At 40.4% G+C, this 70,760-nt stretch overlaps 2 protein-coding genes and 1 non-coding gene across 6 annotated transcripts, besides 52 other annotated features; 2 read left to right on the forward strand and 1 right to left on the reverse strand.

The window, feature by feature from the left end:
* Nucleotides 1–821: 821 nt before the first annotated feature.
* Nucleotides 822–1,612: a mobile genetic element.
* Nucleotides 1,613–1,878: 266 nt separating this feature from the next.
* Nucleotides 1,879–1,974: a mobile genetic element.
* A 450-nt stretch (nt 1,975–2,424) lies between these two features.
* Nucleotides 2,425–2,559: a mobile genetic element.
* A 317-nt stretch (nt 2,560–2,876) lies between these two features.
* On the reverse strand, nt 2,877–22,331 carry alpha-Cat (alpha Catenin). Of its 2 annotated transcripts, NM_079495.3 has the most exons (12): nt 22,106–22,331; nt 18,595–18,971; nt 14,929–15,246; nt 14,117–14,320; nt 12,945–13,629; nt 11,725–11,876; nt 10,919–10,991; nt 10,120–10,187; nt 9,873–10,054; nt 3,465–3,705; nt 3,292–3,408; nt 2,877–3,233 (listed from the first exon to the last, which is right to left on the reverse strand). In NM_079495.3, the coding sequence occupies exons 1-12, from the start codon at nt 22,275–22,277 to the stop codon at nt 3,069–3,071; spliced, it is 2,754 nt and encodes a 917-aa protein (NP_524219.1). In that variant the 5' UTR covers nt 22,278–22,331; the 3' UTR covers nt 2,877–3,068. The 2 variants fall into 2 exon arrangements, with proteins under 2 accessions (NP_524219.1, NP_001287154.1); NM_001300225.1 differs by having other exon boundaries at nt 12,945–14,320.
* Nucleotides 4,126–4,177: a mobile genetic element.
* Nucleotides 4,842–5,356: a mobile genetic element.
* Nucleotides 5,402–7,040: a mobile genetic element.
* Nucleotides 7,574–7,632: a mobile genetic element.
* Nucleotides 8,762–8,817: a mobile genetic element.
* Nucleotides 8,848–9,403: a mobile genetic element.
* Nucleotides 10,343–10,659: a mobile genetic element.
* Nucleotides 13,651–14,058: a mobile genetic element.
* Nucleotides 15,734–18,393: a mobile genetic element.
* Nucleotides 15,895–18,048: a mobile genetic element.
* Nucleotides 19,757–19,831: a mobile genetic element.
* Nucleotides 19,870–20,091: a mobile genetic element.
* Nucleotides 20,089–20,741: a mobile genetic element.
* Nucleotides 20,764–20,813: a mobile genetic element.
* Nucleotides 20,951–21,589: a mobile genetic element.
* Nucleotides 21,271–21,381: a mobile genetic element.
* Nucleotides 21,626–21,781: a mobile genetic element.
* A 428-nt stretch (nt 22,332–22,759) lies between the features above and the next one.
* Nucleotides 22,760–23,180: a mobile genetic element.
* Nucleotides 23,181–23,458: 278 nt separating this feature from the next.
* mir-4942 (mir-4942 stem loop) lies at nt 23,459–23,568 on the forward strand. Its single transcript, NR_048316.1, has one exon. It is a non-coding gene; the product is annotated as a mir-4942 precursor RNA (primary transcript).
* On the forward strand, nt 23,557–30,167 carry ND-MLRQ (NADH dehydrogenase (ubiquinone) MLRQ subunit). 3 transcript variants are annotated; one of them, NM_001275306.2, is made up of 4 exons: nt 23,557–23,707; nt 23,765–23,911; nt 25,688–25,833; nt 30,074–30,167. In NM_001275306.2, exons 1-3 carry the CDS (start codon nt 23,666–23,668, stop codon nt 25,748–25,750), a joined length of 252 nt encoding a protein of 83 aa, NP_001262235.1. In that variant the 5' UTR covers nt 23,557–23,665; the 3' UTR covers nt 25,751–25,833; nt 30,074–30,167. The 3 variants fall into 3 exon arrangements, with proteins under 3 accessions (NP_001262235.1, NP_730778.1, NP_730777.1); NM_168989.3 differs by lacking the exon at nt 30,074–30,167 and having other exon boundaries at nt 23,557–23,600; nt 23,661–23,707; nt 25,688–25,828; NM_168988.3 differs by lacking the exon at nt 30,074–30,167 and having other exon boundaries at nt 25,688–25,828.
* Nucleotides 24,116–24,552: a mobile genetic element.
* Nucleotides 26,934–26,999: a mobile genetic element.
* Nucleotides 27,006–27,350: a mobile genetic element.
* Nucleotides 28,330–29,014: a mobile genetic element.
* Nucleotides 29,375–30,009: a mobile genetic element.
* A 266-nt stretch (nt 30,168–30,433) lies between the features above and the next one.
* Nucleotides 30,434–30,635: a mobile genetic element.
* Nucleotides 30,636–30,716: 81 nt separating this feature from the next.
* Nucleotides 30,717–30,868: a mobile genetic element.
* Nucleotides 30,869–31,554: 686 nt separating this feature from the next.
* Nucleotides 31,555–33,443: a mobile genetic element.
* Nucleotides 32,291–32,406: a mobile genetic element.
* A 5-nt stretch (nt 33,444–33,448) lies between the features above and the next one.
* Nucleotides 33,449–36,572: a mobile genetic element.
* A 327-nt stretch (nt 36,573–36,899) lies between these two features.
* Nucleotides 36,900–37,033: a mobile genetic element.
* A 777-nt stretch (nt 37,034–37,810) lies between these two features.
* Nucleotides 37,811–38,024: a mobile genetic element.
* Nucleotides 38,025–38,929: 905 nt separating this feature from the next.
* Nucleotides 38,930–39,282: a mobile genetic element.
* Nucleotides 39,283–39,289: 7 nt separating this feature from the next.
* Nucleotides 39,290–42,756: a mobile genetic element.
* Nucleotides 39,290–42,818: a mobile genetic element.
* Nucleotides 39,308–42,985: a mobile genetic element.
* A 559-nt stretch (nt 42,986–43,544) lies between these two features.
* Nucleotides 43,545–50,711: a mobile genetic element.
* Nucleotides 50,712–53,806: 3,095 nt separating this feature from the next.
* Nucleotides 53,807–53,964: a mobile genetic element.
* Nucleotides 53,807–53,964: a mobile genetic element.
* A 103-nt stretch (nt 53,965–54,067) lies between these two features.
* Nucleotides 54,068–55,797: a mobile genetic element.
* Nucleotides 54,179–55,907: a mobile genetic element.
* Nucleotides 55,908–56,018: 111 nt separating this feature from the next.
* Nucleotides 56,019–62,613: a mobile genetic element.
* Nucleotides 56,437–63,936: a mobile genetic element.
* Nucleotides 56,438–56,955: a mobile genetic element.
* A 21-nt stretch (nt 63,937–63,957) lies between the features above and the next one.
* Nucleotides 63,958–64,989: a mobile genetic element.
* Nucleotides 64,990–64,993: 4 nt separating this feature from the next.
* Nucleotides 64,994–65,198: a mobile genetic element.
* Nucleotides 65,199–66,302: a mobile genetic element.
* A 620-nt stretch (nt 66,303–66,922) lies between these two features.
* Nucleotides 66,923–68,261: a mobile genetic element.
* Nucleotides 68,262–69,022: 761 nt separating this feature from the next.
* Nucleotides 69,023–69,207: a mobile genetic element.
* Nucleotides 69,208–69,400: a mobile genetic element.
* Nucleotides 69,401–69,404: 4 nt separating this feature from the next.
* Nucleotides 69,405–70,760: part of a mobile genetic element that runs on past the window's edge.

A 70,760-nucleotide genomic window follows, 5' to 3' on the forward strand; every position in this document is an offset into this window, starting at 1 on the left:
CAACTGGCATTCTTCTTTCTGTCCACATCGCGTTGCAGCAGTAGTTTCACCGTCTCCTCAAGAATCGCAAATCTACTTGGGGATCGATGAAATGGAATGATTTCATCATCCGGGACGCAGCTTGACTGGTACTTCTTCTATTTAATCATCTGTATAAATTATGTTATATATATTCATCTGGTTTGGTACCTCAAAAGCTTTCTCCCACAGTGGAGAAGAAAACTTATAGCCGTCGGCCGAAAGCGAAAAGTCAATCTTTGAAACGAAATCAAATGAGAGCTGCTACAAGGAACTTTTGAGGCGTCATCTCCAAATAAACTGAAACCTTAAGGAAGAAAAGGCAACGGGGTACGTCATCTTTCCGCTAATGGTATGTTCTTATTATGCTCACTTATATATATACTGTGAGCGCGTCAGAAGCTTTATGGCCCGGTTTTAATGTTCACGTAAATTGACTGTAACGAAATGTTTCAGTGTTAGTGTGTATTTGCCACCGCAATACATGCGTATTACACTAATACGAGTTCCAATCAATCCCATTTGGTTTCCGTTTAAGTTTAAGTTAGTGCAAAAACTAAAGTTATTGTGCGACTCCACTGGCCAGAGAAAAAAGCCGTTTTTTTTCACGTATTAAAAGACACCGGTTCAAATAGAAATTATATCCAGCCCAAGCTCATCCCAAATCCAATACAAAATATAAATCCATTTCAAGCTGCCTCTGTGGCTGGCAATATTAAAACAATTACAACATGGCAAACTTATTCAACGACCCAAATACTATAGTTAAGTTTTTCCTACTCCCTACACTCAAAACGTTTAACCAAAGACACTAAAATAACAAGATTCGTAACGGCCATACATTGGTTTAGCACTATGCAGCCACTTTTTTAGTGACGGCCAAAATTGCCCTCGTCGGCTCGCTTACGCTGAGAGCGTAAGAAATCTAAAAAAAAGATTTTGCTTGCTTGTGTGAGTAAAAAAAGAGATGAGAACGCGTATATTGTGTGCGTGTTGTGCTAGAAGCCGATTTTCGGGCCGAAATCAATTCTGATCGAAGAAACGAATTTACATATTTGGGGAGTTTTGGCCAATTTCGTAGCAAGATGATGAAATTGCGAACTGTTTAAAAATATCAAATTGGAATATAAAAAAAACTGAATATGAAAAACAACTGAAACTAATGTGCATTTTAAATAATAAAATTGGATCATTTACATACATCGTATTAAGTCAAATGACTTAATAAATATACTAAATAATTATAGCAAATACAAAGGAAATTGTTATAACTACTGTAATTTAGAACAAAAATTTTCTAAAAGGAAGACATTACATTGAGAAATAAATATTTCATAAAAATAATACGTAGTAGAAAATAAAAATTTATAAATTAAATAAAAATATGAAAACTGTTTATTGCAAAAGTCATATCTTGAGGCACGAAGTGCGGACACACGCACTCAACAATCATTGCCTTCATTGTATGCGTAGAAAAGAGCTGTTCGCTGTAGCGCTCTCCGCTCTCTCGCTCTCGAACAAAAATTAGAGAGAGCCTAGAGCAACCTCGAAAAAATCGTATGTCATTACGAATCTTGTTATTCTAGAGTCTTTGGTTAACCCAACCATGCTTTGTCTTACTGGACCTCAGCTACCTGTGTCGATTCGGATCTTGCTCCTTGTTAACTTTCACGCAGATTCCTTGCTGCTTTCTTTGCTTTGCGTTGTTGACTTGTAATCTCGTTCTCCTTAACTGTCCTTTCTCAGTGCTCTGATTAAGCCCGCGCCCTGACTGCGCGACTCGCGGAAGTACTCTTGTTAACTATACTCGTGCACATATGGATCCTTGCGTGTTCGAACTGTTCACGAACTGCGCTTGCGCCGTCTTTTTGCTTGTCCAGGGTTCACAACGTTACCATTTCACCTCTGTGCGCTTTGCCGACTCGAGTCAAGGTCCAGGGCGGTACCGTTAATTCAGGACTCCATTATTTTCCGTTCGACCTGGCAGCCCTTGACCCATCCCGCTTTCCAGCCTTCTTCGCTGTTGCTAACCAGCTCTAGTGCACATGGATTTATAGGGTGTATTGAGACTTCTTGTATTAGTCATCTAAAGATTTTCAATTCTCTTTCAGTTGCTCTGGATCCAAGGAAGGGTACTAAGTTTAAGCCCACAGCATGTAGTACATCATGGTTAACACGGAACGCAGCGTGCTTGGTCCAGTAGGAGGAACCTTATATAGACCGCTTCAAGGTAATTGTACCGGAATGGGAATTAACTGGAAACTTTTTCGCCGTTTTGTAAACTATAGCACTGCCGCGGATCTACAATTACAACTTTAAACCAAATGGATGTATGCACCGCGAACCTTAACAGATCGAAGTGAGACCATTTACAAAAGAAACACGGAAGAATATTTAATTTTAGATTCCAGACCAGGTATTGTTATTGTTGCTTAAGAAAGCAATTTACGGTTTAACGCAGTCAGCTAGGGCCTGCAATGAGAACCTGAATAATGCTCTGGAGGATTTGAGATTTGTTGCCTGTGATAACGAACCATGTTTATACAAACGATGATGACGACGTAAACGATGTTTATGTTGACGATAAAGTCAACATATCCTCTTAGTCTGCCAAACGCAAGAGGACTTAGTTAATGCAGTGCGAGGAGGCGATCTTGTAGCGATTTCGCTAGGTCATTCCCGCAGTCTGGAGAAAGTCTGCCATAAGAGTTTATTAAGAATCTATATTCTTTATAGCCTATCCTTACAATTTAGTGTATCGGGTTGCCTTGGCTTTTCATTTTTAAATTGGGTTTTCACTTAAGCGATCGGTCTTCCCGTAAATGTTGAGAAATGTCCGCCCTTTAAAGAGGAAATTTGTCAAAAACGATTTATATGTGTATTTTTGATTATATTATATGGGGTCGATTAGAGTTATATAAGAATGTAATTGTCGATAAAACTGAATAGATTACAGCATTAAGATTGCTTTTAATAACCAGAGATAAACGCAATGATTTTGATACTACTCCGTGTATGGTAATTAATTGATACTGATAGAAAATCAATTTTTAAACAGCGTCAGCAGGACTCTGGAATTCAGATAATGCATGTATAGGGTTTTGAACCTTTTTTTGAGATCCCTTGCGAACTTTGGCCCGTACTTCTTCTGGTTTTTCAGGCCTGACCAATGGTTTTTTTTCTGGTGCTTTCATCTTCCATACAACAATTGGAGACTATAAAAAATTTAAATTGTTTAGTATCGTACAATTTTTTGTACTAAAAAACACTTACAGACACTGTTCCTTGCCTGGTATATTTTGTTGATGCCACATATGAGTACTTTACCGTTAATACAACGGCATTCATTAAATTTTTAGCAGCTTGAATTAACGATGTAGCGCTGTCCAGCTATAAAAAACACATTTTTAAATATCAGTTTTCATCATCTTTAATAATATACGTACCCCAGAAACTATAAGTTCGCCGCTTATATTTTGAACGTCTGCTTTTACTTTTGAAGTTATTTGGATTTGATGACAATACAGGGCAATGCGTTGCAAATACGCTAAAAGGTCCTTTTTCGTGCTGCTTTCTGGGCATTGCTCTGCTATTTCCCTGGTTAGTTTATCCAGCTTTGTACCAGCTTCCGAAATTTTTTTAGCTGCGTTAATAACATCCATAGTAGTTTTTAAAGGTCCTCGTCCTCTGAAAAAAAAAAATTGGACAGTTGTTGGGCACCACACATTTGTCTTGACAAATTTGATCGATATGGAAAAAACAATTTAAAAAAAAAACATGATTATTATATTATCGCAGCGCCAGCAGCACCTAAATTTATATCTTCAGTTATTGCCAAAATTGGAGACACAATTAGTCGCACCTCAGCTTTCGTTAACTATGCAGATCAGCTGGGTGAACATCTGTTCAGAAACATCTGCTTAGGCTCTCCCATATCACATTTTTTCTCATTCTTGCTTTCTCGCACCTACACCTTTGGCTTAACGTTCTGCTGTTCGGTCTGCAATTATGAGCTCATTGTCATTCACTTTTGTTTCTTATGCATATACCAATACACATCTTCGTTCGAAATCGATACATAAAACTCGTCTTTTAATTTCTCTGAAAAACAGCTAATTAAAAGGTTTAAAAGCACAACATTTGGTGTCCCCGACGTGATTTGTGCATAAACAATATATAGTGCACATCATACTAAGATATTTAAGCTTTAACTTTAATAAATTCGCTGTCGCTGAGTGCGTTCTTGGGCAACAATTTGTGTGTGCTATATTAAGTCAAAATTAATGGTAGTGAACATTAAATGCAACTCCGTTGTTTAAATAAATAGTTATATTTGCGCGCGTACATAAATAATAAAGGAAGCTGCCACTAATTCTTTTTTGCGCTCATCTTCCCGCTTGATTTCGAGTGGATGTTTCTGATATTTCGTTGTTGTTGGTGTTGCTGTTGCCATGGCTGCTGAAAATTTATCAAGCTCTGCAATAATTTAGTTTGATAAGTCCGTTCTTCATGTGCGTTTGGAGCTGATCGATGAGCTTCAGCAAACATTCAGAAAAATTCTCAACGAGCTCGAAGAACTTGATTTTGACGGAATTGAAAGTGAGTTGACATTCTCGTAACGCTTTAATACTTTTGTTCGGAGGGAGATTTCATAGGGCGCCTCGCAAATGTATTCGCACTCAACGTTTGCTGATTGCATACTCCATGTGATTGTCGCCATCGGCAACGTCCACTCTACCACCGTCGCTTTTCAGCACACAAAATTCGTCGAAAAAAAAAAACTTATGAACCCCTCCAACACTTTGTAAAAGTTGAAGTAAATCAAGAGAGAATACTATAGTTCCCTGACTATCAGATACCCGTTTCTCAGCTAGTGTGAATGCGAACGCGCAATTTCATCATTTTCCTGGGATATCGATAGATGTTGGGGAATATAATAAAAAAAAAAATTATAAAAATTGTTTAAAAGTGTGGGCGTAACCGATTTGGCGGCTTAAAGGCGATAGATTGGGAGTGACAAAAAGTTTTTTGGCAAATCGATGGCAATTTAAGCGATTAATAAAATTATGAACAAATATCCAACAACTTTTAATAAATGCTGGAGTGCCGTTTTTGGACGATTTTAGGACGTTGGAGTGGGCGTGGCAAACAAGATTTTTGGCAAAGAAATTTACACAACTGATAAAATTATGGAAAAATATTCAACATTTTTTCAAAAATATGAGCGTGGCAGTATTGAGCGGTTTTAGGGCATTGAGTTCATATCGATAAAGAATATATATATACATTATATAGTCGGATACGCTTCCTTCTGCCTGTTACATACTTTTTAACGAATGATAAAAAAAGGTGTTGATGAATTCGGGCATAAAAAGAAAAAAAAATGGTCCTAGATTTCAAGAAAATTAATAAAATAAAAAACGTGAGTGATGAATACCCAATACCTCATTATTTCTTTAATATTGGCAAACATGGGTGAGGCTCCAAATTATACAGCACTGGACCTTAAAGTTAGGCTTCCACCAAATATATCTGGCGGAAAGGGATAGACATAAAACCACTGTTTCTGTAAACTTTATAAGTATTGCAATCTTCCGTTCGGTTTAAAAAATGCAACGAGCATATTTCAGAGGGTTATTGTTGATGTCCTCCGTAAGGAGGTCAGAAAAACCTGCCATGTTTATGTTGACGACGTGATCATCTTTTCTAAAAACAAGAATGGCCACGTAAAGCGTATTAACTGGGTTTTAAAAACCTTGAAGAAGCTAACATGATCTGTGATCGGAGCACTCTTCTCCAGACACTAACAGTCGTAGTAAATTCAATTCAATTCAGTCGTCAATGGAGTCCATCGCGAACTACCGATCCATTGTTTTTATAAAACACACACTAATCGAACTTTTCCCACCATTTCGATATTGGTAATTGGCATCCTAGTTATATCGGAACAAAGGGAAATATTAACGACAGAACATAGCCGCCCCCACCGAGCGGTACAGGAAAATGTTAAGCAAATTATGCGTAACTATTTTTTTCTTAACATATCCGTATTAAGACCAGAAATCGTTGCAAATTGTTAAGTCTGCTCAAGGGCTAAGTATGAGTTACATCAAAAAAAAAAAAAAAATAATAATAATCAAATGAAAGGAATTGCTCGATGTGTGAAACTTGACAAAAAGATAAGCGACACTCTAGATCTGATTCTACTTTCAACAATCGAATTTAATAAAACAAATCATTCGGTAACCAATATAAAATCAGTTGAACTCATTCGTTCAAACAATGTGGAAACAGGGCTGCAGGTAACAAATATACTTTTGAAGGACCACAGTCTTAAAAATCAAACAGGAAAAATAAACAAAAAAAAAAAAAAAACGGGAAAAATAAGAGCTATCAAGTAGGAGATAAGTCAAACAAACGCATGGGTAATAAATTGACCCCACTATGCGTTGAGGGCATAGTGGAAACACAATTAGGATCAACAGTTCTTATAAAAGGAGGGGTTGTCCATAAAAACAAAATAAAAAAAGAAATTACTAATTCTAGTAAATAAGAATAGAATTGGAACTACACTTTTAACTTCTTTTATCTTAGACTAACATCAATACTGATAGCGCTTTAAATGACGATGTTTACGACTACAACAGTTAAACTGACAAATAGCACTTTCGGACAACATACCTGTAAGTGCCATTTGGGAAGAGTACGGTTACCTTACAATGAACGTGACATCGTATGAGACGAACACGTACGAAACAGACAGACACAAAACTTATTTAAACAGGACTACATACGGAACTTACTCCTCACTGACCTTGGGCACATCAACACACTCTAATTACGACACTTAAGGTCAACCACGTCAGCACGTAGTATAAACATGCTGGGACAGTTCTGAAAGTTGTAGCAGGGACTCGTGATCTCGATGACTGGGAACAGATCAAATTAGGAAAACACAACTTATTGATTCAGAAAACCGACAAAGAGTATTAAACACAAAATTTCAGACAAGACTCAACGAACTAACTTAAATAGTTAACTTAACTAGCAAAACAGATGAAATTGAATCAGATAACCTGCATAAAACAATTCCAGCAAAAAATAGAAAGATTACCTTAGACATACAAAACTTAATTCTTTGCGTAACACATTCAAAAACAAACTTGAGCAGACCATTAATGTTAAACAACGTTGATGTTAAGGAGTATTATACTATTATGGGATACTTATTAAGTATCCCATACCTAAGTTAGTATGTCAAAAAATAAATATATTTTCCATACAACATTCTGGCAAAATTCTGGACTTCGAAAACACAAACATCGCCGCAATGCATCACTCGCCCTGACCATCTGGATAGGGTGGTTGTAATAGACGTTTGTGCGATCATTATCAACGATTACAGCACATTGGTGAACTACAATCCATGTTGACCCACAGACCCATATGGACCACATTGACAGTCATCATGATTTGCCTGGTACTGGTGCGAAAAACTTACGTGCGAAACTTCGGAACGAATCGAGATCATTAAGAACCTACAAGCAAACGCTAGGAAAACCACGGACGCTCTTCACTTAGCTGAGGGAGGAGTTAACACAAGCTAAGCTGAATCGGGCCAACAGGATGGGAGTGCAACAAAGTTGCGACACCCAAAGGTGGAATAACTTGATCCGCACACATAGCAACCGGCAAAGTGGCCTGCCGCGACGCTATTGATCATAATATTGTCTAAATAACTGAAAAACTACTTTGTTAATTTGCATACATAACATGCCTTAACATATCCCAAAGAACATATAGATAAGTAACATATAACGCAGCCACTCTGCTGTTTTTCTCAGCAGCAGAGCAGCCCTTCGCTTTAAGCTTTCTTTAAGCAAAATATGTGACAAACATTGATTCAATAAAAACACAGAGCAGCGACTAGTACAGTCGTTCAAATTCAAGCAGATCTTTGTTTTAATATGGCTACCAAAACAACACACAATCCCCTTATCCAAATAAATACCACATGCCCATCTGAAAAAGATAATATAAGCAAAACCGTATCCATTAACAAATGCATTGCATAAGTCCTAAATTGTTTTTATAACTATCGCCAAACGTTTATAGTTTTATTTTAACCACCAAACTATTACTATCTAGCAACAAGATCTATATCTCTATATGTTTTTTTTTATCTATATCTATATCTATATCTATATCTATATCTATATCTATATCTATATCTATATCTATATCTATATCTATATCTATATCTATATCTATATCTATATCTATATCTATATCTATATCTATATCTTTATCTTTATCTATATCTATATCTATATCTATATCTATATCTCTTTTTATATTATTTCAGTCTTTGCTTAAATCCAATAATTATTTAACGTTTCTAAATTTATGAAAATTAGAAAATTCGCAGTCAACACAGTAACAAATTTATCAAACATCTTTCCGTTAAAAACGGCCAACCGAAAGGCTCATCCAGCAAGTTTAATATTAATATTAGGACCGCATAAAATACATGTCTAAAGCTCAATCTTCCATTTTCACAACTTAAAACCAATCTAATAAAATAGAACTCTGAAACTAGCGAAACACTGCCCTAATCTCGTTCGTAACCATTTCCCCTATCACATTGGCATATTAGGCAACAAAAAAGTAAAATCTATACATAATTTATCCTTAAATCTGGGCTGCAAATTGGAAAAATTCCGTTTTATAGTTTAAGATCTATTACAAATACCTTGGTGTCATTTTAGATAGAAGATTAACCTTCGGTAGACGTGTCACCTCGGTTCTTCAAGTATTCAAGTCCAAGTCCTTTTATAATTCCTGAGATCTCAACGTTCATACGAACAGACGGGCATGGCTAGATCGACTCGGCTATTGATCCTGATCAAGAATATATGTGTCGCGACTTTTCATTCACTTCAGCGTCCATATTGTCCAGCACAGCAAGTCGCCTGCGTGTTGTGCCTTCTATTGTTCTCACCAGACTAATTTACTCAAGCGTCGCCCTCTCGATGCTTTTTTTCTATTCCTCAATTTCACTCAATTATTTCATCCTTACTTCGTACGAAACTCTAGCACAACAACAACACACGCCAGCTCATTTTAATTCACACACAAATGATTCTCACTCAATAACGGAACGCTTTCCGTGAATTTTAATACTCGCTGCTCATTCTTAACATAACGGATCAATAACATAACTTTGGTTACATTCAAATAATAATTGAAATAATACTCAATCTCAATCCACTCAATCTCCGACATATGTATATACTTTATATAGTCGAAACGCTTCCTTCTGTCTGTTACATACTTTTCAACGAATCTAGTATACCCTTTTAGTCTACGAGTTACGGGTATAAAAAATATTTAAAACTACTTATAAAAACTTCATAAAACGACACCAACAACAGGAAAATCAAAATCCTTATAGCACACAACTTCACTAATACCTCCTTAACACAAGGCCATTTGCAACAATTTCCGGATTGACATTAAAAATATAATAAACTACCATTCCCATGTGATATATGTATTATATATAAGCCTTTAAATCGTACAGCTCAATTAGTGTAATTTCTTACCCAACAAACAAATATAATCCTAAAGACCTAGTTCTTAGTTAGCTTAGATTGCCTAATTTGCTTATAGTTTCACAATATCCCTAAAAAGGTTTTCAGACCGAGGATAACTTTGGTGTCTTAAAAGAACGTAACACCAGTTTTGTTTCGGCATTATACGAAATTTGGTATTAATCAAATTCTTTCATTTGAGCGTAAAGATTTTGTTAGTCAAAAAAAGGTAAAATAAATATTTTATCTAAGGGAACTAACCTGGTAAAATCCGTCATTTCCATCATAATCATGCACATATGTTTGGCCAGAAAAATAATGTCATTTCCAGTGTCATCCCATTTAGCAACTTCTGAATCAAAAGTTAGTTTTTCCCTACGGAATAACTCCACTTGCTGAGCAATTTTTTGTTTGTCTTCTTCCGTCATTTTTCGCATTGCTTCCTGAAATATATTGTTGTATCCATATTTATCGGGTTTAATGATATTAATGGCAAGCAATGACTTACTCGAGCTGTACATATGCCACTTATATCGGGATATTCGTCAACGGTTTGATCGCCGGTATGAGCACTTGCTAAATAATAGGAAACAAAAAAATATGCTAGTGAATTGGCATACACACTTTTGAAATTTTTAATTTAAATTTTTATGATTATTACTAATTTGAAAATACCCATTTTCAAAAAACGAATAGCACAGAGCTCACTCAGAGCCCATAATAAAGAAACAAGAACGCTAAAGTCGAGTTTCCCGACTATCCCCGACCCGTTACTCAGCTAGTGTGAATGCGAACGCCAAATTTCATCACTTTTCTTGGATATCGATAGATACTGGGAAATAAAATGAGAAAAAATTTAAAAATTGTCCAAAAGTGTGGGCGTGACCGGTTTGGCGGCTTTAGGGCGTTATATTGAGCGTGGCAAATTAACAAATCTATAGCAACTATAGAAATTATGAAAAAATATCCAAAAATTTTTTGAAAATGTGGGCGTAGAACTTTTGGGCGGTTTTATGGCGTTAGAGTGGGCGCGGCAAAGTTTTTCTTTTCCAACTCAAGAATATATATACTTTATATGGTCGGAAACGCTTCCTTCTGCCTGTTACATACTTCTCAACAAATCTATGTATACCCTTTTACTCTACGAGTAACGGATATAATTATTTAATCTCCGAAAGTATTACGATATAATAATATTAATAAACTAAATTTCTCTCCGTTTTTGGAGTTATAATTATAAGGTCAGAAAAAGTGGTTAAATTTCACACCTTCATCCAATTTTTTCGGAATATGCAGATTCTACTCACATCGACTTCGAGTTTCCAAGGTTAAGTCTTCAACTGGCTCAAATTCAGTATCTGTATCAAGGTCTTCCGAGCTCTGAAAATAAAAAGATATTATTAGCAATTTGGATGTTGTTTTTAGGAACCAATGCCTAATTATATAGTAAGTCAATAATTTGTACTCTATTCTATTATCATCTGTGCGTTTAAAATGGTTGAGGTGTTGAATTTTGAGATAACTGGTTATTTTGAGATCCTATTATGTACAGTTGTAACTCGTTGGTGCTTTTCTTCTTCTCTTCGAATCTGTCGTTCTTGTTTAGAAACCTTATTCTAAGTTGCCTTTATTTAGCCGTCGCTTTCATATATGTGACTGTGTATACCGTAATGCATGATAAGACCAAAGAGAGTAATAGTTATCAGTGTTTCTTAGTAACTAGGGAGTGTAAAAACAGATGGACAATTTGCATTAAGAATTGTTTTGAAAGTATCGCAACTAAACTAGTCCAGTGATAAGAAGTAACGTTTCGGAGTTAGTCGTTATTTTATAGGTAAAAGAAACCGGTTCAGACTCTATAACATGCATATATTCTTCATTAGGATTATTAGCCGTTTTCGTTTGTTCCCATAACCGAATTCTCTTAGGATATTGACACCGGCTCTATAAAAAAAATATATTATTAAAGAGTCAATATACATTTTCAATCACATGCAGTAAAATGCAGTAATGCTTCGAATATTCTTTTATAATATTTATGTGAGTGTTGCTTTTGTCTAACGGTAGAAGCCAAATCATAAATCTAAGAATATGGGCATCTTATACTACTTACTCGATTCATTAAAACAGCTCTTCGAATTTCACGAACTCCGTCGTAAACCAAACGAGAAGCATCAATGAAGTCATTTTCGTCAACATCCTTATTGGAGTTATTTGAAAGGGCTCCAACGGCTGCTCCTACACGTTGGTCAAATTTCATCATAACTAAAAACAAAAGATTAATTTAACGGCTTCGCGTACCAAGATTTTACGTATATAAAAAGCCGGTGTGAAATTGGTATGCACACCCGGCAGTGATAAAGATTAAAAAGGACTATGCATGATAATAATAGTTATTTATCTTATATTAAATTATATTATCAGACATGCTCCGGTAGTCAAATTCGTAAGAACCTTAGGATTTTGGTGCTCCTGTTTTCGAAATCGTAAAATTTGTTTCATTTTTAAACTGAAGAGTAAAGCCTTTTTTTTATCAAATCAGATTTTATTTATTTATTTAGGAAAAAAGCATACTCAGTGGTCTATTGAAGTTTATTCCACATCACCACAAGATCATTCTGCCACTTAGTTATATACTTATAAAATTTAAAATAGTCAACTTAATTAGTTACTTAAATGGTCAAATAAAATTAAAACTCAGAAAAAGGTGGCAGCTTTATTGCCTGTTTACTGTTTACAAAACATTCCGATAGCAAAAATTTTGCAAAAACCAGAGCACCTAAAAACGAAATCGAAAGATTTTGTCCAAATCGCAATAAAATTACGATTACCGGAGCATGCCTATATATTTTATTCTATATTCATTCTTAATAAATGGCAAAGACCATAGTATTATTGATAGTTGTATTAAGTATTAGTATTAATATGTTTAATTTGTCTGTAGATATAATAATATAACACAAATTAGTCGGCACTAAAATTTAGACAGCACAACAATTCAATTTTTTTTTATAGCTTACTAAAATATTGGCATAAAAGAAAAGAACATTTTCATTTCGCTTTATTCGAAGTTTATTTTTTATAATCTTTTTTTATAACCAAATAATGAAAATTTTGTTTCCCAAAAACAAAAGTTTATTTAATATTCAATTAAGAAATTTGAGAACTCTGTATAGGAACATGGTATTCTTGTCTATATGTACTTATGGCCAAAACGATTCAAGTACCACTTAAATATTTTTTACTATATTACGTAACGAAAAAATGAGAATTTAATAGGAACAAATATTTATAAGTAACGTATATTTAGTTACATTGAAAATTAACACATACCTTGATCTCGTAGAACTTTGACTGCTTCTAAGACTCGTTTGGTGTAAATACATGGTTCATAATTATCCATTTCAGCTTCAACAACATTACAAACTCGTGATGATCGACCTTGAATAGCACCAGCAGTTGCACGCAAATCCCTGGCATCACCAACTTGTAAAGCCATTACACATTTGTTTACATCTTCAAGAATGTGATTCTCAGATACTGCTAAAAAGTCGTCAATTGTTGTAATATCATCCACTGCCTCGGTTAAAATACGAACTTGCACCTCCCAGGCTTGTCGATAAGTAGTCATATTTTCTTGAGCTACTTTTGAATTCGGTCTAACAGTCAATATCGATGCTGCATTTATTACTTGCGGACAAAGACTTTCAATTTGAGCAGCAGCATATCGAACCATTTTAACACCATCTTCATTGTTTGACATGCTACATACTAAATTTGCTACTTCAACTAGTTTTTCAGCGTGCTTGGTGAATATTTCGGACTTTTCCCGAACTTTTTTTTCATTACCCGATTTTGCAGCTTCAATTAAATCTAGCAAAGGAGTTGTAGTCTCCAAAAAAGAGTCCGAAACATGATCCACAACAGCCTTTCGCAATTGCCTTCTTAGGTCGCGAGTCTTTCGACACATTTGATCAATCGCTCGAGAGAGTCCTGGGCTGTTATCTTTTTGACTCATCTAAACGTAAAATATGATTAAAAGAAGAGAGAACGCTATAGTCGCGTTACCCGACTATCAGATACCCATTAATCAGCTTGTGCAAGTGGGACCAAGAATATTCAACTTATTTCAGGAATATCTGTAGAAATTTGGAAAAAATTAATTTTATTGATCTTAGTTGTGGGCGTGCCAGTTTTGGACGGTTTGTGGGCGTTAGAAAAAATGTAAAAATGTTTATCGTATACAAATAGAAACTGGCCAGACAAATAATAAAACAATAAAATATCAAAACAATTTTCAAAATTGTGGGCATGGCAGTTTTGGCCGGATTGTGGACGTGGTAACTAGCGATGTGTACATGTTCCTGAAGATCAAGGCGTTCAAACGGACAGACCAGATCGAAGCGCTTTTTTCTATATGTTACATACTTTTCAACGAATCCAGTAAGCCGTTTTACTCAACGAGTAACGGGTATAAAAATAATAATTATAAGTATGTTACTCACGTTTGACATATATTCAGATAACAAATCCTGTAAAGCCTGTCGCACAGCATTGCATTCGGCCACAATTCTCTCTCGTCTCTCGTCTCGAGTACAATCTGCATCCGCCATCAATGCAGCTGCACTAATAATACTTTCCAGACGCTCTTCGAGCAATTGACGTGAACGCTTTTCGCTGTAGGTCATGGGATCCATAACAATTCCTTCCTGCAGTGTAGAAGTCCAATAATAATCGGAGAATAAATTGCATTATAATAAAAAACAAGAGAGAGAGAATTCCCTGACTATCCGATGCACGGTACTAAGCTAGTGGAAGCGAAAACGCGAAAAGTGTGGGCGTGGCAGGTTTGGGCGTTTTGTGGGTGAAAGAGTGGGCGTGGCAACAAACTTGCGCTGCTTCTATGTATCTGCTTCCTTCTACCGTTACGTGTATGCCACTGCACAGAGGGTTATCAAATTTCAGTCAGAAGCTTCCGACGCAGTAAATAAAGTATTTGGCAACAAATAAATATCTTTACCATCAGTATCAACAGCCCAGTCAAAAAAGTAATTTATCAGTTTTAATACTGCATTAAACCCTTCCAAACGGCTGTTATATCGGACCGCTACATTATAAAGCTATAATTGGGTTATCAAGAAATAACAAGGCCTCAGCCTCAAAGAAATTATTAGTTAGAGAAAGACCCAAGTGTATAAAGATTTTTTCTTCCTTTGGGTGTAATGTTAATGCTACAATCTGCAACTTAAAGCACCGTAGACAGGAAAACCATAACGATACTGATAGAATTTTAATGTAAAAGATTAGTTTATCTTACGTCAAAGTCGTCTAATGCTGCAGCCAGCTCTCCCGCTCCACTGTATATATCTGTCGGTTGGGATGACTTTCCTTGGGCAACATCGCTAATAGTATTTACAGCATCGCAAACTTGTTTTAGAATGAAATCGCGATTTACTTTTGCTAGATCTAGTTCCGGATGACGAACGTATACTTTTGATGCAGTTAACAGCATAGTTGAATGTTTTTTAAGCATCGCCCGAGCAGCTGCTAAATCGTCCCTTAATTGGGGATCCTTAAGTTCTTGCTGACGTTTGGCTGCCTGTTTTATAAGTTCTCCTGCATTGCGTCCGAATTGCTATAAAAAATAAAATGTTAGAACATTTTTGTGATCTTTATTTTTTTCATAGTTTTAAGATTATAGATTATTATAGATTAATTATAAAATTGATAAAATTAAAGGGTTTGATTGGCGTTTAAGTCGCAATCACTACATATTGAAGCATGTCCCTCTTCCTTTTTATTTAAGGGTTGAATTATTCCTTAATACGCACTAATGACACCCCATCATTTCTTAATTTCACTTATTTTACCTATTTACCTAAATTACCCATATATATATAAATATTTTTTACTGCCATATAGAATGGTGAGTATGGTGTTTTTGAGATGATATGGGGCAAGTTTATTGGTTTAATATGTTTTAATAATTTGTTATAAGCTAGTTGATATACGCAAATATCTCCGTCTCGATAATAATAAATAATAAAATCGAAAAAAAGTATCACTGTACAAAAGTATGGGCGGGGCAGTTTTCGTCGAATTTTTTGTGTTTTGACAGAAAGAATCTAAAACAAGAGGCAATGCTATAGTTCCACGACTAGCAGATACCCGTTATTCATCTAGTGTGAATGCGAAATTTCATAATTTTTCTGGGATATCGATAAATTTTGGTAAATAAAATGAGGAAATATTTAAAAATTGTTTTAAAGTGTGGGCGTGACCGTTTTCTTTCGCACGGGTCCTACGGCCACTTCTCCCTCCCACCAAACCGACAGAGGGGCGCCGCCTTGTATCGTACAGCTCGATTCGCGAGAAGATATAGACGCGATATAAAAAAGAGAACAGGAACGAGGATATGAATATAATGTAAAATAACTATATTAAATATTAGTAGTAGGATCTAATTATGTAATAAAAAAAAAGTTAAAATCGATTGCTTTAAGAGCGGCAGAGAGTCAAGATTACAGATAATAGGATAAAGTATATTATAGTCAGAACATAATACCCTGTAAGGGTCATGCAACTCATAGTTAGATCTATTTAAAATAAAATAAGATTTAAAATAAGGAGTATATAGTTTCTAGTGAATCTACTTGGAACCGAGAAGTTAAGTTGACTAATCAATTCGGGACTCTCAACATCCCCACGAATAAGCTTACAAATAAAGACTGTTCCAAGCATACTTCTACGGCTAGCTAGGGACGGTAAATTAATTAAAAGTAGTCTACTGGAATAATGGGCTAATATACGGTTTGCATCCCGATTTAGGCGCCGAAAGGCAAAAAGTAAGAAGTTTTTTTGACCGATTCAATGCAGTCCGAGTGGACTACGTATTGTGGTACGTACTAACGAAATAAATAAGGTTATAGTCATGTAAGGATCATCAAATTCATTAGACCACCTTTTTATAAAACCCAGCACACCCCTGTCCTTATTGACAATAGTCGAAATATGGTCAGAAAATTTTAGTTTAGGGTCCAGAAGAACACCAAGATCATCAACGTTGTGCGTATTGGGTTGACACGACAAAAGGTCATAACTTTACGTTTGGAGCCATTTAAGTCTAATAAATTATCACGGCACCATATTTGAAATCTGTCTCGATCGGATTGTAAGTCCAAATGGCGCGAAGTGTCCTTGTGCTGGAGCATTATTTAACATCGTCTGCGTACATAAGTACACGCGAATGTTTTATTACTAATAATAATAAATAATAATCGTTAATAAATAAGGTAAAAAGAAGCGGACCAAGTTGGCACCCTTGTGGGACACCGGATGTGTCTCGGAGAATACAAGATTTAAAATTTTTTAAGAGGACTTGTTGCGTCCTGCTATTCAGATAGCTTGAAATCTAATTTAGGAGATCAACAGGGAAACCTAAAAGATTAAGTTTCCTTACTAGAAGGTAATGATTAACAAGTCAAATGCTTTACTAAAATCAGTGTATATGACATCTGTTTGATTATTGAAAACCGTGCTGACACGGGGATATGATTGATCTACAAAGGTGCTGCAAATGAGGAGTGATAACATTTTCAAAAAGTTTAGCTTTCGTTTACAGTGGGGCAAAATATTAGATTCGACTTAGATACCGCATAAGAGTATGGCTATTCGGAAAGAGGTAAAGTTGAATATGTTGTTTGAAAAAACTTGGCGAATAGATCGGCTATTGCCTGATCCGATGTTACCGTTGTGTTTTTAAAAAACAGCGAGGAAGGGTAAGAAATTGTATTTCGCTTAGTGCTAACGAAATTATAAAACTGTTTCGGATCCTGTGCAAACTGGAACTTACAACGGTTTAAATAATTTTTTTTAGCACTGAGCATTAATCACGGTAAAGATTAACCGATCGCTTTAATATTTACAAAGGATGGACTGAGAACCGGTATTTTTAAATTTTATATAGAGTCTGGACTTTACATTTCTTAGGTGTGTAAACTCTTTATTAAACCAACGAGTTTTAGAGATTGACGGATAGTACATCAGAACACAAGAGTCAAAAAATGATTTAATTGCAGTATAAAACATATTAATCGCATCCGCCATTATGTTGCAGGAGTAAAGATCGGACCAATTAAAGCCAGCTATAAAATTGTTTAGCCTCCGAAAATTTGCCTTGCGAAAACAGGGAATTCGCTTTGTTGACTTCTCTGAATTTACTTTTAATACCGTAACTATCTCGATTGCCACCTCGAAAGTAGGATGATATGGATCTTCAGGTTGAGTAAGAGGTGCTACCCTGGACAGAAACACACTTTCAGGATTTGTTACAAAACATAGATCCAACAGTCGACCAAGAGAGTTTGAAATACAATTAACTTTAAGTCGATAAGTCGAGCAAGCCTTCAATAAAGTCATTTATAGGTAAAAAGAGGAGCGTGGTATACAGATAAAAATTCGCGTAGCAGTTTAAGGCGGCTTTAGGGCGTTAGTGTTGGCGTGGCATAGTTTTTTTGCAAATGAAGAGCAATTTACAAGACTAATAGAAAAATGAAAATATATCAAAAATATTTAAAAAATGTGGTCATGACAGTTTTGGCCTGTTTGTGAGCGTTAGAGTGGGTATGACAGCATGGGTCAACAAACTTGCGCTGCGTCTGTGTCTAAGATCTGTATGCTTAATCTCAACCTTCTAGCTTTTATAGTTCCTGAGATCGAGACGTTGATACGGACATACGGACGCTCTCTTCTACCTGTTACACACATTTCAACGAATCTAATATAAACTTTTACTCTACGAGTAACGGGTATAATACAAATTGTAGTCTGCGTCACTGAATTCTGCATGCTTAATATTAATCATAGCATATAAATTTGTGTTGGTTACAAATAAAACTCATTTATCGAAGACTATAGGAGGGCAAAACATAGAATTGCTCTCATATACGATAATAATATTTCTTTATTTTATTCCGACACATACCCTCATATTATCCATAAGCTCGTCCTGACTCGAAGCGTTTTTGAGTTTGTTTAGATCATCTTCGACAATGTGGAGTGATTTTAAGAGCAAATGTACATCAACCATATCAGCTAAAATCAGCAAGCGGGTTACAGCTGACAACAGATTCCTAGCTGCGCGCACCATATTTCCTCTCTTCAGGGAACTGCACGGATCTTCAGAAAATTCTCTGGCTGCAATGCTCATAGCATCTCCAGTTTTTTTTACTTCATCCACAGCTGTTAACATTTCTTGTGTAATGTCTGGGTTCTCGTAAGCGATCTGTTCACCTTTTTGAATAAAATTTTCTGTAGCTTTTTCAACAGCTGCAACTAATGCGCTGGCCCGCTTTGATTTTCCTGCAAATACAAAATACAAATTAGAAACTATTAAAATTGAGAAGATTATTCGACAATGTTTATACGTTTTTTGATATTTTTAAACCACTTAAATATATATATATGTAAAAGTTGATTATTTCCTCTCGATCACCAAAGAAATTTACAAATGAGTCAACTTACCTAAATGAAGCTGCCAAACAGCTTAAAGTTTAAGATGGAAAACGCCGAGTCTACGAGCCTTAAATACTATTAATTCGAACGGCATCTGTTTTTTTGCAGAATGCAATATTCAACACACATTTTCAATACTATAATTGATTTAAACTTATTTGATTCCAAGGCCAAGGAAATTGTTTACGCTTCGTCAAAAAAAATCGTTTGCAATGGGGCTAGCGAAAATAGATTTTTATAAGAAAACAAAACGGCATTAAGTAATGATCAAATGATCACATTAATAAAATCGATTTTCGGGTCTTGCATCAGCCAGCAATGCCTAAATTTCTTATTTGTAAACATGCCAACTTTGGAGACACAACATTAAGCTCTACGGCATCTCAGATAGGCGATTATCTTTCGTTGTCTAAGCTACTCTCTCTCGCCCTCTATCTATCTTGTACTCTCGCACTTGCGAAAAAAAGTGTTTGGTCAATCGATAAAAATTTACAAGACTAAAAAAATTATAAAAAATTAGGGCGTAAGAGTGGGCGTGGCAAAAAATTTTAGGCACATAGAAAAATGGTTCAAAAATGTAGGCGTGTCAGTTTTGGGCGGTTTTAGGGCGGCTTTACCTTCTAGCTAATGTGTCGACGTTCATACGGACATGGCTAGATCGACTCGGCTATTGATCCTGATCAAGAATATATATACTTTATATAGTCGGAATTTAACGAATCTGGTATACTCTTTTACCATACAGTTTTGGCAAGTCTATAGAAATTTCCACGACTAATAAAAATATGAAAAAACTTCACATTTTTCCAAAGGTCAGGCGTAGCAGCTCTGGGCGGTAGAATAGGTGTGCCAACATGGGTCAACAAACTTGAGCTGCGTAAATGTCTTAATCTCAACCTTTTATAGTTCCTGAGAACTCGAGGTTCATACGAACGGACAGACAGAAGGGCGGACAGGGTCAGATCAAAGACACTAGAATAACAAGATGCGTAAGGGCCATACATTGGTTTTTCACTAAGCAGCTACTTGTTTGGTGACGGCCAAGATTGTGCTCTTTTCTCTCGAATAATATTGAGAGCGTAAAATAATAGACTTTGGTTGCTTGTGTGAGTAACGTTTAAACGTGAAAGTGTATATGTGTGCGTACTTGTGCTAGAAGACGATTTTCGGGCCGAAATCAATTTTGATCTAAGAAACGAATTAACATGTTTGGAGTTTTCAACAGGGGACTGGGAGAAGTTTTTTTTTACAGCATTAATATTAGGTTCATCAATATTTAAACTTATAAATGAAAAAAAGTTGCGATATGGAATAGTTATTATTACTTTTGTAGTTTAACACATACAGTTTAATACATTTAAAAAAATATATTTCATAAAAATAATACGAATAGGAAAAAATTATTTTTAAAATAATGCCAATTGACCAAAAATAATATAGATTTAAATTCCAAAAACTTCTGAAGTGTAGGGCATATTTTGTCAAATTTACAATGCATGAGTATTCGTGTACACACAAAAAGTTTTCGGCTGTCACTGTATGCGTAAAATGAAGTTGCTGGCTGAAGAGCTCTCCGAAATCTGGCTCTTGAACAAAAATTCAAGAGAGCTGGAGCCAGCCCAAAAAATATTTACTTTTAATGGTCGGGAACGCTTCCTTCTGCCTTTTACTCTACGAGTAACGGGTATAAAAACAGTAATTAAATAATATGAAGTAACAATTTATTGTATTTTAAGGGCCTGACAGCTGTTTACATCCTGTGATAGTTCTGTATATAGTTCTCCTGACCAAAATGGTTTTGCAAAAAGAATTGACATGACTTAAAACAAAAACTGGAATGGATGCTATAACCGAGTCCCCGACTATCAGATACCCCGTTACTCAACTAGAAGTGTGAAAGATTTCAATTTTTTTGGAAAATCGGTAAAAATTGAAAAAGAAATAATTATATTTAAACAAGAAATATATTTTTCAAAAAGTTTGGGCGGTTTGTGGGCCTGACAATAGGTATTTTGGCATATCAATAGATTTACAAGATCAATAAAATAGTATGAAAAATACCAAAACATTTTTGTGTGAAAACCAATTTTTGGGCGTTAGAGTGGGCGTTGCAAAACGTTTTTTGATAAATCGATTCTCTCCACGGTACATTTGTATACACTTTAATTAAGGAACGGAATCCATATCTCTTAAGCTACACATTAGGTTAAGTTCAGAAGGAACTGAACGATTCCTATTGACGTATGACTAATAATAAATGATAAACTCTAATAAAAAAAAAAGGTAAATCGATAGAAATTTAAAAGACTAATGAAAATATGAATTCATATGAAAACGCTTTGTCATACGGACAGAAAGTCGGACATGGCCAGATCAACTCGGCTATTGATCCTGATCTAGAATATATATTTTTTTTTTGGAACCGCTTTCTTCTACCTCATACTTAGTTTTCAACGAATCTAGTACCCCATTTTACTTTACGAGTAACAAATATATATTACAGCGAACCCCATAGTAAATTTCCTTGACTATCAGATACCTGTTACTCAGCTAGTGGCCAAGCGAACTATAAATTTGAACATTTTTATTGCATATCGATAGAAATTGGAAAGATATACATATAACAAAATGAAACACAATCAAAATATATGTAAATCACTAATAGGCTATTTTTTTATATTTTCGCAATTTTGCGTTTAAAGAGGTAAAAGATGCTTTCACATTCCTTTTCAGTTTTAAGCTTGTTACATGAATTCAAATGCTTTCTATCCTACAAAATTTAAGATGTCACAATATGTATGTATAGTATACACAGCCGTTTTAGAACATTTTCTATCATTTCTCGTATGTACACAATACTTATAATTAATAAAATTAAAATGAGTATACGCACAGTTATTCACGACTCGCAAAAAGTTTCTTTAAAATTGAAAGTTCTAATATTTAGGTTTTCTAGGCACTATAAGCTATAAACATTTTACCTTTTTTCTTTTTGCTTGGGCCCTTGGTATTTACAAGAGTAGTTACTTGTAATACAAGGGGTTCAAGTGTTTTTTCAACTGACATTGTGCGAATTTCCAAATTTTTGGGATCCCATTTCAAAGCTATCTGTCCGAAATCGGTTAACGTGCCCATTTTATCAGGTTTTAACATAAATTCTTTAACCGACGACGCCTTTTTCGATAATATGTAGTCCACTGATTATTAATAGTACCAGGATTGTAACTTTGCAGTGCTGTAAAGAATGCGGGCTTTAAATATATCATAGTCCCACTGAGCCACATGACCTACGTAACGTAACCAATATATAATGAATAAGTTAAATAGTTTTGTAGTTTTGAGTCCTGTGAGTCATTCTTTAGTAATGACTTTAAGAAAATAATTAAAATTGATTTTTGATGATTGAACTCTCGTGAAAAATATGTGATATTCAAGTATTGAAGACGATTGAGAAAAGTTTAATAATATTTTTAATTTTTACCAACAAAAATATTTCATTTAATGAATTAACATATTCCACACATATCAGGATTGTTGTTTTCTATGTTTATTATTATACCGGTTACTTGTAGAGTAATAGGGTATACCAGAATCGTTTAAAAGTTCCTAATAGGCTGATGGAAGCATTGGAACAATTGATCGGGATCAGTAGTCGACACGATCTGGTCGTGTCCGTCTGTCCGTCCGTATGAACGTCGAGATCTCAGGAACAATATAAGCTATAAAGCTTAGATTAACCATATGATATTAACCTAACGCCTAACGCTGCCACGCCCACACTTTTGAAAATTGTGTTGATATATATTTTCATATATTTATTAGTTTTGTAAATTTCTATTGATTTGTCATAAAACTTTTTGCCACGCCCACTCTAACGATACAAACCGACCAAAAAACGACCACGCCCACATTTTTGAACAATTTTAAATATTTTCTCATTGCATTCACCAATTTCTATCCGTGTCCCAGAAAAATTATGATATTTCGCGATCATATTGCCTCTAGCTGAGTAACGGATATTTAATAGTCGGGAAAGTCTACATAGCATTTTTTCTTGTTATTATTGAAAAAAAATCCTTTCGACATATAAACAAAATGTAACAAAAATGCATGACTACTTCAGAAGATTATATCGTTCCCGGCGGCTTGAAATTATTATGACAGCCTAACATAAAACCTGTGCGACAAGCATGCATAAAAATTACGTATATAAAATAATATATTCCTTAGATGTAAAAAAAAATATTTATGTGCATGATTTTTGAGTTCCCATTCTATACCAGCATCGCTTAATACTGGCATGTCACATATAAAATAATATGACATCTGCCTGTTATGAATACATATATTTTTATGTTTGAGTCAACATCGAGTTGCCGATGTTTGGAAAACATCGATGACATCGCTGTTGGCATCGAAATATGTCCATATCTAATATATAGTTCCATTCTGTTTTATTGGATTGAGTAAAGTTAGGTAATTTTTTATAAATGTGTTTCTTTCTTACATATTAAATACATTTTAATTATAACGTAGACAAAATGCAAGGTCTTGGTCTGCAAAGTCTTAAAAAAAATCCAGCTGTAAGTTTTATGATTATATTAAGTTATCTGTTGATTGCATAACAAAAATTTGTTCAGTTAATTCCACTTTATGTGTGCGTTGGAGCGGGAGCTATTGGAGCCGTCTACTATATGGCTCGACTTGCTACTCGTAATCCCGATGTCACTTGGAATCGCACATCAAATCCCGAACCATGGCAAGAGTACAAAGAAAAGCAATACAAGGTTAGATTTGCTCCTTAATATTCATATTCTATTTTCATATTTTAATGGGCCAAGAAAAGCCCTCGACCGTGGTTTTGTTAATAACCAAATTTGCTTATAGATATATGTATTTTTGCAATTTTTTACTTTTTTGGCGATTTAACCGACATGCCATAACCATTACACATATATATTTCACGAATATATACTATGTTGTAGTTGTAGTTATACCCGTTACTCGTAGAGTAAGATGTTATACTAGATTCATTGAAAAGTATGTAATAGGTAGAAGGCAGAGTTTTCACCATATGAAGCCTATATATTCTCGATCAGGATCAATATCCGAGTCGATCTGACGCTGTCCGTCCGTCTGTATGAATGTCGAGATCTCAGGAACTATACAATCTAGAAGGTTGAGATTAAGCATACAGATTCTAGAGAAATACCCGCAGCGCAAGTTTGTTGGCCTATGTTGCCACGCCCACAAATCTTCAAAAACTGCCACATTTTTTCACATTTTTATTAGTTTTTTAAATTTTGATTGATTTCCCAAAAATTTTATTCACCAATATCTATCGATATCCCAGACAAATCATGAAATTTCGCTATGGCATTTTAACTAGCTGAATAACGGGTATCTGATAGTCGAGGAAGTCGACTATTTTGTACAGTGATACTTTTTTTCACTTTTATTATTTGTCTCGCAAAACAATTCCCAATAACCGTAAACACCGCCTGTTAACAATCTCTAAACGGAGATATTTGCGTATATCAACTAGCTAATAACAAATTATTAAAACACCATACTCACCATTCTTTATGGCAGAAAAAATGTATATATATATATATATATGGGTAATTTAGGTAAATAGGTAAAATAAGTGAAATTAAGAAATGATGGGGTGTCATTAGTGCGTATTAAGGAATAATTCAACCCTTAAATAAAAAGGAAGAGGGATATGCTTCAATATGTAGTGATTGCGACTTAAACGCCAATCAAACCCTTTAATTTTATCAATTTTATAATAATCTAGTTATTTAAAACTATGAAAAAAAAATAAAGATCACAAAAATGTTCTAACATTTAATATTTTATAGCAATTCGGACGCAATGCGGGAGAACTTATCATTTATTTTGTCGACAGTGACTAACCAGAAATGTAGGGATCGCCAGAGATTTACACAGGGTCTAAAACGTTCGCTTCAGATAAATTTCTATCAAATTCTATCACTTCACTAGAATAGTAGATTCTTTAAAATGCATGCAACCAGTTAATGGATGCCTTCCTGACCTTAAAAATTATACATATTCTTGAACCGAGATGAACCTCGTAAACCTCCAGGGAACTATTGAAGCTAGAAAGTTGAGACTAAGCATGTGTATTTAAGGGTCAACTACGCAGTGAAGGTACATAAGTTCCATTATATTACCCACAAGCCCCGCAAACACTCACTGTTACTTAATAATGTTTTAATTTTTTTTTGTTTTTGCCTTTCAAATTTCTTTTGCTAGGTAAACAATTGTTTGCGTAAGTAATGTAAAACTGATTGCGATCGTTCAGTGTCAGTTTACTAAAATCTAAAAATATTTAAATCTCTTAATTGCTGGTGGACTTATAGGTTTACTGTAATTCGTGTTTTTTAGATGAAATATATAATATTATAATATAATATAATAATATAATATAATAATATAATATAATATAATAATATAATATAATATAATATAATATAATAATATAATATAATATAATATAATATAATATATAATATATTGAATCTTGCATTTTTTTTCAGTTTTATTCGCCTGTGAGGGATTATTCCAAAACTAAGAGTGCTGCCCCAAACTTTGATGAATAAATTACGTTTCCCTAGCAGCTGCAATTTAAAAATGTAAAATGAAATAACTTCAAATTATAAATAAACATAGTGGATTTGAAAGCGTATGTTCTTATAGATCTTTATATTTATATAAGATAAAATAATTTAGAAATGTAGTGCCCTTTTTTCATAATACACTGCGCGTCACCAGGCTAGCACCCCTTGAGCAAAAATTTTTGATGTGATATATTTAGAAAACTGTTTAGACCTTTGGAAATTTGTTTCCCTTTTTTTCCCTTAAAAGTTGTACAATTAATTCTATAAATAAAAAGTTAATATGGGATGCAGTTTGTTTATAGATTTTGATTTAAATAAAAAAGAAGCACAATCCATAAATGGGTAAACCAAATTGCGTCATCAGGATAGTTAGTTATAATTAAATTAGAATATTCTTAAAGGAATGTTTATTTTTCTTAATCACCCTTTGAATCAGCGATTTGCTCGGGTTTTCACCACTTTTTTCTCGAATTTGGCCGTAAGAGTAGTGGGAGTTGCAAGGTCTTTGACGTATGGACCAGGGATCTGCCGCGTTAAAGACAATGTTATTGCCGCCTTTATAGTTTTTTCCTTAAGTTTAGTTGTTTTTAATCAAATTTGTTACAGTTTTGCGATGTCTGCGGTTTTTCTGCAATTTTATGAAAAGACAGCCCGCGTTCATAGAAAGCTATGATATCGGATTTTTCCGGCAAGGATAACAGCGTTCCTCTTCCAATTTTTTTCGCAAAATTAAACCAAACTTTTCAATTGAACAGCATAAAAAATTTTGTTGTCCCACCTTTCAAGTTATGGAAGATATTCAAAACTGCAGTTGGGGCGATGCAATATAGGTGCCCAATTTTTCGCCGAAAGTAAAACAGAGCAGAATTAAAAAGATAACGGTTCTTCTCAGGACCTCTTTTTTATCCTCAAAGAGAGAGGGAATATCAGTGAACAAAAAACAATAACATTGATAGATTTTCGTGCAATGGCCAAATACAGAACATAAGGAGAAACGGAGCCATGTTAATCTAATAACGAGCTAATCTGATAACGAGCAGTGAATTTAAGGCACCTGTATATATTAGGAAAGGCATAGATTATGAGACGAAACTATGATTATGCCGGACTCTAGGCGATGCCTACCCCGGCAGAGCCAACTCGCATGCATGCACAGGGAGGTGATCCTGTTACTTAGCTTGTGAAAATGCGAAGGAGATATTTCATAATTTTTCTGGCATGTCGATAGATATTGGAGAATTTAAAAACAAGGGAGAATGCTATATTCGAGTTTCCGTCTATCACCTGTTAATCAGCTAGTGGAAATGCTAACATGATATTTTATTTTATCGATTGATATTGGGGAACAAAATAAGAAAAAATTTAAAAATAGGTTAATAGTGTCTGCTTGACTGTTTTGGGCGTTTTGTATGTGAAAGGAAGAAGGGGCGTGGCCGATGTGTTGTTGGTATACCTATAGAAATTGGCAAGGCAAATAATAAACAGAAAACAAATCCAAACACACAAAAAACAAATTCGAAAACTTTTCAAAAGTGTGGGCGTGGCAGTTTTGGGAAGCTTGTGGGCGTTAGAGTGGGCACGGAAAAAAGTTTTTTGGCAATCTATAGACATTTACAAAACAAATAAAAATAAGACAAAATATAAAATGTGGGTGGTGGTGAATTGATCACGATAGGTAACTTGTAATTAATTTTTACTGGTCGAAATGTTCTGTTTTACAAAAACGAGAGACCAGCCTTCGAACGCTCACATATACCGTCCGAACAGGTGATAAGAAAGAAATACTAAATACGAATGATGCTTCCGGATGAAGTGCCGGGGGGTGTATTCGAATACATGATGGTGGCCATATCTCCAGGGGCAATGTTTTTGTTTGCCGCGTTCCATTTATGCAAATTGGTGGGTCCAAATGGCTGCCAGTGTAGATGTCTGTAGAAAAATACTGAGTTCTCAAAGGAGTTCAGGGGAGAATAGTTTTTCTTTATTTCAGCTAATATTCATGTATACCAATAAAGTAAAAAAAGAAGTCATGTAGTTAAGTACGGTTGTGTGGCCAACGGTTCCTAAATGAAAGAAATGAAACTCCCGTTGGAAAAGGGAGCGGGTGGATTCCTTCTTTCTTTTAGGAACGCCAGGAACTGGCACACGAAATGGGCGTAAATATCACGCTCGCCTTGTAATGTCCTAGATTGCAAAGGGATTCGAGCAGCGGCAGTGGTTATAGGCGCCGGAAAGCATCCATCATAGCACTGCGCTCTGTGCTACATGGCACCCGTTTTGGCTTGGCATGACACCTGGTTGGATCAATTCTGGGGACACATCCGGACATAGCACAACTTGGCAATATGATATTGGTGAACACCGTACTAGAGGAGTCAGCAGTCAGGCAGCTCTCGATCCGCATCCAAAGCTGCTCCTCGACGCGAAACACCACCTCTATCCGTGGGGTCTCCGTATGAATCGGGGTGAGAGTCTCCTTTGCATACCCTCTCATCGCCAACTCCCAGGATATGGAGACCCATGGCATCGTCTAATAATCCGTCTTCGGAGCACCCAACAACCAAAGACACTAGAATAACATGATGCGTAACGCCATACGATTTTTTGGCACACGATTTTTTCGCCATGGCTCTAGAGGTGGCTTCAGGCTCTCTCGAATTTTGTTCGAGAGCGCGAGAGCGGAGAGCGCTACAACGATCAGCTCTTTTCTACCCATACAGTGATAGCAGACAACTGTATGTGTGCACACATATGTTCATGCATTGTAAATTTGACAAAATATGCCCTTCACCTTAGAAGTTCTTGGACTTTAAATCTATATTATTTTTGAGAAATTGGCACCATGCGAAAAATTCTTGTTTTGAATTAAACAGTTTTCATATTTTTATTTATTTTATAAATTTTTATTTTCTAGTACGTATTATTTTTATGAAATATTTATTTCTCAATTTATTGTCTTCTTTTTGGAAAATTCATTTTAAAAATGATCCAAATTTGTTATTTAAAATGCACATTAGATTCAGTTGTTTTTCATATTCATTTTTTTTTTTTTATATTCCAATTTGATATTTTTAAACAGCCCGCAATTTCATCATATTGCTCCGAAATTGGCCAAAACTCCCCAAATATGTAAATTCGTTTCTTCGATCAGAATCACAACATGCACACATACGCGTTCTCGTCTCTCTCACACAAGCAAGCAAATTCTATTTTTAGACTTCTTACACTCTCAGCGTAAGCAAGCGGGCAGAGGGCCATTAGCCCCGATGTCGAACCATATGTTGACGGTGGGCAAGATATCCGTCGCTGTGTGAGAGAGCACTGCCGAAAGTCGACGCTGGTACTCGGCTCTGGTGTCTCTTGGTTTCCGTTCGCGCTAGTGGACTGACGTCGCCCCTTCCGACGATGGAGATGCAGCATGGTGTGATGTGCGTCCCCTCATACTCGGCAGCGACACCCACTTCGGCACGACCCGTCGGAGTGTTGGTGTACCAAACAATTTACTTATTATTAATGAGTACCGCCCGGAGCCGCCGTTCGTCATCAAACCGGGGGAAACGCGAATAAGTCCGAAGGAGAGAGTGGAGGATAGAACAGAGCAAAAACAAGAGAGAATGCTATAGTGGAGTTCCCCGGCTGTCAGATACCCGTTACTCAGTTAGTGTGAATGCGAATGCGAAATTTTATCATGTTTCTGGGGTATGGATAGATATTGGGGAATAAAATTTTAAAATGGTTCAAAAGTTAGGACGTTGTAGTGGGCGTGGCAAAAAGTTTTTTGGCAAATCGATAGAAATTTAAGCGACTAATTAAATTATGAAAAAATATCCAATAATTTTTTTTGGAATGTGGGCGTGGTTGTTTTGGGTGGTTTTAGGGCGTTAAAATGGGCGTGTCAAAAAGTTTTTTGGCAATCGATAGAAATTTACAAGTTAATTAATTTATGATTAAATATCGAACAATTTTTAAAAAATGTGGGCCTAGCAGTTTTGTGCGGTTTATGGGCGTAAGAGCGGGCGTGGCAACATTGGTCAATAAATTTGCTCTGCGTCTATGTCTCTGAATCTGTATGCCGAATCTCAACCTTCTAGCTTTAATAGTTCCTGAGATCTCGAAGTTCATACGGACAGATGGACTTGGCCAGATCGACTCGGTTATTGATCCTGATCAAGAATATATACTCTTTATATGTACGGAAACGCTTTCTTCTGCCTGTTACATACTTTTCAACGATTCTAATATACCCTTTTACTCACGAGTAACGAGTATAACAATGAATACTGAACACGTTTTCTTTTTTTACAGTTGTGGAAGCTACAGAAAGGAAGACTAATTTGGAATTCGCTGTCATTAAAAATGAATATTTTTTATTCATTTTATGTCAAAAACACTTATACCTAAAAATAATAAGAAATAATAAAGAGTTTACAACTAAATTGAACTATGTGAACTATATTGAACTATAAAGACCGACCTAGATCGTTCGTTCAGTTTGGTGAATAGTTCTAGTTTTAGTTCGTTCGTTCACGAACGACACAACACTACTCAACCCGTACGATGGCACTGTGTCTTCGCTGAAGAAGTCGCTGCCACCGGTTCTGGATAGAACTGGCTTCTCCGGTGATGGGAGGTTCGTCAGGGACGGCTATCAGAAAATTCCCCAAAGTGAGAGCGAGGTTATCAGATGGATCCTCTGGCATCTCGGATATTGGTCTGTAGTTGAGACATGCCTTAATACGAAACAGTAGAGTAGATAACTCTTCAAGTGTATATTTAAAATTACCCGTGGTCTTGTAGAAGTGAATCTTGAAACTTTTAACCCCTGCTTCCCACAGGCATCCCATGTGGGGGCGCCTGTAGGGCTGAAATGACAGGATAGGCTTTGATGGCTCGACGAGGTAACTTGTGCCTTCCTGTAGCGAAGAAATCTCCCGTGAGGGCTTTTTCCGCGCCCACATAGGCCTTTCCGTTGTCGGCACATAGAATGAGAGGACACCCATTTCTGGCCGCCAACATTGAAAAGGCTCGGAAAAATATCTCTATGGTCAAGTTAGAGGTGGCCTCTAAATGAATGGCCTTCGTACAGAACCACATGAAGACGCAAGCTATCTAACCCGTAAATATAGCACTCTGCCCCAGTTAATAAACAAATTTCAAACTCCGATCTCAGCAGCATTTCAATTATCCAACCCGTAAATATAGCACTCTGCCCCAGTTGATAAACAAATTTCAAACTTCAACTTGTCGCCTAATACTCAATTATAAAATATTATCATATATGAACAATATTTGAAATAAAACATCTATTTTATAGAATAGAAGTTTTAGAATCCGACTTATTAATTGGGTACAATCTATTAAGGAAAATTGGAGTTAAAGTAGATGCAGGGTATTATGGAATATAATGGAAAAAAGAAAAACTAGAATATTTTGACAATGAGGAAAAAACTATTTGTGTTTAATTGGGGAAAAAATTCTCTTCCATTAAAAAAATATATGCTAAAATGAATACTTTGATGTACAAAAAGTATTTAAAACCGAAACGGTGATGGGTGATGGAAGTTTATATAGCTTGGGATCAAAGAATCCCGCCGACGTTGAATTATCGGTCAAAAGAAAAAATTCATAGTCTAAAAATAATTTCAAATCAAATAAAAGATTTCCAAAATAAGATTAAGAATAAAATTGAAAAAGAGCATTCTAAAATAAATATTCAACTTCCTTTTCGAACAGATATTCGAGGAGAAATAAATACTGACAATGATAGGGCAATTTATAGCAAACACGTCCAGTGTAGCATCTCTTACCCAACCTGAGATCCATATCATCCTACTTTCGAGGTGGCAATCGACATAAGTACGGTGTTAAAAGTAAATTCAGAGAAGTCAACAAAGCGAATTAACTGTTTTCGCAAGGCACATTTTCGGAGGCTAATCAATTTTATAGCTGGCTTTAATTGGTCCGATCTCCTGCAACATAATGGCGGATGCCATTTATATGTTTTATACCGCAATTAAATCATTTTTTGACTCTTGTGTTCCGATGTACTATCCGTCAATCTTTAAACCTCCTTGGTTTAATAAAGAGTTGACACACCTATGACATGGAAGTCGTTCCTTTCTAAGTTGTCGGCTCTCTTAGCCGCCAGCAGCACCTAAACCTTGGAGACACAATTAGTCTGCGGCACATCCGCTTTCTTTACATATGTAGATCAGTTGCGTGAGTATTTAAGCTCTCCTCTCTCGCAAGCTCTCTCTGGTACTTTCTTGCACCTACACATTTGGCTTTGCGTTTGCAATGCAACTATTCTATTCTCGGTTTCGTCTCCTGTGCACCCGCATCGCGGCCAAAATTCACATGAAAAATAAACAAAATCTTTTCAATTGGCTACAAAACAAAAATGGTCTGCAAAACCAGCTAACAAAAAGGCTTGTTAGCTCAAGATTTTGGTGACCCCGACAAGATTCTATGTATAAACAACTATAGGTAAATAATACGAATCTGTTTAAGCTTTGGATGGATGGATGGATACTCAAAAGGCCCACTGTACCATGCAGTACCATAGTTTACGATAGATATAAGAATTATATTGTCATCTCGGTCCTACTTATAAGCTAGCATTAAGTAATAAGAATGTATTAATAATAATAAGTAATAAGAAATGTAAAGTCCAGACTTTATTCAAAATTTAAAAGTACCGGTTCTCAGTCCATCCTTTGTAAATATTTAAGCGCTCGGTTAATCTTTACCGTGATTAATGCTCAGTGCTAAAAAAATTATTTAAACCGTTGCAAGTTCCAGTTTGCACAGGATCCGAAACAGTTTTATAATTTCGTTAGCACTAAGCGAAAAACAAGTTCTTACCCTTCCTCTCTATTTTTTGAAAGCACTACGGTAACATCGGATAAGGCAATAGCCGATCTATTCGCCAAGTTTTTTCAAACAACATATTCAACTTTACCTCATTCCGAACAACAATACTCTTATGCGGTATCTAAGTCGAATCTAATATTTTGCCCCACTATAAACGAAATCTCACTGCTTAACGATCTTCAGCGTGTTAAACCGGTCTATTCGTCAGGTCCCGATGCAATCCCTGGCTGTGTGCTCAGATTCTGTGCGGAAGCCTTGTGCAAGCCTCTACTGAAACTGTTTACCTTATCTCTGGAATCTTCACAGTTCCCTTATATATGGAAGGAGTCCTTTGTGATTCCTCTTCATAAAAAAGGTAGCAAACTGGATGCAAGCAATTACAGAGGAATCTCTAAATTGTCGGCTATCCCAAAACTTTTTGAAAATGTTATCACTTCTCATTTGCAGCACCTTTGTAGATCAATCATATCACCGTGTCAGCACGATCAACAACCACTAACCTCTTGGAACTTACTACTTTCGTAATACAGAGTTTCAAAAATAATCTTCAAACAGACGTCATCTACACCGACTTTAGTAAAGCATATGACTCTGTTAATCATTACCTTCTATTAAGAAAACTAGAACTAGAAATGGCAGGAAGCAACAAGTCCTCTTTAAAAATTTTCTATCTTGTATTCTCCGAGTCACATCCAGTGTCCCACAAGGGAGCCACCTTGGTCCGCTTCTTTTTACCTTATTTACTAACGACCTCCCCTTAGTAATAAAACATTCGCATGTACTTATGTACGCAGACGATGTTTTTATTGGATGGGCTCCGTTCTTCGGCACCACTTCTCGCGGCGCACAAGCGTAGGCAGGTACTCGGTGTCGCAGCATGCGAGCAACCCTCCACTGCTTTCTTGTAGAGCTATCCATGGACAGCTCCGCATCCAATCCAGGCGTATCCGGCAGATTGGCTACTCCTTTGAGTAAGTCATTCGGCGTCAATGGCGCCTCCTGTTCGTCATCCACAGGCACATGGGTAAGCGGACGCGACTTCACAATACTCTCCGCCTCGATCAAGAGACTCTCCAAATCATGGTCCTTCGGCGCAACTTCCTTCGGGGTAAGACGCAGTCTCTCAGGCTCTCTTGACGCACTGCACCATGCTTTACCATACTCCGCCCTCAGACGGGTTTACTGGGCAATTGAAAACCCATTCGCTGCTTCTGCTTGACAACTCACTCTGAATCTTCTCCATCTCGAACACGTCACCAAAGCGTATGGCTTCCCTGTCAGCTCCCACGAAGTTCTTGCCGTTGTCGCTGCATATTCTATGTAATGGCCCTCTACGGCAGAAGAAGTTCCTGATCGCAATTATGCAGGAATCCGTCGACAGGTCATGCGCCAGCTCCAGATGAATCGCCCTTGTCGACAAGCACGTGAACAAGGGGACTGCACCATGCTTTACCATACTCCGCCCTCAGACGGGTTTACTGGGCAATTGAAAACCCATTCGATGCTTCTGCTTGACAACTCACTCTGAATCTTCTCCATCTCGAACACGTCACCAAAGCGTATGGCTTCCCTGTCAGCTCCCACAAAGTTCTTGCCGTTGTCGCTGCGTATTCTATGTAATGGCCCTCTACGGCAGAAGAAGTTCCTGATCGCAATTATGCAGGAATCCGTCGACAGGTCATGCGCCAGCTCCAGATGAATCGCCCTTGTCGACAAGCACGTGAACAAGGGGACCCAACGCTTCTCCTTGTGACGCGACAGTCACCAACAGTGGTCGGCCGCAATCGCTGCAACTTGCACTCGTTGCTCAAATATTCCGTATTCGTAGGGGCTCGATCTCCACGTTGAATCTGAAGTCATCTGTTGCTACCTGCCAACGCATTCCGTGGATCTTTTGCTCACCCTCACCCCATCCGCCGCTTTTGACGCGTTCAGGTCCTAAAGCCGTCTCCACGGTGGATGAGCTGGATGAAAACTGGCATAACTCGAATCCAGCATCCGCATGTATCGCCTTCACTCGGGTAGATACGATGAAAATCTCGTCCTCTGTAGCGAAACTGTCCACATTGTCATCAGAATCCAGAAACTTCAGAGCATTCACGGTCTTCACATAATGTGCAGCGCTCGGGAAGAATGCTGCTCCAAAGGTCATTACGTTCATCTTATAGACATCCGGACCTCTCTCGTCGTCGCCATCTCTCCAAAGGAATCGTTGGGAACATCTGTCCTCAGGTAGGATCAGCACTTAGTCGAACATCTCCTTGATGTCAGACTCCGACTGCTCCCTCTCTGAAATGAAAGAGCACAGATGGCAAAGGCTTAAAGTGCTAAGGCCCTTTGTCCAGCTTCAAATTTAGAGAGATTCCTCTAACCTTGGCTGCATCATCAAACACAAGCCGCACATTGCCGGGCTTGTTGGGGCTTTCGACACCAAATATGGCAAATACCATAACCATCCGGCTGTAGCCTCCTTGCGTATTCTTTAGACACGTAATCCTTTATAATCCGATCATATTTCTGCGCCAACGGCTACGGCAGCACAACGTGGTCGTCCTTTCAAAGTAATCCCGTCCTCCACCATCTGTTCAATCGCGTGCAAGTAGGCAGGACCTCGATAATGGTGTAGTCGATTGCCTACTTACAGGCCCAGCCCAGCTCGGTTGCGGCCGCGTACGGTCAATCTCTAGCGAACCGCCTCGTTCTAAGTGGCAATCCGAGATGTCCGTGATCCAGGCCGATGAGCAGCTTCGGAACCGCGTTGCTGTAGATGCTGTCTGCATCGGCAGACTCAGACTCATTGAGCTTTCCGCTTATCTTTAAACTCACCACGTTGGTAGGCTCTCTAGTTGTTCTACCTCAAAACCATTGGATATTTAGCTGACGACGCTCTCCTTGCACTCCAAGATATCTTCGCAGCTCGTCATCGATCATCGTGACGGAGGATCCATCATATAAGAGCGCATACGTATCAAATTTCCCAGCTCCGTACAGCGTAACTGGGCAATAATACGGAACAGTAGGCGGCTTCTTCGGTGTCGAGACAGCTCAAATTCCTCTGCATGGGCGCTCACGCTTCCCGCGGAGCTTCTCTCTCCAGGCAGTTTCTGGGAAGGGCTGGCTGCTGGTTTCTCTCTTGGTCCCTGTGACCATCTCGTATCGAAGGCATCCTGGACGGGCTGCGTTCGGGAACTGTTGGTTGCTGGTTCCCTCTGTGGCGTTTGAAACCACCTCGCTGCTGCGGTCTTCGGTCCTCGTCCGCGCCATATAGCAGACGGTAATGCATCTTTCGGAGTCCATTGATCTGGCACTCACCCTGCATATAGCAGGATCTAGCGACGTGCCCGCCTTGTAGGCATGTGCAGCAGAGTCGGTGTCTCTTCACAATCCTCCACCTTCCCGTTGGCAAAGCTTGAACGAATTCTCTGCAACTCGTGATTCCATGTTGTCCTCCACAGATGCCGATCATCCTATTGATCGCATTCGTTATGGTCGATGCTCGCATGCAGAACTCGATGCCTCGACTCTTTTCCCTCGACGTCCAAAACCGTGAACACCACGTTTGCGTACTCCTGTGGCCACGCGCTGAAGTGGACAACAGTGGGAAAGGGCAAAATCGTTGCAGCATGCCTGACCCAGTCAACTCGCTTGCTCGTAGGAAGCTTGGCCACAAGCTCCTCCATGAGGGTTTGGTTCTCCAGGTACTGCTCCGCCTTCGCTGACTGCAAAAAGGCCGCAAGGTTACTCACTCGGGTAGCGAATAGAATGATCTTCGCCAAGTTTTGCTCCGAAATTGGCTGCACCTCTCGCACGCTGATCAGCTGGCTCCGCTCCATCACGGCGTTGACATTACCTGTAATCTTTGGTTGTTTTCCAGATCTGTGCAATTGTAAGCTCGGATCGTCTCCACGGACGCACAGCTGAAGATCGGCCATCGGCAATGGGGACAGCCATCCAGCGGGATCAAACATCTTTGCGGTTTGCGATAGTACTTCGCGTTTGGAGTAATTCGCACTTATAGTGAGCTCAGTTAAGACAAAATTGAATTCATATTCCTTAGAGTTCCACGGTATTCCCACAGTTTTGGTGGTGCTCAACTCTTCAATGTCGAGGAAGTCAGGAGTGTTCGCTCATTCGCTGTCCACTTGCAAAAAAGGAAATCCAGCTGAGCTCAGAGCTGTTCTTAAGTCCTGAATAGCTCCGGATGTTATGTGCGCTCCGGTTAGCACATCATATTATTTAATTTGAAATTATTTCAGACGCACGTTGACATCATCGGACAACTGCTGCAAGGTTCTTAAGGCCAGAAAAGGGACACAATTTACTCTAAATGTAACCGTATGAAATGTCTCCACGGTTCTTTCGAAAGAGTATTCTCTGAAACGGAGTGTGTTTGGCGTTTAGTCTGATTTGCCTGTATATCTCGGTGATAACGGCATCAAATAAAAATTTGAATATTCGCCTCTTGTGCATCTCGCCATTTAGTACCGGCCCTATTAAATTTGTAGTTGTACTTTCGGGTTTGAAAACCGCATTGTGTGTCTTTGCCTCATATGTGCTAAGAATCCTTGAAGGGTAGGGATAATACATTTTTCCCGTCAAGAGATCTGTTGGTCGTTCGAACGAAGTTTTCTTCGCACAAGTTGTCAGACTCCTTCCATGGAAGATCCCCTACCTCCCAAATTTTTGTGACAAGTGTTTCCATGGTGTGTTCCGATTGAATGGATATCTATGTAGTGGCCGTAGATACTGGACCGGTAAAAATTAACCCGAAAATGATCTCTTTGCCCTAGCTTTGACCCTCATAAGTTTGGCTTCAAGCCTGATAGGAGGACAGAAGGAAGAATACCCGCACCTATCAAAAGGCCATTCTGGGAAGGCTGTCCCGAGAATGCTGCGATCGATTGTATTATTCGGCAATTCCACGCCAGATTGGACAGCACCAAAGCAGTCGTGTGAATTGCCTTCGCGGGGTGCCCATCTGAAAGTGGGACATTCTTTTCGAGACACCTGAATTGGCTTGGTTAAGCCCCGTTATTGTAGCTCTTACGGCTTGAAATGGAAGCTTAATTCGAGTCGCAAGCTTTTCGGAGATGAAGGTGCCTTCGGTGCCTTCGATATCTTAGAGAATATCAGGGATATATCCATGTAGCGATTTCGGACATATTGCTCAAAGACTGCTCCCATAATGAGAAAGTAATATTCGAAAACTTCAAATCAAAAGGGAATACCAATTTTCTTTGGAGGATTAAAAGTGTTCCAGGGCAATCAATCACCCTTGAATCGTGGTCTGAAGACTTTTTAAGACCGTCCCTGATTCGGTTACTATGGTCGGGAGATTGAAAACGATTTTCAATTGGCTATTTACTAAGAGTCACTTGTTTTCCATGCGGATTGGAACATTCTTTCTTCGTGAACGGCTAATCTGGAAACTGTTCCGTATTGCCGCTTAAATTTTTTCCGTGATGACCGGATTTGATCTAGGTGGATCTTTAATGTGAAAGAATCGATGTCATAAAAAATTGGCTTTTAAATTTAGTGAGACGGTCGCTGGTTGCTATAAATTCAAGCATCGCAGCGGGCCTTTACTCTTGGATCTTAAATTCCCTGAGGGTCCGGTTTCGTGTCCTTTGGGCTAGGCTCCCGGGGCTATCCTTCTTTCGGAAGCGCTAACTGAACAGTTTTTTTTCTCACTCGCATATCTCGTAGTTGACTGCTGTCCTCCTGCGCCTTCAGACATAATTATGTTCGTATAGTAGAATGCGCGCAGCGAACACAAACAGAGGAAACGCAGAATGAAAGCATGGAAAATATTACGTTTTACACTTTTTATTTTATTAATTTATTATTTTATTTATAATTATTTATTGTTATTATTATTATTTATTAATTTTATTTTATTAATTATTATTGTTTGTGTACAAAGTGCAAGGATAAACTGTAAATTGGAGAATGTATCGATCTTAGTGCTCAAATCTGTAAATCGCTCTTACTCAATTAGAGTTGGAATGTAGAAAGGTACCGTCAACCAACCAAAAATACAATAGTATGGAAAACAATATTAATTCACTGAATTTAGGAACCTAAATAGAAAAATTTTATGTTTGTTATGTATGCTATGTGTGAACAGACCTGCACAGATCGATGATAGATCTGCAAAATTGGAATTTAGAAACAAAAAAAAAATTCTATGGAAGTTATGTGTGCACAGGTCGCATGGTAGATGATAGATCTGCACAATTGGAATTTAGAAACCAAAAGCAATAATTGTATGTTTGTATGTTATTTACAAGTTAACCAAAGCTAACGTCGCTCCCACGGGCGTATGAAATACGACAACATCGGCATACTGCAACGTAAGCATTATGCCGGATGTCGATACGTAGCCGGCAGACACTGCAGATTTGCGTGGCCGCTACGAATATGAGATCGCAACAATGTGTTTCGTTTTCATGCTAGCTCCTAAGTTTGAATTCTTGTATTTTATATTCAGTTCTGATTTTGTCTCCGACGCTACAGCTCCGCTTAGCTCGGTATAATAAAACATTAAAAGTAACTCCTAATCTTTTATTGTCACGGCTCCGCCTGACACTTGGTTAGTAAAAGCCGCGCGCGTTAATCGCCGGCCAACCCTTTTTCTAATTTTTTTTTTTTTTTTTTTTTTTTTTTATTTTACTTTGCTTTTATTTATTGAATCTTCTTGTATAAGAACTAACAATAAGTTTAAAAATCTTAACTATAACAAGTATTTTTTGAACAGTTGTATTATTTTTCCAACTGTTCTATGTTTAAACGGCCCTAATAATTTATTCGCTGGGTTGGTAGGTCCTTTCGCCGGAGACGGGAACGGCTGCTGAGCTGGATTAGACCTCGCGCTAGGTGGTTGGGGTGCGTGTGAAGCTTGCTATGGTATTTTTCCTTAAGTTCCGTGATTGCGTTGGTAACTGATGGGATATTTAAGTCTCTTTGGATGTTTTCACTCCGAACGTACCACGGTGCCCCAGTGATGGTTCTCAGAATCTTTGATTGTGCTCGCTGAATGATGTCAATATTGCTGTTGCTGGCATTGCCCCATAACTGTGAGCCATAGGTCCAGATTGGTTTCAATATAGAATTGTAGAGCAAGACCTTGTGATCTAGGCTGAGCGGAGAACCAGAGTTGATGAGCCAGTGTAAGTTGTTGGCTTTGAGTTTAAGTTGGGTTTTTTTGGCTTCAATGTGCCTGCGCCATGTGAGTCTTCTGTCTAGGTGTACTCCTAGGTACGTTACCTCGTCTGCTTTCGGGAGTGGTATGCTGTTCAACAAGAGCGGAGGACAGTCTTGTCTGTTTAGCGTAAACGTCACGTGCTTGCATTTTTGCTCGTTTACTTTTATTCGCCAGTCAGAGAGCCACTTCTCAATGTCGATGAGGTACAGTGCCAACTGTGCTGTAGCTTGGATAGGGGACCTTGAACGGCTAAGGATAGCTGTATCGTCGGCAAATGTGGATACCGTTAAGCGACTATTTGTAGGGATGTCGGCTGTATAGATGAGGTATAAGGTTGGCCCAAGAACGCTGCCTTGGGGGACTCCAGCCTCAATTGTATGAACAGTGGAAGTGGCAGTGTTGCACCGCACTGCAAACTTTCTGTCATAGAGGTAAGACTTTAGAAGTTTGTGTGTGCTTTCGGGTAGGGATGTTTTAATTTTAAACATTAGGCCGTCGAGCCAGACTTTGTCGAATGCTTGGGATACGTCTAAAAATACTGCTGTACAGTATTCGCGATATTCAAATGCAGTTCTTATTTCCGTTGTAATACGATTCACCTGTTCAATGGTTCCGTGGCTTTCGCGAAATCCAAATTGGTGGGCTGGGATTATATTGTGGTATATCAGATGTTGATTAAGTCGGATCAGCAGGCATTTTTCGAATAGTTTCGAAATGCATGAGAGTAGACTTATTGGTCTGTAAGATGAAGCGACTGTGTGGTTCTTACCAGGCTTTGGAATCATTATGATCTTCATCATCTTCCATCGTTGTGGAAAGTAACCAAGTTTGGTGATGGCATTAAAGAGCTTGGTTATGTAGCGAACTGCAGAATGTGGCAGCTGGATGATCATTTCCGGTGTTATAAGGTCGTAGCCGGGGGATTTTTTCGGGTTAAGATTGTCTTTGATTATTTTAGTTATTTCTTTAGGACGAAACACAATTGGGGTGTGTTGCTGATGGCGGTTTACGGGATAGGACGGTAGCGCGAATGTGCTAGTAGCCTGGTTTGGCGTGAACACATTTTGTAGGTGAGCGGCAAATGTGTTGGCTCTGTCTTCATCACTACGGGCCCAGCCACCTGATGAATTCCTTATCGGCAAAACGGTTTCAGTCGGTGGGCGAAGAGTTGTGTGGGCTCGCCACAGTGACTTTTGTTTTGTGCCTGTTGGTGTGAGTTGCTCTATGTATCGGCGCTGATCGTCGTCCTCTTCTTGTTTCAGAGCGTTGGCCAGTTTCCGTGTGGCTACTTTTAGCTTTTGTTTTGCAGTTGGGGATCTGGAAGATTGCCATTCTCTGCGTAAGCGACGTTTTACGTGGACGAGTTGCTCGATTTGTACGTTGGTCTTTTTTGAATTAATTGTATTATTTGTTATTTTGGGTGTTGCAGTAAGAGCTGCTGCAGTAAGGATGGATTGCAATGCACACGTGCAGCTCTCTATATCAGATTCAGTATTGAGTTTTGGGCTTAGCTCAATGTGTGAACTTATATATTTTTTATACCTGAGCCAGTTTGTTTTGCTAGAGGTCAATCTGGTTGGTGGTTTCACGTTTTCTGCGTATCGGCGGAGGTGAATTAGTACAGGCGAGTGATCAGATGAGAGATCCGGCAGACATTCAGCTTTAACCAAACTGCGGGAAATATTTTTCGTAACTGCGAAGTCGATCAGGTCTGGCAGCTTATTGAGGTCTGATGGCCAGTATGTAGGACTCCCGGGGGAAACATGGTCAAGTTTATTAGTGGCTTTTATTATCGTCTTATAAAGCTGTTTTCCTTTTGGGTTCACAAGTCGCGATCCCCAGTGAGTATGTTTAGCGTTGTAGTCGCCTGCTGCAATGAAGTGTGGCCCTAGTGCTTGGAAGAAATCCAGGAATTGAGCTTCTAATACTGTGAAACGGGGGGGGCAGTATACGGCCGCTAGTGTAAGGAGAGTGTTGTCATCCAGCTGAATGTTGATAGATGTGGCCTGAAGATGATTTTCCGCAAATTCTTTGTAAAAGTGGTGCTTCATACGGTTCCTTATGAGTATGGCGGTGCCACCGTGTGCTTTTCCGTCGGGATGATTTGTACCGTAGAAATGGTAGTCTCTTATTTGAAAATTGTATTTGCTTGTGAGATGAGTTTCCGAAAGAAGCATTACGTCGATATGCTTCTCATGTAGGAATTGAGCTAGCTCAAGTTTGCGCTGTGAAACGCCATTGGCGTTCCACGTAGCTATGCGTAAGGTAGCCATTATTTATTTGATTGTTGGGCTACAAGCATTTGTATCAAAAGGTTTTGATTACGCATCATGTCTTGAATGGTGGTCTTCATAAATGTCATAAATTCCATCATGCTCTGTTGTAAGGCTTGCATCATAGCTTCAGTTTTTGTTTCCTGCTGCGCAGCTGGGTGATAGTTTTGTTGTGTGTCTAATTTTGTGTGCACTTCATGTGGAGTTCGGGAGTTTTGGGTTGGAGGCGTCATACCTGATTTTAAAACGTTAGCAAATGTTGTCTTGTTAGTGTTGAATGTAGGCCAGGGAGCGAAACTAGCTGCTTTCGAGAAAATTACTTCAGGATTTGTCTCTGATGGTATCAGGGTAGCTGATCCTTGGTGTGCCCGCGCCGTGTTCATTCTTTTGTGAAGACGGATTTTCAGCTCTTTGTAGATTGGACAGCCTCTGTAGTTTGCTGTGTGATTGCCCCCACAGTTATTGCATTTTTTCTCGCATGCATTTTCTTTGTTAATTTGACACTGTTTGGAGTCGTGGAGATCTCCACAGACTACGCACACCGGGCGAAGTGTACAATATGACCTCGTGTGGCCATACTCTTGGCAGTTTGTACATTGTACAGGAGCGTTGCGTTTGTGCGGCTCTTCTACCGTGATCCTACGGTGCAAAAGGAGCTGGAGTTTGTAAATTGGGTGAACCTCGTTTTTTCTAGGAGGCTTGTTTTCTGGTTCAAGCTCAATCTTGAAGAGTGGTTGGGGCTGCCTGTTTCTGTTTTTGATATTGAACACGTTTTTGGCGTAAAATCCCTTTTCCTTTAGCGCCTCAGTTATCTCTTCGGGCGTAACATCAGACTCAATGCCCTTCAGGCATTCAACATGACTCAACATCAGACTCAATGCCCTTTTTCTAATTGGCGCCCAACCAGTGGTATTTGACAGTGCGTTAGTCATTACCCACGAACAAAAAAAAAGAAATGCAAAACAAACTTAAAAAAAAAAAAAAAAAATCTAACTACAAGTGCAAAACAAACAAAAAAAAAAACCTAACTACAAGTTAATTAGACTCAGCCGCATTAACAGGGCTGTAGCAACAAAACAAGTGCGTGTGACCACTGTTGTTTGTAACAGAACTATTTAACAAGTGGCTGCTGCTGACCTACGTCAACACAGGAAGCACAGACACGTCATTAACCTCGCCTCTTGAGTGCAGTTGGCTGAGGTGCGCTATAGCGCAAACTTAATTTCACGTCACACCGAAGCCGCGGGTGCTCTTCGGGCAGCGACTTATCGCCAGATTAACGCGCAAGCTATCTGGACAGCGGAGACGGCAGCGCGGGAGGCAGAGACAAGCAGTGTACAAAAAAACAAGAAACCAACTCCAGTGTAGAACACAACACAACACCAAATAAAAATGTAAAATGTAAATGTAAAAAAAATGTTAAAAACTGCTCTTAAACCTGCGAAATAAAAATAAGCATATAAACACATATTTGCAAGTGTCTTCTTAAATGAAATTAAATAATAAATAGTTTTAACATACATGAAACTAGTAATGGATTAGGTTGACGGAAAACTATTGGCAGCAAAAATATATATGTAAACATTTGTTGAATAATTACTAAAAGCGGCGCATCAAATGCATGCACGCACAATTTTTTTTTTCCGTCTGCCTTCATCTTGTTCGTTTTGTTTGGTCGTTCAACGTAATACGATCCATGGAATTTTGCAACTTTGTTGCCTCCGTCCTCAAGCGTTGTGTTCGAGTTTTCGTTGTTTACATTAGAGGCATATGACTTCACCCTTCCTTTTCTATAGAAACACTCGCCGAAAGTGTAGTGATTCTGACTCTGATTGCGACGACCATCCCATTCGCTGTTCAGTGCCAAGACGCACACCCTCACCCCCACCCACACCACGTCCTGCAGACAGCGTCATGGACCCAGACCAGTTGAAATTCGTATTACAGGCAGCCGTCACCGCTGCCTTAGCTGAGCAAGCCGCCGCAAATAAGGTCTTACTTGACAAAGTCAAATCAATGTCCCAGCAGCTGGCCGCAGCGCATATTACGCCACCAGAGGTGCAAGCCTATGCACCCATAGAGATAAGAAATGACATCCGCTGCGACGAGCCACTAGATGCCGTCAAATGCTTGCCCGAGTTTGCAGGCGCACATGAATCGTATGTTTCATGGAGACAGGCGGCTCTCGCAGCTTATCGTATTTTTAGACCGTACGACGACAGTTCACGCCATTATCAGGCGGTCATAATTATAAGAAACAAAATCAGGGGGGCCGCGGACGTTGTTCTAGCCTCTTTCGGCACAGTTCTTAACTTTGACGCGATTATAAGTCGCCTCGACTTCACGTACAGCGACAAACGTGCAGTTCACGTAATCGAGCAAGAGCTGGCCACGCTGAGACAAGGCAACATGTCTCTGCTGCAATACTATGATGAAGTCGGCAAAAAGCTTACATTGTTGACTAATAAAGTCAACATGTCATAAGAGCCGGTCCTAGCAAAGGGCCTCTGCGAAAAGTTCCGCGAAGATGCACTACGTGTGTTTGTTTCGGGACTTAAGCGTAGTCTCACAGATGTGCTGTTCTCAGCAAAGCCAAGGGACTTGCCGTCAGCTCTGGCGCTCGCGCAAGAGGTGGAATCGAACCATGAAAGATATGCGTTCGCTGCCAACTTCGCGAGAAGCATTGAGGAAAAAGAGTACAAGGCAAGTACCCAACAGCGGGTCAAGCCACCCCAACAAGAAGCACAGGCAAGCGGGTCAAAGAACCCACATTTTAGTAGGCAGAACAAGCAGCAAGGCCAACCCTCCTGCGAAATGCCGAGCAGCAAACTTGCGCCAGTGCTTCAGAACCAATGGATGTAGACCCCTCGCTGTCAAAATTTAGACAGCCCATCCAAGCCTCCGCTGGCGTCAGCAAGCGGTCGGCCATGTCCGATCGCTCTAACGGAAAGGGCAAGCAACAAAGGGTGAATCATGTAACACAAGATGCTGGGCAGGGGCAGACCTCGTACGCCGAAGCCGCCAACGGCGCTGTGGCGCAGATGATGCCGAAAGTGATTCTGACGCCCTCAATTTTTTTTGGGGGAAAATCCCTGCTACCCGTCATTAGACGAAGAGTAGCAGGGCAGGATATGAGCTTCCTTATTGACACCGGCACGTGCACATCAGACCACACAAGGGGTTGCGTGGCGTCCGTCCGGTTAACTCGCAATTCACCTTACATTCCATCCATGGCTCAACCACCGTCACACAAAAATGCTTTGTTGCGTTGTTCAACGTGAAAGCAACATTTTTCATTTTACCAGACTTGTCAACCTTCGATGGGATAATCGGTCTCGATTTGTTAGCTCAGGCTGGGGCGTCACTCTGTTTGGCCTCCGGTCAGCTCAAATGGGGTACGGAAGTTGAGAAAATCTCCTTCCACAAATGCACTGATGTCAATTTCACCGATGTGGATTGCTCAGATGCACCCGCTTCAGTGCGGCAGACTTTTCGGAAATTATTAAAGGCCAGAAAAAAGGCCTTTGCAGACCCAAACGAGGCTCTACCGTACAATACTTCGGTGGTTGCCACCATCAGAACGGTGAGCGAAGAGCCCATCTATGCCAAGCTGTACCCATATCCCATGGGCGTAGCTGACTTCGTTAATAAGGAAATCCAGGATCTCCTAAGAAACGATATAATTCAGAAATCGGCATCCCCCTACAACAACCCCATATGGGTGGTAGATAAAAAGGGCACCGATGATGCGGGAAACCGCAAAAAGCGCTTGGTGATAGACTTTCGCAAGCTTAACGAGCAAACCATTCCCGATAAATACCCCATGCCAAATATATCAATGATATTAGGCAATTTGGGCAAAGCACGCTATTTTTCGACACTGGATCTTAAATCAGGATACCATCAAGTCGTACTAGCGGAGCGCGATCGCGAAAAAACTTCTTTCTCGGTAAACGGAGGAAAGTATGAGTATAAGAGATTGCCATTCGGCCTCAGGAACGGCGCCGGCATCTTCCAAAGAACGATCGATGACATCCTACGGGAACAAATAGGCAAATTTTGCTATGTTTATGTTGACGATGTGATCATCTTCTCGCAAGACGAGGAGGCTCACAGATTGGGTGTTAAAGAGCTTACAAGAAGCTAACATGAGGGTATCGATCGAGAAATCGCGTTTTTTTAAGAAAAGCGTGAGCTTTCTCGGGTTCATTGTCACCAGTAACGGTGCCATAAAAGAATTTCCAGAGCCTAAGACGGTATTCGAAGTCAGATCGTTTCTGGGCCTCGCAAGCTACTATAGGTGTTTCATCAGAGACTTCGCTGCTATAGCAAGGCCCATTTCAAACATATTAAAGGGCGAAAATGGAACAGTTAGTAGGCATAGATCGAGGAACATTCAGGTGCATTTCTCTGAGTCCCAGCGAGAGGCGTTCCAAAAGCTGCGCAATATATTGCATGGCATGTCATGCTCAGCTACCCGGATTATAAGAAGCCATTTGATCTAACGACAGATGCTTCAGCCTATGGTATAGGTGCGGTGTTGTCTCAAGAGGGCCGCCCTATAACAATGATTTCAAGAACTCTTAAAGACAGTGAAGCCAACTACGCGACTAACGAGCGTGAGTTATTGGCCATCGTTTGGGCCCTGGCTAAACTGCGGCATTACTTGTATGGAGTGAAAGATATAAATATCTTCACTGACCATCAGCCGTTAACATTTTCTGTGTCGGAATCAAACCCGAACGCAAAAATTAGGAGGTGGAAGGCCCGCATAGACGAGTTCAATGCTCGTCTATTTTACAAGCCCGGTAAAGAGAACCTGGTAGCGGACGCCTCTCACTCTGTCTCTCACCCACACAATCGAGTCAACGGAGAAGCCATTGAACTGCTTCCAGAACCAGATAATACTGGAAGAAGCACGTTTCCCGTCTAAAAATACCTTGATTTTTTTCGGGAATAAAAGGCGCCACACGGTTAACTTCGTCTGCAGGGGATCTTTATTAGACGAACTGGCAGACATAATCGTCCCAAGGGCCGTAAACGCCTTCCATTGCGATTTGCACGCGCTCGCAATGATACAAGATGAGATAGTCCGGAGGTTCCCAGCCACAAAGTTTTGGCATTGCAGGAACCGTGTCGTAGACGTACTCAGAATCGAAGAAAGAAGGGAAATCTTAACTGCTGAACATAATAGGGCGCACAGAGCAGCACAAGAAAATGTAAAGCAGGTATTGTCGGAATACTATTTCCCCAAAATGGCCAAGCTGGCCAACGAGATCGTGCAGAATTGCAGGACTTGTGCAAGGGCAAAGTATGACAGGCACCCGAAAAAACAAGAACTCGGTGAAACGCCAATACCGTCACATACAGGGGAAATGTTGCACATCGACATTTTCTCTACCGACAAAAAGTTTTTCCTCACTTGCGTCGACAAGTTTTCTAAATTTGCCGTCGTACAACCAATCGCTTCGAGAACTATTGAAGACCTGAAGCCAGCGCTGCTTCAGCTCATGAACTTTTTCCCAAGGGCAAAGACCATTTATTGCGACAACGAACCGTCGTTGAAGTCGCACACGATCGTGTCCATGCTGTGTAACAACTTTGGTGTAAGCGTTACAAACGCACCACCACTGCACAGCACCTCCAACGGGCAGGTGGAGCGTTTCCATAGCACGTTGCTGGAGCTAGCCAGATGCATAAAGATAGACAAGGGCTTGAGTGATACGGTCGAAATAATAATGTTGGCCACTACCCAGTATAATAAGTCAATTCACTCGGTCATCGACAGGAGACCGGCTGACATCGTCCTAACACACCCCGAGGAGCCACAGCTAGAGATCCACAATAGGATCCAGAAGGCTCAGACCGCACTGAGGGCCAGAGAAAACGACTCGCGGCAGAATAGGACATTCGATGTTGGCGAGAAAGTGTTGGTAAAATCCAACCGAAGACTCGGCAACAAGCTCACGCCGTTGTGCGAAGAAAAAGCTGTAGAAGCGGACATGGGGACCACGGTCCTTATTGAGGGGAGGGTGGTCCACAAGGACAATTTAAAATGACGCGCTCAGCAGCGAGGTCAGTGTTTCGCTTAATTTTAAATTTTTTCTAGCCACTTGGCGTAATTTTTAATAGATCTAAGCGTAGCGCCATCCGCGCACATTATATTCTTAAGCATTTTTATTATTATTGGTGTTGGGTTCCCCTTGTCGACAAAATAAAAAAATCAACCATTTAAACTTTCAATCACAGGACCAATCTTATCCCTCTCGTGTCTCTATCATTGGCATCGGCTCACATCACCGATTATTCGCGCGCCAAATACATTCCCATAGTCGATGGCCAGATCTTGGTGTGGGAGAATTTCGCCTACGTGAGGCACTCCGCGAATCTTTCGGAGTACGCACGGGTAGTAGAGGAGACGGTCGGTCTGCTTAGCCACTTCCCGCAGTCACACATGAGAAATTTGCTGAATGTAGATTCAGCACACCTCCGGGACTTGCTGGATGCTCTGGGCGCGCACCATCGAGTGGCCAGAAGCTTGGACTTCCTGGGCTCCATACTAAAGGTTGTAGCCGGTACACCTGATGCCAGCGATTTGCAAAACAGTAGGGTCATAGAGGCGCGATTGATAGACGCGAACAATAGGCAGATAGAAATCAATACAAAAATCCAGAGTCAAATTAATAAATTAACTGCCACCGTCAACTTAATCCTCAAAACAGCAAAAGCGTCGCAAATTGACTCCGGTCATTTGTATGAAACGTTGCTCGCGAGAAATAGAATGCTCATGATGGAGCTTCATAATTTAATGTTGGCAGTGACACTTGCAAAAATGAACATTGTTAGCCCAAATATTCTTGATCACGCAGATTTGAGTTCAGTTTGGCTAGAGGAGCCCACCAACACCCCCATAGGGGACCTCATGTCCGTATCGTCCGTAAAGGTTCTGCAGTCCAATAACGCATTACACTTTATCATCAAATTTCCGATAATTAAGTTCGCCTGTAAGAAAATTACTATTTTCCCCGTCAGTCACGAAGGAGCCATGCTACGTTTAGATGATGGCATTATCGCAGAATGCGACAACGAGATCCACACCGTCAAAGCTTGCACCGCATCAACTAGCGCCACCTTCTGCCAGCTATCATCAGGCAGCTCTTGTGCGAAAGAACTCCATGCAGGCGGCGAGGCACACTGCGAAATACAACCCAGCAGCCTGGACCCCATCACCTATGTAGATGAGGGGATCGTCATCATCAACGACAGGGCCGCCAAGGTACAAGTGGACAACGGCTCTGAAATCTGGGTGCATGGTACGCATCTTGTTACCTTCGCCCGACGTGCCGTCATTAACGGAACCCTGTACGTCAACCAGAACGGGATCCAGAACAGAGTACCAGGGGTACCAAAATTCCCTCTGCTGAACATCACCTCCCACCAAAGCGTGCTCAGTCTCCCGTACCTTCGTCGTCTAAATGAAGGTAACTTAGAGACAATCCGGAGGTTCAGAGAAGAATTCGACGCCGAAAGACCCCAGCGAGTGGCACTGACCGTAGCAGCATCATGTTGCCTCCTATTATGTGTTGCCATTGTGGGCTGGCGCGCATGGAAGGCCAAGAGGTCCGCAAGACAACTGAACGTGGCGATTGCGGAGTTAAGGTCGGCCGAGGGCGGCCTCCGTCTTGAGGGGGGGGTAGTTAACCAAAGCTAACGTCGCTCCCACGGGCGTATGAAATACGACAACATCGGCATACTGCAACGTAAGCATTATGCCGGATGTCGATACGTAGCCGGCAGACACTGCAGATTTGCGTGGCCGCTACGAATATGAGATCGCAACAATGTGTTTCGTTTTCATGCTAGCTCCTAAGTTTGAATTCTTGTATTTTATATTCAGTTCTGATTTTGTCTCCGACGTACAGCTCCGCTTAGCTCGGTATAATAAAACATTAAAAGTAACTCCTAATCTTTTATTGTCACGGCTCCGCCTGACACTTGGTTAGTAAAAGCCGCGCGCGTTAATCGCCGGCCAACCCTTTTTCTAATTTACATATAAAAAGAATAAATTTGCGGGAATGCAGAATATGAACCAATTAGATTTACATGTATGTAGAGGTATGAGTACGTTTTAAGGAATTTTATAAGACTTATGTACATATATGGGAGTTCGGAATATGTACATACATACATAACTATACGTATGTACATACATCACGGTAGAAGAGCCGCACAAACGCAACGCTCCTGTACAATGTACAAACTGCCAAGAGTATGGCCACACGAGGTCATATTGTACACTTCGCCCGGTGTGCGTAGTCTGTGGAGATCTCCACGACTCCAAACAGTGTCAAATTAACAAAGAAAATGCATGCGGAAAAAAATGCAATAACTGTGGGGGCAATCACACAGCAAACTACAGAGGCTGTCCAATCTACAAAGAGCTGAAAATCCGTCTTCACAAAAGAATGAACACGGCGCGGGCACACCAAGGAACAGCTACCCTGATACCATCAGAGACAAATCCTGAAGTAATTTTCTCGAAAGCAGCAAGTTTCGCTCCCTGGCCTACATCCAACACTAACAAGACAACATTTGCTAACGTTTTAAAATCAGGTATGACGCCTCCAACCCAAAACTCCCGAACTCCACATGAAGTGCACACAAAATTAGACACACAACAAAACTATCACCCAGCTGCGCAGCAGGAAACAAAAACTGAAGCTATGATGCAAGCCTTACAACAGAGCATGATGGAATTTATGACATTTATGAAGACCACCATTCAAGACATGATGCGTAATCAAAACCTTTTGATACAAATGCTTGTAGCCCAACAATCAAATAAATAATGGCTACCTTACGCATAGCTACGTGGAACGCCAATGGCGTTTCACAGCGCAAACTTGAGCTAGCTCAATTCCTACATGAGAAGCATATCGTCGTAATGCTTCTTTCGGAAACTCATCTCACAAGCAAATACAATTTTCAAATAAGAGACTACCATTTCTACGGTACAAATCATCCCGACGGAAAAGCACACGGTGGCACCGCCATACTCATAAGGAACCGTATGAAGCACCACTTTTACAAAGAATTTGCGGAAAATCATCTTCAGGCCACATCTATCAACATTCAGCTGGATGACAACACTCTCCTTACACTAGCGGCCGTATACTGCCCCCCCCGTTTCACAGTATTAGAAGCTCAATTCCTGGATTTCTTCCAAGCACTAGGGCCACACTTCATTGCAGCAGGCGACTACAACGCCAAACATACTCACTGGGGATCGCGACTTGTGAACCCAAAAGGAAAACAGCTTTATAAGACGATAATAAAAGCCACTAATAAACTTGACCATGTTTCCCCCGGGAGTCCTACATACTGGCCATCAGACCTCAATAAGCTGCCAGACCTGATCGACTTCGCAGTTACGAAAAATATTTCCCGCAGTTTGGTTAAAGCTGAATGTCTGCCGGATCTGTCATCTGATCACTCGCCTGTACTAATTCACCTCCGCCGATACGCAGAAAACGTGAAACCACCAATCAGATTGACCTCTAGCAAAACAAACTGGCTCAGGTATAAAAAATATATAAGTTCACATATTGAGCTAAGCCCAAAACTCAATACTGAATCTGATATAGAGAGCTGCACGTGTGCATTGCAATCCATCCTTACTGCAGCAGCTCTTACTGCAACACCCAAAATAACAAATAATGCAATTAATTCAAAGAAGACCAACGTACAAATCGAGCAACTCGTCCACGTAAAACGTCGCTTACGCAGAGAATGGCAATCTTCCAGATCCCCAACTGCAAAACAAAAGCTAAAAGTAGCCACACGGAAACTGGCCAACGCTCTGAAACAAGAAGAGGACGACGATCAGCGACGATACATAGAGCAACTCACACCAACAGGCACAAAACAAAAGTCACTGTGGCGAGCCCACTCAACTTTTCGCCCACCGACTGAAACCGTTTTGCCGATAAGGAATTCCTCAGGTGGCTGGGCCCGTAGTGATGAAGACAGAGCCAACACATTTGCCGCTCACCTACAAAATGTGTTCACGCCAAACCAGGCTACTAGCACATTCGCGCTACCGTCCTATCCCGTAAACCGCCATCAGCAACTCACCCCAATTGTGTTTCGTCCTAAAGAAATAACTAAAATAATCAAAGACAATCTCAGCCCGAAAAAATCCCCCGGCTGCGACCTTATAACACCGGAAATGATCATCCAGCTGCCACATTCTGCAGTTCGCTACATAACCAAGCTCTTTAATGCCATCACCAAACTTGGTTACTTTCCACAACGATGGAAGATGATGAAGATCATAATGATTCCAAAGCCTGGTAAGAACCACACAGTCGCTTCATCTTACAGACCAATAAGTCTACTCTCATGCATTTCGAAACTATTCGAAAAATGCCTGCTGATCCGACTTAATCAACATCTGATATACCACAATATAATCCCAGCCCACCAATTTGGATTTCGCGAAAGCCATGGAACCATTGAACAGGTGAATCGTATTACAACGGAAATAAGAACTGCATTTGAATATCGCGAATACTGTACAGCAGTATTTTTAGACGTATCCCAAGCATTCGACAAAGTCTGGCTCGACGGCCTAATGTTTAAAATTAAAACATCCCTACCCGAAAGCACACACAAACTTCTAAAGTCTTAACTCTATGACAGAAAGTTTGCAGTGCGGTGCAACACTGCCACTTCCACTGTTCATACAATTGAGGCTGGAGTCCCCCAAGGCAGCGTTCTTGGGCCAACCTTATACCTCATCTATACAGCCGACATCCCTACAAATAGTCGCTTAACGGTATCCACATTTGCCGACGATACAGCTATCCTTAGCCGTTCAAGGTCCCCTATCCAAGCTACAGCACAGTTGGCACTGTACCTCATCGACATTGAGAAGTGGCTCTCTGACTGGCGAATAAAAGTAAACGAGCAAAAATGCAAGCACGTGACGTTTACGCTAAACAGACAAGACTGTCCTCCGCTCTTGTTGAACAGCATACCACTCCCGAAAGCAGATGAGGTAGCGTACCTAGGAGTACACCTTGACAGAAGACTCACATGGCGCAGGCACATTGAAGCCAAAAAAACCCAACTTAAACTCAAAGCCAACAACTTACACTGGCTCATCAACTCTGGTTCTCCGCTCAGCCTAGATCACAAGGTCTTGCTCTACAATTCTATATTGAAACCAATCTGGACCTATGGCTCACAGTTATGGGGCAATGCCAGCAACAGCAATATTGACATCATTCAGCGAGCACAATCAAAGATTCTGAGAACCATCACTGGGGCACCGTGATACGTTCGGAGTGAAAACATCCAAAGAGACTTAAATATCCCATCAGTTACCAACGCAATCACGGAACTTAAGGAAAAATACCATAGCAAGCTTCACACGCACCCCAACCACCTAGCGCGAGGTCTAATCCAGCTCAGCAGCCGTTCCCGTCTCCGGCGAAAGGACCTACCAACCCAGCGAATAAATTATTAGGGCCGTCTAATCATAGAACAGTTGGAAAAATAATACAACTGTTCAAAAAATACTTGTTATAGTTAAGATTTTTAAACTTATTGTTAGTTCTTATACAAGAAGATTCAATAAATAAAAGCAAAGTAAAATAAAAAAAAAAAAAAAAAAAAAAATGTACATACAGCCGTGTTCAGAAAAATAGCAGTGCGAAGGAAACTAAGTAATACATAGGTATTTTTCCATGTCCCTTTTCGGAATAACTTTTTTTCCACTTATTTTTGTTTAATGGAATGTATAGATAGTCCAAAGCACTGCTATTTTTCTGAACACAGCTGTATGTACGTGAAGAACAAAATATGTATGCAAACCTTCTGCCAGCCAAATGAAATGAGAACGGATATGGTGGTCGGCAAACGGCTTACACAAGGAAAACGTCATATACAATTTGTCAAGAAACTGTTTACACACTGTGAAATAAGTTGAATTTTCGACTTTAAAGCTAAAAATTAAGGGTTTTTTGCTTAATTAAACGCAATTTTTTTATAAAATATAATTAAACAATATTTATTTTACTTATAAATCAAAAAAAAATTAAAAATATTAAATATACAAGAAAATAAACAACAAATTCAAAGTTTACACACTTTTGAGACTGTCAGGAAACTCTTTACACAAAACACTAAATCGAAGTTTAATCCTAAATTTTTAAATTATTTTATTAAAATTTTAAAAGTTTTGGTATGTAGTATGTTCCTCATTGGCTTTAGCTACAAGTTAAAGCCTTTTTTTCATGGAATGGACAAGTTTTTGCAGGTCATATTCAAACGGGATCTTTTCCCACTCTTCGACTATTACAGTCATAAGCTGTTGTCGTGTTTTAGGTCCCTTTATGCCACCTTCTTCTTTAAGTAGGTCCACAAATTTTCAATGGGGTTCAAATCAGGACTCTGAGGGGGCGTATCGATCACTTTACCACAGTTACAAAGGCGCCAGGTGCGTGCATTGCACTCTTTATGTTTCTGATCATGTCCTGGTAAAACTTAAAATTTGGCTTGTTGTTGCTAACTAGACCAAATTTTTCTGCACTGGCCTTCAAATTTGTTTTTTAAAATTCCTAGATATTGCACGGCATTTATTGTGCTCTCAATTAAGGCTAGTTTTCCCACTCCACGGCTGGTGATACAGCCCCAAACCATCAGTGACTTTTTTCCAAATTTTATCGTTGGAATGATATTGTGTTTTTCTAGCGCACTCAACGGTTTGCGCCATACTCTGCTTGGCCCATCGTTATAAAAGAGCATAATTTTAGTTTCGACACAAAATATGACGTCATCCCAGTACTCTTCCGGATGATCCACCTTGTTCACAGCGAATTAATGACGCTTTTCCATATTGGCATCTGATAGCAAAGGGTTTTTCCTTGCAAATCTTGAAGAGTACCTAAGGCGTAGGATGACTTGGCGCACAGTTTCGTGTGACACAGTTAGGTGACATTCTTGCCTGAAATCCAGAGCAAGTGATCTGACCGAGATTCGGGGGTTCGCAATCACTATTCGCATAATAAAGCGGTCTACACGCTTTTTAATTTTAATTTTCCGCCCACCACCACTCTTAGGTTCAAGCCTGCCCTCTTTTTCCGATCCTTTTAAAACATTGTAGACGGTCTTACGGGATACAGAAAACATTTCTACTAATTCTAGAATAGATTTTCCCAACTGGTGCTTATAGTTTATTAATTGGGTAACTTCAAAAGTTAATCTCTTTCCAGGCATTTTATTAAATTTAATAATTCGCTTTAAGCACGTGTGATCAGCAAAATTTCACAAGCAAAGTCAACAAATTTCAATAGAAGCGTTGTGAAAAGCAATGCAAAGCCAAAAATAACGGAAAAATCGAGTTCGTTCTAAGAAAAAGAACAAAACAAAGTAGGAAAACAAAATGTGTAAAGAGTTTCTTGACAGTCTCAAAAGTGTGTAAACTTGGAATTTGTTGTTTATTTTCTTGTATATTTAATATTTTTAATTTGTTTTTTGATTTATAAGTAAAATAAATATTGTTTAATTATATTTTATAAAAAATTGCGTTTAATTAAGCAAAAAACCCTTAATTTTTAGCTTTAAAGTCAAAAATTCAACTTATTTCACAGTGTGTAAACAGTTTCTTGACAAACATTGCCTTAACATTTGGTGACCCCGACGTGATATGTAACATTTCTTTATCGTGACCTCAAAAACAGTTTAATTAATTTCGGTGCATTTTTCTGTGTAAAATATTTAAGGATTGATCGCACCATCTTGCGATCGTCGTCGGGAATCCTCCAGAGGTGAAAGCCTTCCTTGTTGGCTGCTTCGGGAAGTCCGGGGAGCAGAAGATTATTATTTATGTTGAGAGGAACTTTCCCAGCCTTTTGGTCTGCTTAGTCCGACAACGTTTAGTCGGAGTTGACGAGCTACCGCTTCTTAATATGGTTAATGCAAATTCAAACTGAAACTTAAAAATGATTCTTATAGCTAACAAAGACTCGAAGCGGCCACGCAAATATGATGTGCTTGCCGGCTGTGCACGGGTTTCCGGCCCAATGCTGGGTCAGCACTTTGATATTATGTTTAATACACTAAACCAACTGTTCTAGTTGGTTGGCTTGTGTTAACGACTCCCCCTTTAAGATTACGGCCGTCCTCGGCTGGTCCTAATTCGGCGATCATCCCGTTTAATTGGATTGTAGATCTCCGCGCTCCGATGAACCGTAAACAAACCGCTGCTGCGATAAATATTATGCGAATATTATAATATATAAATATTATTATGAAAGTTAAGAACCCTCTTCTTGCGCTCTTCGTCAGGACTCACCAGCGCTCGGCTCTCGTGTTTTCGGGCCCCGTCAGCAGGCGACTCGGGGCCTGTCTAGTAACATGTTCGTGTAAGTTAAGAACCCTCTTCTTGCGCTCTTCGTCAGGACTCACCAGCGCTCGGCTCTCGTGTTTTCGGGCCCCGTCAGCAGGCGACTCGGGGCCTGTCTAGGAACATGTTTGTGTATGTGTGCATTCGGAACAAGTGCCGTTGGTCGCACTCAGGGTGAGGGGTCAACGGGGGAAGCGGATATAAAAGCAGCGGGGCGGGAGAAGAGGCCCCAGTGTCGAACGGACACATAACGGAACCGCTAGCAGATCGCGAACTGAATCTTAAAATAAAGCTAATCGTAAACTCGAACCCTCTTAACTATCTTGACTATTATTTGGAGAACCACAGCATGTTGGTTGTCATATCAAGGTGAGGTATGCGGCAGCGAGTGCCGAGAACCCTGATGCAAGTGGAACTTGCGTTAACTGGCGCCCGAACAGGGACCGGCAATGTCCGGCCGATAAAAGTGATACGAAAAAATTGTGGAAATTTGTGCGTAAAAATAGTGGTGGTGTGCATAAGTCAGATTAAGATCTGAAATCCATAAATGAAAAAGAAGTGCTGCGTGAGCTGTGTATAAAATGATAAAATAGCAATTACCCGCTGCCGGGGGGAACTACGCCCATCCCGGGGCGCAACAAATATTGCATAATTCAATAAAAGGTGTAAAATTTCTAAAATAAAAATGTAAACCTATGTTGCGCCAAGACCTAATTTAAATTAATAAAACAACGACCCGCTACCGGAGGACGCCACGTCGCCCATGCCGAGCGCAAAAGTTGTACGATACCTATAACATAATTAAAACACGATCAACCCACTGCGGCGGTACGGCTTGTGGGAAAATTTTTTTTTTTCTCTCCTTGCCAATTCGCGAGTGCAAAAGATTGTGTATAATAAACCAATAATTAACCATTGCAGCAGTTTACCTGCGGCAGTACGAGTAATATGAGCGCCCAGAGTGATAAGGTGGTGTGTGGCAGCTTGTTGGATACGTTAAGTGGTGTGGAATGCACCCAAAAAAAACCGCCCAACAAGTTGTGTGGCGGCCGTACCTTAGTAGGCAACCAGCCAAAAGGGATACTACGGAACCACCGTGCCCAGTGCCGAAATAAATTAGAGGTCATCAATAAAAAACTGTAACAGCACGCACGCAAGGAAAAAATATTGCAAAATGGAATAGCGCACAAAAATTGTATAAACACATGCACAACACCACAATTCAAAGGAAAACAAGTATAGTACAATTTCCCCAATTTCCCGAAACGAAATGAATAAAAATTCTCTACAATACACTAATTCACCTTTTTTTACTTATCCCAATAGAATATTCATGCTGTAGGGGTACAACCTAAACGACGAAAACTAATAAAGAGCATACAAGGGTGAGTGAAATATTTCATTAAACTTTATTGCCATATTTGCTAAATCTAGAGAAATAAAGAAAAAGCAAAGAAGAACAGATATTCTTTTTTATCGGGTTAAAACCGTTGTCTCACATTTCCGTAAAGTAATAACGAATTCTGTTGCCTTGAAAGCTTCCTGCATCTTTCCAACGCAAACTAAAAATCAAAATGGAAGAGACCCTGCGTGCTCTTAGCGAGTCCCTCAATGCCCTGACCAACGTGGTGACAGGCATTAAGGAAGATATTAAGAAAAATAATGATAGGTTGGCTATTTTAGAACAGGAGCGCGGGAACGCTGACCCTACGGTCGACCAACCGCAACCCCTGGTGCGCGCACGCACCGAGTATGAGCTGAGAGAGATATCGGTCCTCCCTGACTGCGTCAAAGAACTGCAGGCGTTCGAAGGACGGCAGGAGGCTTACCTGTCTTGGATAAACAGGGCACAGTCAATACTGACCGAATATGACTTGATTAAAACCAGACCCCTGTATAGGGCAATTGTCTTGCATATTAGACAGAAAATAAGGGGACACGCCGACATGGCCTTGGCGGCCTATGGCGTCCAAGACGACGATTGGGACGACATAAAACGAGTCTTGGCGCTGCATTACGCAGACAAACGAGACTTACGTACGCTTGAGCATGAGCTTGGCGCTATGTGCCAAGGTTCTAGACCACTAGATAGGTTCTATATGGACGTTAATGGCCATCTCTCGTTGATCTTAAATAACTTGAAGGCCAGAAACCACCCTCGTGAAGTAGTCAACGCTTTGATAGAAACCTATAGAGACAAGGCTTTGGATGTTTTTATCCGAGGAGTGGGGAGAGATTGTTCCAAATACTTACTTGTCCGCAGCCCGAAGAATCTACCAGAGGCTTACTCTTTTTGTATGGGATTGCAGAATGTAATGTCAAGAAATTTCACAGCTCAGAACTATCAACCGTCAGGTGCCCCAAGATTCGCAGGCCCATATCAACATCAGGCCAGGCCACCGTTCCGAACCCCTTTTTCTCCTGGTTCAGGCAGATTTTCGCAAAACTCCTACAGAACTCAGGGTCCTAGACAGGCCATAAAAATGGAATCCAATCGGTCGGGTCAATCTTACCAATCAGGATACAGTGGTCGCCAGGAAGAAGGCTCCGGTATTAAGAGAATGTCCGAAGGAAACAACCCATTCCAAAAGGCACAAAGATTGTACCACATGGAATTGGCACCACCCCCGCTAGCCCCGGCGGCTAGTGGAGATAACCAAGGACGTTCACACGAGGGTTACTATGATGACGAGTCTCAAGCTGTCGAGAGAAGCAACAATTATCCTCCGCAGAAAAACGTGGAAGGAGTTACAGATGCTCCACATAACCTTGAGACTGAGGGAGGGGCAAATTTTATGACCAACGCCTCTCCAGTGTACCGTACTTAGAGTATGCTACGGAGAGGGGAGAAAGGCTGAAGTTTTTGATCGACACGGGGGCGAACAAAAACTTTATTAGCCGAAGACTTGCAGCCGGGTGTACCACAGTCCGTAAACCCTTCTCCGTACTGTCCGCTGCGGGTAACATCATGATAACGCACCGCCTAGTTGGTAAATTCTTCAAACCACTAGGGAACGACTCGGATATTACCTTTTTCGTACTACCGAATTTACATTCCTTTGATGGTATCATTGGCGACGATACTCTCAAAGACTTAAAAGCCATAGTGGATAGGAAAAACAATTGTTTGATAATAACCCCAGGAATTAAAATCCCTCTTTTGGCGAGAGCTTCAATAAACGTTAACCCGCTACTCGCCGCCGAACACCCAGATGGTACACAAGAAATTTTGAATTCCCTTCTCGGGGAATTTCCCCGCATCTTCGAGCCCCCCTTATCTGGAATGTCCGTGGAGACGGCCGTCAAGGCTGAAATCCGGACAAACACACAAGACCCGATCTATGCTAAAAGTTATCCTTACCCAGTCAACATGCGCGGAGAAGTCGAACGTCAAATCGATGAACTGCTGCAGGACGGTATAATTCGACCCTCTAATAGCCCTTACAATTCCCCTATCTGGATAGTCCCGAAGAAACCTAAACCAAACGGAGAAAAACAATATCGCATGGTAGTCGATTTCAAGCGGTTAAATACCGTCACCATACCCGACACTTACCCCATCCCAGATATAAACGCTACGCTAGCCAGCCTTGGCAATGCCAAATACTTTACCACCCTAGATTTGACTTCTGGATTCCATCAAATCCACATGAAGGAAAGCGACATTCCAAAGACAGCTTTCTCTACTCTAAATGGAAAGTACGAGTTCCTCCGTCTACCATTCGGTTTGAAGAATGCACCTGCAATCTTCCAAAGAATGATCGATGATATTTTGCGCGAGCATATTGGCAAGGTCTGCTACGTTTATATTGACGATATCATCGTCTTCAGTGAAGATTATGACACACACTGGAAAAATCTCCGATTGGTATTAGCGAGTTTATCAAAAGCTAACCTCCAAGTGAACCTTGAGAAGTCGCATTTTTTAGACACGCAGGTAGAATTTTTAGGATATATCGTCACGGCCGATGGCATTAAGGCAGATCCGAAAAAGGTCAGAGCGATTAGCGAAATGCCTCCTCCGACCTCTGTTAAGGAGTTAAAAAGATTTCTAGGCATGACCTCGTACTACAGGAAGTTCATTCGGGACTATGCGAAGGTAGCAAAGCCCCTTACAAACTTGACGCGTGGATTGTACGCTAATATAAAGTCTTCACAATCAAGCAAAGTGCCAATTACATTAGACGAGACGGCCCTACAGTCTTTTAATGATTTAAAATCAATTCTCTGTTCTTCTGAAATACTGGCGTTCCCATGTTTCACTAAACCTTTCCATCTAACCACGGACGCTTCTAACTGGGCCATCGGAGCTGTCCTCTCACAGGACGACCAGGGTAGAGATAGGCCGATAGCGTACATTTCCCGTTCATTAAATAAGACGGAGGAAAACTACGCTACTATCGAAAAGGAAATGCTCGCGATAATTTGGTCATTGGACAATCTTCGGGCTTACTTATATGGCGCTGGTACTATTAAAGTATATACTGACCATCAACCTCTAACGTTTGCCCTAGGCAACAGAAATTTCAATGCGAAGCTAAAACGCTGGAAGGCTCGTATAGAGGAATACAACTGCGAACTCATCTACAAGCCTGGGAAATCTAATGTGGTGGCTGACGCGCTTTCACGCATTCCGCCTCAGCTTAACCAGTTGAGCACCGATTTAGATGCTAATCCCGAGGATGACATGCAGTCTTTGGCTACTGCCCATAGCGCTTTACATGACAGTTCACGATTGATTCCCCACGTTGAATCTCCAATCAACGTTTTCAAGAATCAACTCATTTTTGACACAACCAGGTCAAAATACTTATGCGAGCACCCGTTCCCAGGTTATACTCGCCATCTGATTCCTCTCAAAGACGGATCACTTGCCGATTTAACCAACTCGTTACAATCGTGTCTACGACCTGTAATAATTAACGGCGTCAAAATCCCGGAAGCACATTTGCAACGCTTTCAGTCCATCTGCTTAGCGAATTTTCTTTTATACAAAATTCGGATAACGCAGCGCCTAGTGGCGGACGTGTCTGGCGCAGAGGAAATTTGTGAAATAATTGAAAAAGAACACCGTAGAGCACATAGGGGCCCTACGGAGATTCGTCTCCAACTTTTAGAAAAATATTATTTCCCGCGAATGTCCAGTACGATCCGTCTGCAAACTTCCTCATGTCAGTGTTGCAAACTCTACAAGTACGAGAGACACCCTAACAAACCAAACCTACAACCTACGCCAATTCCTAACTACCCATGTGAAATACTTCACATCGACATTTTTGCGCTCGAAAAAAGGTTATACCTAAGTTGTATTGACAAATTTAGCAAGTTTGCCAAACTTTTCCATCTGCAGTCAAAAGCATCTGTGCATTTGCGAGAAACTTTGGTGGAGGCCCTACATTACTTCACCGCCCCTAAGGTCTTGGTTTCGGATAACGAGCGAGGGTTGTTATGCCCCACAGTGCTCAACTATCTTCGGTCTCTAGATATCGATCTGTATTATGCTCCAACCCAGAAGAGCGAAGTAAATGGTCAAGTCGAGAGATTCCACTCTACGTTCCTAGAAATTTATCGTTGCCTTAAAGATGAGCTCCCTACCTTCAAACCCGTTGAGCTGGTACACATAGCAGTGGACCGCTACAACACTTCCGTTCACTCGGTAACGAATCGAAAACCAGCAGACGTTTTTTTCGACCGCTCGTCAAGGGTAAACTATCAGGGTCTGACAGATTTCCGGCGGCAGACTTTAGAGGACATCAAGGGCTTAATTGAGTATAAGCAAATTAGAGGTAATATGGCTCGGAATAAAAATAGGGACGAGCCAAAGTCTTATGGGCCGGGAGATGAAGTTTTTGTTGCAAATAAGCAAATAAAAACAAAGGAAAAAGCGAGGTTCAGATGCGAAAAGGTACAGGAAGACAACAAGGTAACAGTTAAAACCAGATCAGGAAAAATTTTCCACAAATCTGATCTAAGAAATTGAGACGTGGCTTTCACATTTAAAAAAGAAACGCGAAAAAGAATAACGAAAGTAATAAAAGTACGTTGTGGCAGCTAATGAAATATTCCACCCATGCATACCCTATATAAAAAAAACATTAATAAAAAAAAAAAAAAAAAAAAAAAAAAAAAAAAAAAAAAAAAAAAAATGAGTTAAGAAATACAAAAAGAAATACAAAAAAAAACTATAAAAAAAATAATATAAAAAAATACAGATTATAAGAAATAAGAAATAAGAAATATAAAAAAATAAAAATATAAGTACACAAAATGTACCGTACCCCCACACACTACGTAGTCTTAGAACAACTTAGACGACCAGATATTTACGAATTGTCTTTTTGTAAGCGCGATTTCTGCATGCGGCGCAAATCCCGCTCACTGGACTGGCTGGGGTCGGCTTGGAAATGGGTAGCTGGATCTCCAGATGCTGCTGATTGGAACGCCGTCTTGGCCGCGCAAGCGACGGCTTCGAGGAACTGCAAAAACTGGAGGAGGCTAGCTGTATCCCTCGGCTACTGAAGTAACCAACGAGTGGTTAAGCAAGTCGACGATGGAATGCTCCTCCTGACCAACTTCAACGGAACTCTAAGAACGGCTGCAGAGAACTACGACCTGATCGGCTCCTTTATCATCCAATTCGACAATGAGACGATAATGGTCAACGGTCAAAACTATTCCAGTTACTCGGTCAGTCATCTAATGGCGATGCCGGCCGTGTTGAGCCACATAACGGCCAGCAACTTTCAACTTTCTCTGGAATACGTCCACGACGTGAGCATGAAGAATTTGGAAAAGATGTCCAACATGGCGAGTGAGCTACTAGCCTCTCTTCTCACCGAGGCGGCACTCGCAATCTGCATATTCCTAGGCTTTTATTTCCTATGGAAGAAGCTGATGTCCACCAAAGGCATGCCCGATGTCCGCGAGATTGCCGCAAACTTAGAAGCATTGGGCCAAACCGAGCTGAACAAGGCTCACTAATCTGCGGGACGCAGATCTTGAGGGGGGAGGAGTTAAGAACCCTCTTCTTGCGCTCTTCGTCAGGACTCACCAGCGCTCGGCTCTCGTGTTTTCGGGCCCCGTCAGCAGGCGACTCGGGGCCTGTCTAGGAACATGTTTGTGTATGTGTGCATTCGGAACAAGTGCCGTTGGTCGCACTCAGGGTGAGGGGTCAACGGGGGAAGCGGATATAAAAGCAGCGGGGCGGGAGAAGAGGCCCCAGTGTCGAACGGACACATAACGGAACCGCTAGCAGATCGCGAACTGAATCTTAAAATAAAGCTAATCGTAAACTCGAACCCTCTTAACTATCTTGACTATTATTTGGAGAACCACAGCATGTTGGTTGTCATATCAAGGTGAGGTATGCGGCAGCGAGTGCCGAGAACCCTGATGCAAGTGGAACTTGCGTTAACTTGAATGATTAGTATCAATTTCTCTCCCGAACTCTTTGATGAACTCCAAGTTACGTTCACTCAGCTGGTGAAGACAGGGGAGACTCAGAATATCTTTGTTGGCGGTGATATTCAATGATGCGGAACTAGCTACCCCTGGAGCTCGTATTTGGGCCTTGTCGTGATTTATAAAGGTGGTGTCATTTATCACGACGCGATCGTTGAAGGTAATGGGATGTGTGCCACGTAGATAGACATCTGTTCCATTGCCTGTCTGTGGCTGGCTGGCCGGTCATTGATGATGATGATTTCCTCATCCACGCGGGTAAGCGGGTGTAGGTCGCTTGGTTGTGACTCGCAATGCGCTAGAACGCCTGCGTGTAGTTCCCTGGCGCATGATCTTTCCGTTGATAGTTGGCAAAAGGTAGCTCCCGGTGTTGGGGTGGAGGTTCAGATTGTATGGACTTCTTCTCCACGCTTTGCTAACATGTTGTCGGTTGTTCGCAGCATAACCCCTTTGCAAGAGACTGGGACAAGATAGTGACCTTCTTTCAATATAATTTTATTTTGGGGAATTTGATAGTATTATAGTATTAATTTAGATTTACCTATTGTTTGACTGTGTCAACTGCCACTATGTGAATCTAACTCTTTCTAGATCGCCGGTATGGCCATTTTTGGGAAGTAGTTTCACATTTTCTTGGGCTGACCGGTGGGCCCTATGGGCCCAGTGGGCCCAAAAATGTCTGTAACCCGGTTTTTGCAGTGCCAGAATTTTGTAGTCGGGAATCTCCGCACTCAGTCGTCCTGCACCGTTGCTAAAGTGTAAAATCGCAATGGAGGGCGTTTACGCCCTTGGGGACTATTGCATCCGCAAGGTTATGGAGTAATGACTCCTTGTCGGTGAAATTGATTGCGTGTCGTTTCTTATTTTTAAAGAGAACGAAAGAGCGGAAAGCGGGCCTCTTCTAGAATTAGTTGGTTCTGGAAGGAGTTTAGGGGCTTATCCGTTGATTCTATGGTGTGGGTGAGAGAAATCTCATTGTGAATGGTCGCAACACATGATTCTGCGTGGCGTAGTTCATTTCCCTATTCTTTAATGTCCTCGAGATCATTGTAATAAGACGGTTCTCTTGTGAAAGCACTGCTCCAATACCGTAGGCTGAATCATCCGTCGTTAGATGGAATGGCTTCTTGTAATCCGGGTATCTGAGCATAACATCTTCGGATGCCAAAATGTTGCGCAGTTTCTCGAAAGAATTTTTTGCGCCTAGAAAGAAAGTTAACGCTTTTTTTGAAAAAACTTTATTTTTTTTTACTGAGACTCTCATATATGCATCGCTTATGGTTTTAAAACCCAATTCACCTGCTTGATATGAGCATTCTCATTTTCTAAGGAGATTATTACATCATCAACGTAGACATAGCAAGTCTTGTTGAGTCTTGCAAGTCTTGAGAATGTCATCAATGGCTCTCTGGAAGATGCTGGCAGCATTTCTCAAGCCAAAGGGAAGCCTCTTGAATTCATACTTCTCTCTGATTACGGAGAAGTACGTTTTTTCGAGGTTATTTTCCGCTAAGACGATCTGGTGATACCCGGACTTGAGGTCCAGTGTCGTAAAGAATTTGGCCTTGTCCAACTTGCCCAGTATCATGGAGATATCTGGCATCGGGTATTTGTCCGGGATAGTCATTTCGTTTAGCTTACGAAAGTCTATGACTAATCGTCTATTTTGATTGCCGTTGTTGTTATAAGGAGACACCGACTTCTGAATTATACCATTTTTAAGCAGGTCTTGGATCTCGTTGTTGACGAAATCTGCTGCCCCCATGAGGTATGGATATAATTTGGCGTAAACGGTCTCTTCGCTAGTCGTTCTAATCGTGGCCACTACCGCTGTGTTATATGGCAGGGCCTCGTTGGGATCTGCGAAGCCGTTTTTTCGGCTTTTGATCATCCCCAGAAATGCCTTTTTCACCAAAGGTGGTGCATCTGCGCACTCCACGTTAGTGAAGTTGACGTCAGTGCATTTATGGAATGAAATCTTCTCAACCTCTTTAACCCATTTTAGTTGGGCGGAAGCGAGGCAAAGTGATGCGCCGGCCTGTGTTAACAGATCGTCCCCGATTATCCCGTCGAATATTGTAAAATATGGTAGAATGAAAAAAGTCGATTTCAAATTAAAAATCGAGACTAAGCATTTTTTTGTAACAGTGGTGGCGCCATGATTTCAGTGAATTTCGAAAGAAGAGTCCACCCTTTAGCTCTTTGAGAGGTCGGATGAAATTTTTTGACGCGCCGGTGTCTAGAAGGAAATTCCCCTGCTACTCTTCGTCTGATGACGGGTAACAGGGATTTTCCCCTAAAAATTGATTGTATGTAATTCGACGAAGCGCATGTTTCCGAACTGAGATCTGTGGCCAGCTCCAAATGAATTGCGGAAGTTACCTTGTAGTCGAATAGACAGATGTATCCATATTCACTTCGTGAATTCCTACCCTTGTGCACTGTTGGGCGAAGCGGTCCGGCGTAGTCGCAGCCTGTAATCTCAAATGGGTACGCTTGACGTACCCACACATGCCATGCCTTGATCAGCTGTTGCGTAGCGATGACGAAAACATGTGTAGCATGCAAATTAAATTTTTACCGTTTAATTATTTAAAAAAATTTAATAATTTAATAATTTATTTGTTGATAGACTTTTACTTATACTATTACAAGACACTGTTTTTATTGCTTATCTTTAATTTGAAACTGTTCACGATCTCGTCCCGATTAAGACTGATCTTTTAAGTCTTAATCCTAATCCACTCAACCTCGGCCAAAAGCTTTTCTTTAGTTTTTTTTTGAACTTTCAAATATGTTTTATCCTAAGCTTTATACTAAAATTATTTCACAGCATTGTGAAATTAAAATTTGCTTACTTTGTGTTTACATTAAATTTGTTTATTTATCGGGTGGCTGATCGAAGAAACGAATTGACATACTTGGGGAGTTTGCTGCTACTGCACCTTTAGCAACAATAACTGCAATAACAAATGCAACAGCATCAACACAAACTCTATGTTCAAAACCAACAGCGGTGTACAATTCCGCTGTACCAACAACAACGAAAGCGAGAGCACTCACACCGACTCTTGAAAGCGGAAGCGGACAAGAACCAAAACAAAACAAAAAACTTTGTCAAACAGGGCTGGATCGCTACATCCAAATAAAGCGAAAGCTAAGCCCACAACACAAGCAGGCTGGTAATCAACCGAAAATAAATCGAGCCAACGCCTCCAATGACTCAAGACATACAAGAAACGAATGTGCAGAGTCTAGCCACCGATCAGTGACAAAGAGCCGCAGCCACTCTTTAAAGTCGAACTGGAGCCATCGAGTCAGAAAAACAACAAAAATGAAGTACATCCTATATATAAGCACAGTATTTACTGCACCGAAGAATAACCTTAGAAGAGCCACACAACCGCAGGCAACCTGTGCAGTGCACCAACTCCAAGAATATGGCCACACCAAAGCGTACTGCACCCTAAAATCCATCTTCGTCGTTTGCAGCGATGCCCACAGTACTGTAAACTGTCCTAAGGATAAAAACGACAATTCAATTAAGTTATGCAGCAACTGTGGCGAAAAACGCACAGCCAACTGGCGAGGATGCATTGTTTACAAGGAACTCAAGAGTCGCCTAAACAAACGAGTGGATTCAACTCGAGATCGTATCACACCGCTCACACAGCTCACAAAGTAATGGAACCGACTACAACTAACATCCCTTCGTCTGCCAGCTACCGAACAATGCCAAATTCTTCTTTTGCCAGTGTACTAAAATCAGGGATCCAAGAACAGACAGCAGTCACCTCCAGCGTCCAGCATAAAATTCACCAAATAAACACAAATAAACACACAGAACATGCAACAGCAGCCTATTGGCGTTGAAGCGATTATGCTCTCGATGCAGCAAACCATGAAAGACTTCATGACCTTAATGCAAGAAACTATGCAAGAGCTTATGAGGAACCAAAACACCCTTATTCAAATGCTCGTTTCTGCGGCACAAGCGAGAACTTGCTCAGTTCTTAGCCGACAGAAACATTGACGTTATGCTACTCTCAGAGACTCACCTTACCGAAAAGTACAACTTCCAAATACCAGGATATAAATTTTACTTTACGAATCACCCGGATGGCAAGGCCCACGGAGGCCCTGGGATACCTATACGATTGCGAATTAAGCACCAATTTCTTGGTAATTGGCAAGAAGACTGCTTACAATGTACCTCTATAGACCTCCAATGCCATAACGGTGCTCTCACTCTGGCTGCTGTCTATTGCCCACGAGTGGAACTCGTGTTTTGCCTGCGATAAGAACCACTGAACATGTGCCGTCATCATGGCCAAAACGGTGTACACAAAAGCTGCATACGCTTTTATAGACGCGTCTGAGAACGCATGTAGTTCGATTCTCCTTGAATCGTTGGTAACCTATCGTGGTATCTTGATGTTGATCATGTTAATGTCATTTCGGCAGGCTTGCCACCACCTTGCCAGCTTTGGTGGCAGTTTCGAGTCCCAGTATAAATCAAGAAGCCAAAGTTCCTGAAATAGGATCTTGAACTGGACTACAATAGGCGCCAGAATTCATAAGGGATCAAAGATTTGTGAAACGTCAGACAATACTTGCCGTTTGGTAATGTCCGCTTGTGCAGAAAGCGATGGTTCGTTTTGTGGGAAGCATTAAATTCCAAAACGCATTCCTAAGTGGATGCTTATCTTGATAAGCGTGACTCGGCTGTAATGAGTGAATGAGTTAATAGCATCGATTAATCAATTCATCTTCTGTATCGCCGCCAGTGAGAACATCGTCAACGTAGAAGCCCTCCACCAAAACTTTGGAGGCGATCGGAAATTTTTCTTGGCGGTCTCTTGCCAGCTGCTCCAATACTCTGACGCGATTTGACGACACATCTTGACTATGTCCGCCGAAAACCCAAGCATATGCATCCGGAATGTCAGGCAAACATGAAAAAAATTGCGTTGAATGCTGAATACAATGTGTTAGGCGTCATTAAGGGCTTGGCCGTTGACGTCTTTGTTAAAAGCATACGTGTGAACACATACAGATGTCTGCTATCACTGTATGCATAGAAAAGGGCTGTTCGCTGTAGCGTTCTCCGCTCTCTCGCTCACTAACAAAAATTCGAGCCACCTCTAGAGCCACGGCGAATAAATCGTGTGCCAAAAAATCGTATGGCGTTAGGCATCTTGTTATTCTAGTGTCTTTGGACACACTGTGGTGAGTTTTACCGGACTCTATCCGTCCCATTCATGCTCATACCAGACTGCGTTGACAGGAACTATTTCTGTCTCCCTTTATGAATACAAAAGAAACAGACAAAAAAGAAAAAACAATATGCCCAGCTTCTAGCAAATATAAAATGTACGTTACAATTGGAAATTAAAAAGGAATACACGACATATAAGTTAACGCAAGTTCCACTTGCATCAGGGTTCTCGGCACTCGCTGCCGCATACCTCACCTTGATATGACAACCAACATGCTGTGGTTCTCCAAATAATAGTCAAGATAGTTAAGAGGGTTCGAGTTTACGATTAGCTTTATTTTAAGATTCAGTTCGCGATCTGCTAGCGGTTCCGTTATGTGTCCGTTCGACACTGGGGCCTCTTCTCCCGCCCCGCTGCTTTTATATCCGCTTCCCCCGTTGACCCCTCACCCTGAGTGCGACCAACGGCACTTGTTCCGAATGCACACATACACAAACATGTTCCTAGACAGGCCCCGAGTCGCCTGCTGACGGGGCCCGAAAACACGAGAGCCGAGCGCTGGTGAGTCCTGACGAAGAGCGCAAGAAGAGGGTTCTTAACTTACACGAACATGTTACTAGACAGGCCCCGAGTCGCCTGCTGACGGGGCCCGAAAACACGAGAGCCGAGCGCTGGTGAGTCCTGACGAAGAGCGCAAGAAGAGGGTTCTTAACTCCTCCCCCCTCAAGATCTGCGTCCCGCAGATTAGTGAGCCTTGTTCAGCTCGGTTTGGCCCAATGCTTCTAAGTTTGCGGCAATCTCGCGGACATCGGGCATGCCTTTGGTGGACATCAGCTTCTTCCATAGGAAATAAAAGCCTAGGAATATGCAGATTGCGAGTGCCGCCTCGGTGAGAAGAGAGGCTAGTAGCTCACTCGCCATGTTGGACATCTTTTCCAAATTCTTCATGCTCACGTCGTGGACGTATTCCAGAGAAAGTTGAAAGTTGCTGGCCGTTATGTGGCTCAACACGGCCGGCATCGCCATTAGATGACTGACCGAGTAACTGGAATAGTTTTGACCGTTGACCATTATCGTCTCATTGTCGAATTGGATGATAAAGGAGCCGATCAGGTCGTAGTTCTCTGCAGCCGTTCTTAGAGTTCCGTTGAAGTTGGTCAGGAGGAGCATTCCATCGTCGACTTGCTTAACCACTCGTTGGTTACCTCAGTAGCCGAGGGATACAGCTAGCCTCCTCCAGTTTTTGCAGTTCCTCGAAGCCGTCGCTTGCGCGGCCAAGACGGCGTTCCAATCAGCAGCATCTGGAGATCCAGCTACCCATTTCCAAGCCGACCCCAGCCAGTCCAGTGAGCGGGATTTGCGCCGCATGCAGAAATCGCGCTTACAAAAAGACAATTCGTAAATATCTGGTCGTCTAAGTTGTTCTAAGACTACGTAGTGTGTGGGGGTACGGTACATTTTGTGTACTTATATTTTTATTTTTTTATATTTCTTATTTCTTATTTCTTATAATCTGTATTTTTTTATATTATTTTTTTTATAGTTTTTTTTT

This window comes from Drosophila melanogaster, chromosome 3L (genome assembly GCF_000001215.4).
Source record: "Drosophila melanogaster chromosome 3L".
In the NCBI taxonomy this organism is placed as follows: domain Eukaryota; kingdom Metazoa; phylum Arthropoda; class Insecta; order Diptera; family Drosophilidae; genus Drosophila; species Drosophila melanogaster.

Bases quoted from the DNA above. Each gene is read 5' to 3' on its own strand.
- ND-MLRQ (NM_001275306.2), top strand. From the start codon at position 23,666: ATGCAAGGTCTTGGTCTGCAAAGTCTTAAAAAAAATCCAGCT. The intron at 23,708-23,764 runs GTAAGTTTTATG...AAATTTGTTCAG, and splicing joins GTCTTAAAAAAAATCCAGCT to TTAATTCCACTTTATGTGTG. The intron at 23,912-25,687 runs GTTAGATTTGCT...ATTTTTTTTCAG, and splicing joins ACAAAGAAAAGCAATACAAG to TTTTATTCGCCTGTGAGGGA.
- alpha-Cat (NM_079495.3), bottom strand. From the start codon at position 22,277: ATGTTAAAACCTGATAAAATGGGCACGTTAACCGATTTCGGACAGATA. The intron at 18,972-22,105 runs GTAAAATGTTTA...TTGTATTTGCAG, and splicing joins CCCAAGCAAAAAGAAAAAAG to GAAAATCAAAGCGGGCCAGC. The intron at 10,055-10,119 runs GTAAGTCATTGC...AATATATTTCAG, and splicing joins GTGGCATATGTACAGCTCGA to GAAGCAATGCGAAAAATGAC.